At 48.4% G+C, this 71,201-nt stretch overlaps 3 protein-coding genes across 5 annotated transcripts; all 3 read right to left on the bottom strand.

Moving 5' to 3' along the window:
• Positions 1 to 27,705: 27,705 nt before the first annotated feature.
• On the bottom strand, positions 27,706 to 28,613 carry LOC123116425 (uncharacterized). The gene has a single exon (XM_044537382.1). The coding sequence runs from the start codon at positions 28,482 to 28,484 to the stop codon at positions 27,900 to 27,902; it is 585 nt and encodes a 194-aa protein (XP_044393317.1). The 5' UTR covers positions 28,485 to 28,613; the 3' UTR covers positions 27,706 to 27,899.
• Positions 28,614 to 39,807: 11,194 nt separating this feature from the next.
• Positions 39,808 to 42,412, bottom strand: LOC123112454 (protein TIC 62, chloroplastic). Its single transcript, XM_044533437.1, has 6 exons — positions 41,982 to 42,412; positions 41,499 to 41,873; positions 40,829 to 41,398; positions 40,573 to 40,749; positions 40,240 to 40,482; positions 39,808 to 40,126 (listed from the first exon to the last, which is right to left on the bottom strand). The coding sequence occupies exons 1-6, from the start codon at positions 42,266 to 42,268 to the stop codon at positions 40,072 to 40,074; spliced, it is 1,707 nt and encodes a 568-aa protein (XP_044389372.1). The 5' UTR covers positions 42,269 to 42,412; the 3' UTR covers positions 39,808 to 40,071.
• Positions 42,413 to 49,946: 7,534 nt separating this feature from the next.
• Positions 49,947 to 56,313, bottom strand: LOC123112453 (uncharacterized). 3 transcript variants are annotated; one of them, XM_044533436.1, is made up of 10 exons: positions 56,050 to 56,313; positions 53,757 to 55,872; positions 53,352 to 53,681; positions 52,925 to 53,226; positions 52,690 to 52,848; positions 52,408 to 52,587; positions 52,134 to 52,328; positions 51,821 to 51,919; positions 50,683 to 51,321; positions 49,947 to 50,573 (listed from the first exon to the last, which is right to left on the bottom strand). In XM_044533436.1, the coding sequence occupies exons 2-10, from the start codon at positions 55,840 to 55,842 to the stop codon at positions 50,244 to 50,246; spliced, it is 4,320 nt and encodes a 1,439-aa protein (XP_044389371.1). In that variant the 5' UTR covers positions 55,843 to 55,872; positions 56,050 to 56,313; the 3' UTR covers positions 49,947 to 50,243. The 3 variants fall into 3 exon arrangements, with proteins under 3 accessions (XP_044389371.1, XP_044389370.1, XP_044389369.1); XM_044533435.1 differs by having other exon boundaries at positions 53,352 to 54,098; positions 54,129 to 55,872; XM_044533434.1 differs by having other exon boundaries at positions 53,352 to 55,872.
• Positions 56,314 to 71,201: the final 14,888 nt, after the last annotated feature.

The raw sequence follows: 71,201 nt of genomic DNA, 5'->3' as shown, positions 1-71,201 counted from the left end.
TTGGGTCCAAGGGGATTGGATCCGTTCGACCATCACCGAGACGGATCTCAATGACCTGGCCAACGAGGGTCTGATCCCCACGGGTCAGCAAGGCTTCCGGGGACCGAGTGTCAACCGCAGCCGCAGGAGGGTGAGTGCGTTCTCCTAGCCACTCATGTAGACCGTGGATTCTCTCTGCCGCCGAGTGTTTTCTTCCGAGGGTTTCTGAACTTCTTTGGGGCGCAACTCCACCATTTCACTCCCAATTCCATTGCCTATCTTGCTGCTTTCGTGTCCATGTGCGAGAACTTCCTGGGTTGTCGACCACACTGGGGTCTCTTTAAGCACATATTCACCTGTCGCTCACAGACGGTGAAAAAGGCGAGTCCGGATGATGAGAGGACTAAGGTTATCCAGATGTGCGGGGGTCTTGGGATTCAGATGAGGAATAAGAGTACTTTCCCGGCCATGACCCTTCCTGAGTCGGTCAGAGGGTGGCAGTCGACTTGGTTCTACTGCCAAGACGAGTCGACGCCGGGGCAGTCGACTGGTCTCCCTCCGTTCTCCATGGACCGAGTGGACAAACCCTCTTCTCTGAAGGTGCTTCCTGAGGAGAAAGCTCAGGTAAAAATGTTGATGGAGCGCGTAGTCCAACTCGTTAGGGACGGAGTGACGGGTATGGATCTTCTGGAGGTCTTCCTTAGACGGCGCATCCAACCGCTTCAGTACCGAGGCCACCCGATGTGGCTGTACTGTGGTACCGAAGACACCACTCGGGTCCATCCAGAAGCGGTCGACGACGCCACACTGGAGAGGTGGGTGGCCGCAATCACAGGGAATAAGGAAAACCCTCGAGGGGCTAGGAGGATCCCACCACTCGACTGTACCTACACACCGGACACGGTATGACCACTTATCTCCAATTGTAATCTTGCTTTATTCATTCTGCTTCGCTGCGAATTGGTCGATTGATCTTTGTTTTGTTTTGTTGTCTGACAGGCCACCACTGAGTTATACTCGATGCCCAATGGAGCGCAAACGCCGACTGAGGAGGAGGAAGGAAGTGGGGGCGAAAGCCCGGAGGAGTGGGATTTGGATGCTGACGACGATGATGAGGGTGATGACTCTGGTGAGGAGGAAGAGGAGGAGGAGGAGGAGGAAGTTGTACCTCCTCGCTCGGAAAGACGCTCGAAGCTTGTCCATGATCCCGCGGTCGAGCGTGGTAAGGGGGTCGCAACCGTCACGCAGTCGTCCAAGCGCCCTCGGACTACTTCTCCGGTGCCGACTGAGAAAGCTCCGAAGCAATCTCGAGTGGCGCCGTCGAAGTCGGCGAAGGTCTTGCCGAAGATGAAGATGGTGATCCCCACTATCTCAGGGTAATGGTGTAGCTTGAGTTTGTCTGTTCCACATGAACTTATTCTTGGTCGACTCATGAGCTAATCGACTGACTTCTGGAACTGCAGTGCTGCTACTTCTGATACCTCGGCAGAGCTGAAGATCAGGAGATGGAGGATGCTGTTACTTCGAAACCTGGTATGACTCTTGTAGTTCCGTCTTCAGTCGATTGGCTTCTTGTCTCTAATTTTGATTCTTTTTCTGCAGCTTCATCTAACGTCGTTATCGACCTTCCCGACGACGACGACGAGGAACCACTGAGGCAGAGAAGGAACAAGAAAGCGTCTGCTGGCAAGGCGACTCAGGACGTGCCAGCACCCGAGACATTGGTCGTGGAGGGAGACAATGTCACTCGGCCTACCGTAACCTTTGCGGTGCCGTTGACGAGTGCTCGTCCTTCATCGTCGAGTGCTGCTCAACCCTCGCTTTTCTCAACCTACCACGTCCCAGAAGACCAAGCTAGTGCTGCTAAAGAAGCAATACGCCAAGCGGGGGTCATGATGGAGCAAGTGAAGGCAATTCGAGAAGCCAGCCAGGCAGCCTATGACGCCAGTTCAGCTCTTCAGAGTAATGTTCAGGTCAGTCGGTCACTGCCTGTTCTGTTAGGATATGATATCTGAAAACTCTTCTTTCTGAAATTCCTAGAGTTTGTCCTACACCCACTGGGTGTGTCGATTGAAATTCCGGGTTAGTGGGGGCACGCTGAGTGCACCCACTGGGTGTAGTCCCCAAGGCTATGGTGGACTGCTGGCAGTCGACCATAGTCTTTATGTCTTAAGTTTTTTCCTTACTCGACTAGGTCGAATAGATTCATAGACCGGTGGGGGCACGCTGAGTGCACCCACTGGGTGTAGTCCCCGAGACTGTGGTCGACTGCTGGCAGTCGACTATAGTCTGAAGAACACCTCCCGTTTTTTTTGTTGTTGGTCGACTGGTCGACTCTAACTGATGAAACTAGTGGGGGCACGCTGAGTGCACCCACTGGGTGTAGTCCCCGAGACTGTGGTCGAATGTTTGTATTCGGCCGTAGTCTTAGAAACGCTATGATTTTTCCTTAGTCACTCGGAAGTGAATTGTCTTTGACATCTGTCGATTGGTTCTTCGTAGAAATCCTGCGACCTTGCGGCTCGTTATACTGAGTTGGAGAACAAACACATCCAGCTCGAGCTTGATCTGAAACTGACCCAAGAGAACCTAACGAAGGCGAAGGAGGAAGCTAAAGGTATGTTTGGTGAGGCCTTCGACGACTGCCTTTGCCTCTCGTTTGTTTCAGAGTCTGATCTCACTGTAACTTTGCAGACAAAGTGAGGGATGCCCTGAAGAAGAAAGACCTTGACTTGGCTGAGATGCAGAAAGCGGCTTTAGAGAAGACCAAGCTCGCAGATGAGAAGCTGGCTTCAGTCACCAAGCTTGAAGAAGAAAACACCAATCTGAAAGCTGCTCTTGATGCTGCCAACAAGGAGGTCAGTCGACTGAAAAGTGACAAGATTGCCCTGAATGACAAGGCCAGTGAGTTGGTGGGAAAGAAGAACGATCTGGAGGCTTATCTGGGTGGACTCGCCAAGAAGCTATTCCTCATGCTTGAAGGTAATCTTTTGTATCAAACAGACATTTTAACTGTGATCTCCGACTGTTGTCTTGACTCGGTGGTTGTGCTTGCAGAATTTTGCCAGAACTTTGAAGAGGAGACTGGTCGACTGGAAATAAACCTGGATCCCATCAACTCTCCCGTGAAAGATGAAGTCGCCATGAATGTGCTCTGGCTTGAATCTCGCGTTGTTGCTATCGTCGACTATCTCGCAAGGCTGAAGGTCGCAACTTCTCGCATCGACACAACACTCTGGCCAAGAGAGACGCTCCAGAACGACCTCGAGTCTCTGATGACTCGACTGAATGAGGCCCCAAGTCGAGTGCAGGAGTGGAAGAAGTCTTCTGCCAGGTGTGGCGCGAATGTTGCTCTGTCTCTGGTCCGCGTTCACTGCAAGGATGCACGAGAGGACAAGCTGGTGGCCCTTAGGGTGGCTAACACCAAGAAGCATGATTTCCGATCTTTCATGGAGACCTTCATCGCTGCTGCCACTCGAATTGCAGATGGAATCGACCTGGATGAGTTTGTTGCACCTTCCAGCCCTCCACAGGAGGGGTAAAGAACTTCTGAGCTTGATACTTTAAATTTGCCTTGGTATGCCGAGTGCGTTTTGTAACCAACAAACCTTAACAGGCTTAGCGCCTGAGCACTTTCGGTTTCATTAGGTGTTATCCGAACTTGGATTCGACGTTGAATATGCTTGCATTTGGTTTGAGGTGTCCTTTGCAGGCTAAAGCGAGGCGCTCATTGCAATCGACTTGTTCCCCGATATACTTAGGCGAGCACTGGGCTGCAGCTAAGCCCCCGAGTGACAGGTCTGCTCTCCACTCGGTAGGATTTTCAAAAACTTAGGCGAGCATTGGGCTGCAGCTAAGCCCCCGAGTGGGAGGTTTGCTCTCCACTCGGTAGGATTTTCAAAAACTTAGGCGAGCACTGGGCTGCAGCTAAGCCCCCGAGTGGGAGGTTTGCTCTCCACTCGGTAGGATTTTCAAAAACTTAGGCGAGCACTGGGCTGCAGCTAAGCCCCCGAGTGGGAGGTTTGCTCTCCACTCGGTAGGATTTTCAAAAACTTAGGCGAGCACTGGGCTGCAACTAAGCCCCCGAGTGGGAGGTTTGCTCTCCACTCGGTAGGATTTTCAAAAACTTAGGCGAGCACTGGGCTGCAGCTAAGCCCCCGAGTGGGAGGTTTGCTCTCCACTCAGTAGGATTTTCAAGGCGTACCTCTGGAGAAGGAGGTAGCAGTCGACCTGTACCTCGTCCTCCTCGCAGAGCGCACGTTGTATTTGTGGCGTAGCTCGGAAGGAGAGGGTAGCAGTCGACCTGTACCTCGTCCTCCTCGCAGAGCACACGTTGTATTTGTACTTAGGCGAGCGCAATGCTGCAGCTAAGCCTCCAAATGGAAGGCTGGCTTACCACTCGGTAGGATTTTGTTTAACTTACGCGAGTACTTGGACTGCAGCTAAGCCTCTGAGTGGAAGGCTGGCTTACCACTCGGTAGGATTTTGTTTAACTTAGGCGAGTACTTGGACTGCAGCTAAGCCTCCGAGTGGAAGGTTCGCTCTCCACTCGGTAGGATTTTCAAAAACTTAGGCGAGTACTTGGACTGCAGCTAAGCCTCCGAGTGGAAGGCTGGCTTACCACTCTGTAGGATTTTGTTTAACTTAGGCGAAACGGATTTCGCAGCTAAGCCTCCGAGTGGAAGGCTGGCTTACCACTCGGTAGGATTTTGTTTAACTTAGGCGAAACGGATTTCGCAGCTAAGCCTTCGGGTGCGAGGCTGGCTCACCGCTCGGTTAGGATTTTTTTACAGACTTAGGCGAATCAGATTCGCAGCCAAGCCACCCACTGGGGGATTGCTTTATGTGGACAAAAGTAATAACAATTACTGGGAAAACTATAAAGCTCTTGTCATTGATAAATAAACTACTGAAGTACTTTTATTACAACTCATCCGAGTGAATACTTAAGTGTAAAAGGGGCGGAGAAGCTCCGCGTTCCAAGCTCGGGGCTCGTCGATCTGATGCTCGACATTGTAGAGACGGTATGCTCCATTGTGGAGAACCTTGGTGACGATGAAGGGACCTTTCCAAGAAGGAGCAAGCTTGTGTGGTTTCTGCTGATCCACTCAGAGAACCAAATCTCCTTCCTGGAAGGCTTGACTCTTCACGTTTTTGGCATGGAAGCGACACAAGTCTTGTTGATAAATGGTCGATCGAATCAGGGCCATCTCCCTTTCTTCCTCTAAGAGGTCGACTGCATCCTGCCGTGCTTGTTCTGCTTCAGCTTCGGTGTAGAGCTCGACTCGAGGAGCATTGTGGAGAAGGTCACTTGGCAAGACTGCTTCAGCTCCGTAGACCAAGAAGAACGGAGTTCTTCCCGTTGACCGGTTGGGCGTGGTCCTTAACCCCCAAAGCACCGAGGGAAGTTCGTCGACCCATGCACCAACCGCATGCTTGAGATCACGCATCAAACGGGGTTTCAACCCTTTGAGAATCAAGCCGTTGGCTCGTTCTGCCTGTCCATTCGACTGTGGATGGGCGACTGAAGCATAGTCGACTCGAGTGCCTTGAGACGTGCAGAAAGCTCTAAATTCTTCGGAATCGAAGTTTGACCCATTGTCAGTGATGATGCTATGCGGGACTCCATATCTGAACACTAATTCTCTGACAAAGCTGACAGCAGTACCAGCATCGAGGTTCTTGATGGGTTTGGCCTCAGTCCACTTGGTGAACTTGTCGACTGCTACCAGCACATGGGTGAAACCGCTTCTGCCTGTTCTCAAAGGGCCGACAATATCCAACCCCCATACTGCAAAGGGCCAAACAAGTGGTATGGTCTTTAAAGCTGAGGCGGGCTTGTGTGACATATTGGAGTAAAATTGGCATCCCTCACACTTGTCGACTATCTCCTTTGCCATTTCATTCACTCTTGGCCAATAAAATCCGGCTCGGTATGCTTTGGCCACAATGGTCCGGGAAGACGCATGATGGCCACAGGTCCCCGAGTGGATGTCATCAAGGATTATTCGACCTTCCTCCGGCGTTATGCATTTCTGACCAACTCCAGTCACGCTTTCTCTTTACACCTGCCCCCTTATCACAGTAAAGGCTTTAGATCGGCGGACGATCTGTAGAGCCTCTTCTTCGTCCTCCGGGAGCTCTTTCCTCAAGATATACGCGATATACGGTACTATCCAATCGGGAGTGATCACCAAAGCTTCCATGATCAGGTCGACCACTGCTGGAACTTCAACCTCAGTCGGATCCATAACACTCTTAGGTTGCGGGGCTTTGTCGGTAAAAGGATCTTCTATGACTGATGGAGTATGGATATGCTCCAAGAACACATCACTGGGGATGGCTTCTCTCTTGGATCCTATCTTTGCCAAATCATCAGCCGCTTGATTTTTCAGTCGGGGTATATGGTGGAGCTCTAACCCTTCGAATTTCTTTTCGAGCTTCCTCACTGCATTGCAGTATCCAGTCATGGATGGGCTTCTAACGTCCCACTCCTTCATCACCTGATTGACCACCAAATCTGAGTCGCCATAAACCATAAGGCGACGGACGCCGAGTGAAATGGCCATGCGCAACCCATACAAAAGTGCTTCATATTCAGCTTCATTGTTGGAGGAATCAAAGTAGATCTGGAGCACATTTCTGAGCTTATCTCCTCGGGGAGAAACCAAAACTACCCCAGCACCAGAACCATTTAACATCTTAGAGCCATCAAAGAACATGGTCCAATGCTCCGAGTGAACTTGAGTCGGCTGCTGTTGTTCAATCCACTCGGCAAGGAAATCTGCTATAGCCTGGGACTTAATGGCTTTCTTTGCCTCAAATTTGATATCAAGGGGAAGGAGTTCAATCGCCCATTTAGCCACTCGACCAGTTGCATCTCTGTTGTGCAGAATCTCTGATAATGGTGCATCGCTGACGACTGTAATGTCATGATCAGAGAAATAATGAGCAACCTTCTTCATGGTCATGTAGATCCCATATATGAGCTTCTAATAATGAGGATATCTTTGCTTCGATGGGGTCAAAACTTCAGAGAAATAATACACTGGGCGCTGAACTTTGAAGGTTTTACCTTCCTCTTCCCGCTCGACTGTAAGTACTGTACTGACGACCTGTCATGTGGCTGCAATGTAAAGCAACAGAGGTTCTTTGCTGATTGGAGCAGCAAGCACCGTCTGGGTGGAGAGCAGAACTTTTAGCTCGGCAAACGCTGCATCAGCTTCTGGAGTCCACTCGAACTTGTCTACCTTCTTCATCAGTCGGTAAAGAGGCAACGCCTTTTCACCGAGGCGAGAGATGAATCGACTTAACGCGGCCAAGCATCCAGTAAGCTTCTGGACATCGTGCACACGCACAGGGCATTTCATTCGGAGTATGGTGCCAACTTTTTCTGGGTTAGCATCGATTCCTCGTTCTGAAACGAGAAAACCGAGTAACTTTCCTCCAGGCACTCCGAATGTGCACTTTGATGGATTGAGCTTGATATCATATCTCCTGAGATTGGCAAATGTTTCAGCTAGGTCAGTCAACAGGTCGGAACCCTTTCATGACTTGACCATGATATCATCCATGTACGCTTACACATTCCGACTGATTTGAGTGAGTAAACACTTTTGAATCATTCTCATGAACGTGGCTCCGGCATTCTTGAGACCGAATGGCATGGTGATATAGCAGAAGCACCCGAATGGAGTGATGAAAGTTGTTTTGATTTCGTCAGGTCCATACAGACGGATCTGATGATACCCGGAATAGGCGTCTAAAAAAGACAATCTCTCACATCCCGCAGTTGAGTCGACAATTTGGTCGATGCGAGGGAGAGGAAAATGATCTTTTGGGCAGGCCCGATTGATATGTTTGAAATCAATGCACATGCGAAGTGAGTTGTCCTTCTTGGGAACCATGATGACATTGGCGAGCCACTCGGAGTGGTATATCTCTCGGATAAACTCTGCTGCAAGGAGTCGAGCCACCTCCTCGCCAATGGTTTTTTTCTTCTGAACGGCGGACCGTCGAAGATGTTCTTTAACAGGTTTCGCTTTTGAGTCGACTCTAAGGCGATGCTCAGCCAGCCCCCTGGGAACACCCGGCATGTCAGTTGGCTTCCATGCAAAGATGTCCCAGTTCTCACGGAGGAACTGGATGAGCGCTTCTTCCTATTTAGAGTCGAGTGTTGTGGAAATATGGGTCGGAGTTGCGTTGGGGTCAGTCGGGTGGATATGAACTAGCTTCGTCTCCCCTGACGACTGGAACGCTGACTCTGTGGCGGGCTTCTTGGCCCGCAGCAAATCACTCGGATCTGCATTTTTCTTGTATCCTTCCAGCTCTACCACTGTTATCTGGGCATCCGCAATCTTTGAGCCTTGCTGGAAACACTCTTCTGCCTTCTTCCGGCTGCCAGTGATAGTGATCACTCCTTTGGGGCCAGGCATCTTTAATTTGAGATACACATAACATGGTCGAGCCATGAAGCGGGCATAGGCTGGCCTTCCCAAAATAGCGTGGTAAGCGCTCTGGAAATCCACGACTTCAAATGTCAGCTTCTCTTTGCGGAAATGCTTCGAGTCGCCGAACACTACATCCAGAGCTATTTGATCGAGTGACTCAGCCTTCTTTCCAGGAATGACTCCGTGAAAACTCATGTTGCTGGAGTTGAGCCTGGACATCGGAATGCCCATTCCCTTGAGTGTCTCTGCATACAGTATATTCAACCCACTGCCGCCATCCATCAATACCTTCGTCAGTCGAGTGCCTTCGACGACTGGGTCTACCACCAGCGCTTGCCTCCCAGGGGTGGCAATGTGAGTAGGGTGATCGGACTGGTCGAACATAATGGGAGTTTGTGACCATTTCAAATAGCTTGGTGTCGCCGGGGCGACCATATTTACCTCTCGGTTGATCACTTTCAGTCGACTTTTTCTCTCTACATCAGCAAAAATCATCAGGGTGGAATTGACATGAGGGTACCCTCCATCACTGTCCTCCTTGTCCTTAGCCTTGTCCGACTCCTTCTCTTTGTCCTTGGGCTGTTTCCCTTGAAATTACTGGATTAAGAGCCGACACTGGAGAGTGGTATGTTTCGGGTAGATGAAGTTACCCTCTTCTTCTTTCTTCGTGTGGATGTGACACGGTAGATCCATCACGTCATTTCCTTCTTTATCCTTTACCTTCTTGGGGTTCCAAGATCCTTTGGGCTTCCCTTTGAATTTGCCCTGAGTCACGGCCAGAGCCTCTCCAGGAGCAACTGGCTCGGCCTTCCGCTTCTGTTTCCGACTGGAGTTTCCTTTTTCCGATTGACTCAGCTTATACTTGCCACTCCGGAGCATGTCCTCTTCTTCACCGTTAGTGTATTTGGTGGCAATCTCCATCATTCGACTCAGGGTCATATCTCCGGTTCGACCAAACTTTAGGCTCAACTCTCTGTTCTTGACACCATCCTTGAAGGCGCAGACCGCTTGATGGTCCGACACATTCTCCATGGTATGATGCAAAGTGATCCATCTCTATATGTAATCTCTCAATGTTTCACTCGACTTTTGTACGCAGACTTGCAGCTCTGTCAATCCGGCCGGTCGCTTGCAAGTTCCTTCGAACGTCCTGACGAACACTCGGGAAAGATCTTCCCAGGTGTAAATGCTGCTAGGAGCTAACTGATTCAACCACGCCCTAGCCGAACCCTCTAGCATGAGCGGCAAATGCTTCATGGCCACCTCATCATTACCACCACCAATCTGTACCACCACTCGGTAGTCTTCAAGCCAAGTTTCAGGCTTGGACTCTCCGGTGAACTTACTTACTCCAGTCGCCAACCTGAAGTTGGGGGGTATCACTGCGGCTCTGATGGCTCTGCTAAAGCATTCTGGACCTGAAACATGGACTCGACTACTAGTGGGCGCATCTCTGTCATGGCCACCTCTATGAGCTCTGTTCCGATCGACCAAACCTTGCACGATGATGGATCTCGCGTCAAAGCCTGGTTCTCTGGGGTCGACCGGAGCTCTCCGCCCAACACTGAGCTGGCGCCTGTCATCTTGCTGCCGATGGGCGTTAGACCCACTTCTCGGGGGAGGAGTGGGCACTCGATGCCTATCGTCATGATCAAATCGGTCATCATAGTGGTCCCGCCGGTCTTCACGTCCCACGCGCCTCGGAGGTGACCTTGGGTTGTGAGCCGACTAAACAGTATTCGCAGCGACGGATCGACTGTGAATCCTGTTGCGCGACTGCGACACCACTGAATTCTGATCTCCTGCCGCCCGGAGCAAATCCCTGATCTGCATCAAGCCTCTTCCAGCCTCCGACTGAGAGGGCTGAATTGACACCGCTATACGGGCTGCAGCTGCCAAATTTTGAATCGGGGTTCAATATACCTGAGTCGGTTGCGGAAAGAGCTGACGTCGGCTGGAGTCAGGTACTCGTTGACGCGCACGCTCGTCGAGTGCTCGCTGGAGGTTCTCCAGTCGAGTGCGTTCAGCCAAGTTGGCCAAACGCGCCTCTTACAAGGCACGAGCCTCAGGAGTTTCTCCTGCGATGGGAGTATGTAGGGCATCCATGTTCCGGCGACGAAGATCTTCTCTTTGCTGAGAAGTGAGTGGCTCGGGCTGATATTCTTCGTGGGCCTAAGCGGGGTCGCCTCCATCGTCCATCCCGTCGACGCGGGGGAAACCGGGAGGGCTACGAGGCCCGTTGACCATCAGGACCTCTACCGCTGGATCACTGTTGTCGCACTCAGATGCAGTCTCTATGGAGCCAGTCGATAGATCGAACAGGCCGTAGAGAGATTCATCGGGCTCAATTGTCGCGACTTGGGTGGTGGCCGATTGGCGAGCCACTGCGTGTCTCACCCATCGCTGAAGCCTCGACCGACCGGAGCGTTGGCGCTGGCGGGAGACGGGGAGGGAGGACGGCACAAGAGTCGACCGGTATGGGCTCGACGGCTGCCGCAGCAGGACGTCGCGGACACACGCCCGAAAGTGCGTCGCCCCGCGGACGGGAAGCACGTCGATGTCGACTGGTGCCTCCTGGAGCCAAGAGGAGTCGTCGGCGATGAAAGCGAGCGCACCGAGACGGATCTCGCGGCCCTCGACCAGAGCTCCGCCAGAAACCATGATGAAGGCAATCGGACAAATTGCAACTTCTCCAAAAAGTCGCTAAGACACCTGCCCCACGGTGGGCGCCAACTGTCGTGGTTCTAAGTCTGACAGTAGAATGGGGGGTAGGTATGGAGAGGCAAGATCCTAGCTATGGAGTAGTTGTACACACGAATGTTTTACGAGTTCAGGCCCTTCTCGGAGGAAGTAATAGCCCTACGTCTCGGAGCCCGGAGGCGGTCGACTGGTTTCTGTGTATATGAGTTACAGGGGTGCGAACCCTTTACACTGAGGAGGGGGGTGGCTTATATAGAGTTCGCCAGACCCCTCCGGCCCTCAGTTATGCAGGGTTTAAAGTACATTAAGACAGGGGATTACTGGTAACACCCTCATAAAGTACCATGAAGACTATTAAAGCTACTTAATGACAGACAGTTGCGTGCTGAGTGACTTTAGGTCTCCTGGTCGTCGAGTGGTTAGCTTCATGGTCGAGTGGCTATCTTCATCGTCGAGTGTCCTTGAGTTTGTCGAGTGAAGTCTCTCTTGGTCGACTGCAAGGTAGCTTCTTCTAAGGATGTCCTTGGGTAGGGTATCCTAGATAGGTCCATGACCCTACCCTAGGTACATGACTTCATCAATGGCCTTAGGCCCAGGCGAACACACGAGAATAGGGGAGATAGAAGTAGCGAACCGGTACGTGACCCCCTCGATTCACTTCACGGTGGCAGCTGCTCGTAAATAAAGCCAGCTCCAGATTCCCGATTTCTGAGATCGCCGAAACCGTCGCTTCGATTTTTTGTACGTGTGTGGCGCTCCGCTCCAGGAAGCCAGCTTCTTGGAGCTGGGCCGTTCGGGCTAACTCCGCTCGCATATTTACGGAAGCTGGGAGCCAGCGAGCTACCGAACAGTCCCTAAACCCCATCTTTTTATCCTCGATGGCAACAATACAATACGTGCCTTCCTGCCCCTGCTGTCACTGGGAAAGGACACCACAAGATTGAACCCAAAGCTAAGCACTTCTCCCATTGCAAGAAAGATCAATCTAGTAGGCCAAACCAAACTGAAAATTCGAAGAGACTTGCAAAGATAACTTAATCATACATAAAAGAATTCAAAGGAGATTCAAATATTTCTCATAGAAAAACTTGATCATAAACCCACAATTCATCGGATCTCGACAAACACACCGCAAAAAGAGTTACGTCGAATAGATCTCCAAGAAGAGGAAGGAGAACTTTGTATTGAGATTCAAAGAGAGAGAAGAATCCATCTAGCTAATAACTATGGACCCGAAGGTCTGTGGTAAACTACTCGCAACTCATCGGAGAGGCCTTCGAGTTGATGAGGCCCTCCATGGTGGATTCCCCCTCCGGCAGAGCGCCGGTGACGGCTCCAAGATGGGATCTCGCGGGTACATAAGGTTACAGTAGTGGAAATAGCTTTTCGTGGTCGCCTCTGATGGTTTCGGGGTACGTTGGTATATATAGGAGGAAGAAGTACGTCGGTGATGCCCGAGGGGCCCACAAGACAGGGGGCACGCCTAGTAGGGGGCACCCTCCACCCTCGTGGACGCCCCGGGAGCTTCTTGACTTGCACTCTAAGTCCTCTGGATCACGTTCATTCCAAAAATCATGCTCCCGAAGGTTCCATTCTGTTTGGACTCCGTTTGATATTTCTTTTCTTCGAAACACTGAAATAGGCACAAAAAAACAGCAATACGAGTTGGGCCTCCGGTTAGTAGGTTAGTCCCAAAATGATATAAAAGTGTAAAGTAAAGCCCATAAACATCCAAAACAGGTAACATAATAGCATGGAACAATCAAAAAGTATAGATACGTTGGAGACGTATCAAGCATCCCCAAGCTTAATTCCTGCTCGTCCTTGAGTAGGTAAATGATAAAAACAGAATTTTTGATGTGGAATGCTACCTAGCATAATTCTCAATGTAATTTTCTTTATTGTGGCATGAATGTTCAGATCCAAATGATCCAAAATAAAAGCTTATAAAACATAAAAATAGTAATACTCAAAGCATACTAACAAATAATCATGTCCTATCAAAATAGCATAGCCAAAGAAAGTTTATCCCTACAAAATCATATAGTTAGGCCATGCTTCATTTTCATTACACAAAATACTCCCATCATGCACAACCCCGATGACGAGCCAAGCAATTGGTTCATACTTTTTAACGCGCTTCAGCTTTATTCAACTCTTACGCAATACATGAGCGTAAGCCATGGACATAGCTCTATGGTGGTATATGGTGGTGGTTGTGAGGACAAAAAGGAAGAAGATAGTCTCACATCAACTAGGCATATTAACGGGTTATGGATATGCCCATCAATAGATATCAATGTGAGTGAGTAGGGATTGCCATGCAACGGATGCACTAGAGCTATATATGTATGAAATCTCAACAAAAGAAACTAAGTGGGTGTGCATCCAACTTGCTTGCTCATGAAGACCTAGGGCATTTTGAGGAAGCCCATCATTGGAATATACAAGCCAAGTTCTATAATGAAAAATTCCCACTAGTATATGAAAGTGACAACACAAGAGACTCTCTATCATGAAGATCATGGTGATATTTTGAAGCACAAGTGTGGAAAAGAGATAGTAGCATTGTCCCTTCTCTTTTTCTCTCTTTTCATTTTTTTTCTTTTTTCTTTTTTTTTCTTTTTTTTCTTATTTGGTGGGCTTCTTTGGCCTCTTTTTTATGGGCTTCTTTGGCCTCTTTTATTTTTATAAAGTCCGAAGTCTCATCCCGACTTGTGGGGGAATCATAGTCTTCATCATCCTTTCCTCACTTGGGACAATGCTCTAATAATGAAGATCATCACACTTTTATTAATTTACAACTCGAGAATTACAACTCAACACTTAGAACAAAATATGACTCTATATGAATGCCTCCGGTGGTGTACCGGGATATGCAATGAATCAAGAGTGACATGTATGAAAATTATGAAGGTGGACTTGCCACAAATACGATGTCAACTACATGATCATGCAATGAGCAATATGACAATGATGGAACGTGTCATAATAACGGAACGGTGGAAAGTTGCATGGCAATATATCTCGGAATGGCTATGGAAATGCCATAATAGGTAGGTATGGTGGCTGTTTTGAGGAAGGTAAATAATGGGTGCATGATACCGACGAAGTTTGCGCGGCACAATAGAGGCTAGCAAAGTGGAAAGGTGAGTGTGCGTATATCCATGGACTCACATTAGTCATAAAGAACTCATATACTTATTGCAAAAATCTACTTAGCCCTCGAAGCAAAGTACTACTACGTATGCCCCTAGAGGGATAGATTGATAGGAAAAGACCATCGCTCGTCCCCGACTACCACTCATAAGAAAGACAATCAAAAGAGTACTTCATGCAACAAAATTGTCACACAACTTTTACCATACGTGCATGCTACGGGACTTGCTAACTTCAACACAAGTATTTCTCAATTTCATAATTACCCACTAGCATGATTCTAACATTACTACCTTTATATCTCAAAACAATTATAAAGCATCAAATTGATCCTAGTGTTTAATGCACTTTATATGATAGTTTTTATTATACCCAACTTGGATGCCTACCATTCTAGGACCTATTTTATAACCATAGCAAATACCATGCTGTTCTAAAAGATTCTCAAAATAATATAAGTGAAGCATGAGAGATCAACAATTTCTTCAAAATTAAGCCACCGCCGTGCTCTAAAAGATATAAGTGAAGCACTAGAGCAAAAATTATCTAGCTCAAAAGATATAAGTGAAGCACATAGAGTTATTCTGATAAATTCCAATCAAGTGGGATTCTCCCAAAAGGTGTGTACAGGAAGGATGGTTGTGGTAAACTAAAAATCAAAGACTAATATCATACAAGACGCTCCAAGCAAAACACATATCATGTGGCGAATAAAAATATAGCTCCAAGTAAAGTTACCAATGAACGAAGACGAAAGAGGGGATGCCTTCCGGGGCATCCCCAAGCTTAGGCTTTTGGCTATTCTTGAATATATTGGGGTGCCATGGGCATCCCCAAGCTTAGGCTCTTGCCACTCCTTATTCCATAGTCCATCAAATCTTTACCCAAAACTTGAAAACTTCACAACACAAAACTCAACAGGAAATCTCATAAGCTCCGTTAGTGAAAGAAAGAAAAACCACTACATAAGGTTATGTAATGAACTCATTCTTTATTTATATTGGTGTTAAACCTACTGTATTCCAAGTTCTCTATGGTTCATACCCTTACATACTAGCCATAGATGCATCAAAATAAGCAAACAACACACGAAAGGCAGAATCTGTCAAAAACAGAACAATCTGTAGCAATATGTAACTTTCGAATACTTCTGGAACTCCACAAATCCTACCAAAATAGGACGTCTTAGCCAATTTGTCTATTGATATACAGAAAAAAGAATCAACGCAAAAGCATGTTTCCGTGATTTATTGAATTTTTCTCGTGAGAGCAAAGTTTCTGTTTTTCAGCAGAATCAAATCAACTATCACCATAGGTTATCCTATAGGTTCTAGCATCCTAAACCAAGCATCTTTTAGATTTTCTCCTTGTCTTTGCTTGAAGTGAAAAAATTCAAAGTCGGGAGACGAAGGGTTAAAGACTGAACTAGACATGATAAAGAGATAAGCAACTAACACACGAGCACACAGAAAAAGGCAAGCGAAGAGAGAGGAGGAGATTTGGAAAGAGAGGGCGAATAAAACGGCAAGGGTCAAGTGGGGGAGAGGAAAACGAGAGGCAAATGGCAAATAATGTAAATGCGAGGAAGATGAGTTTGTGATGGGTACTTGGCGTGTCTTGACTTGAGCGAAGACCTCCCCAGCAACGGCGCCAGAAATCCTTCTTGCTACGTCTTGAGCTTGCGTTGGTTTTCCTTGAAGAGGAAAGGGTGATGCAGCACAGTAGCGTAAGTGTTTCCCTCAGTTTTTGAGAACCAAGGTATCAATCCAGTAGGAGGCTCCTCACAAGTCCCACGCACCTACACAAACAAACAAAGAACTCGCAACCAACGCAATAAAGGGGTTGTCAATCCCTTCACGGCCACTTGCGAAAGTGAGACCTGATAGAGATAATATGATAAGATAAATATATTTTTGGTATTTTATGATATAGATTGGAAAAGTAAAGATGCAAATAAAAGTAAATAGCAAACTAATATGATAAGAGATAGACCCGGGGGGCATAGGTTTCACTAATGGGTTCTCTCAAGATAGCATAAGTATTACGATGGGTGAACAAATTACTGTCGAGCAATTGATAGAAAAGCGAATAATTATGAGATTACCTAGGTATGATCATGTATATAGGCATCACGTTTGTGACAAGTAGACCGACTCCTGCCTGCATCTACTACTATTACTCCACACATCGACCGCTATCCAACATGCATCTAGAGTATTAAGTTCATAAGAACATAGTAACGCATTAAGAAAGATGACATGATGTAGAGGGATAAACTCATGTAATATGATATAAACCCCATCTTTTTATCCTCGATGGCAACAATACAATATGTGCCTTGCTGCCCCTGCTGTCACTGGGAAAGGACACCGCAAGATTGAACCCGAAGCTAAGCACTTCTCCCACTGCAAGAAAGATCAATCTAGTAGGCCAAACCAAACTGAAAATTCGAAGAGACTTGCAAATATAACTTAATCATACATAAAAGAATTCATAGGAGATTCAAATATTTATCATATATAAACTTGATCATAAAACCACAATTCATCGGATCTCGACAAACACACCGCAAAAAGAGTTACATCGAATAGATCTCCAAGAAGAGGAAGGAGAACTTTGTATTGAGATTCAAAGAGAGATAAGAAGCCATCTAGCTAATAACTATGGACCCGAAGGTCTGTGGTAAACTACTCACAACTTATAGGAGAGGCCTTGGAGTTGATGTAGAGGCCCTCCGTGGTGGATTCCCCCTCCGGCGGAGCGCCGGCAAAGGCTCCAAGATGGGATCTCGCGGATACAGAAGGCTACGATGGTGGAAATAGATTTTCGTGGTCACCTCTGATGGTTTCGGGGTACGTGGGTATATATAGGAGGAAGAAGTACGTCGATGGACGCCCGAGGGGCCCACGAGACAGGGGGCACGCCTAGTAGGGGGGCGCCCTCCACCCTCGTGGCTGCCTCGGGAGCTTCTTGACTTGCACTCCAAGTCCTCTGGATCACGTTCGTTCCAAAAATCACGCTCCCGAAGGTTTCATTCTGTTTAGACTCCGTTTGATATTCCTTTTCTTCGAAACACTGAAATAGGCAAAAAAAACAATACGGGCTGGGCCTCCGGTTAGTAGGTTAGTCCCAAAATGATATAAAAGTGTAAAGTAAAGCCCATAAACATCCAAAACAGGTAATATAATAGCATGGAACAATCAAAAATTATAGATACGTTGGAGACGTATCAAGTGTGCAAACGCAATTCGAGACACAGATATTTTTGTCGTGGTTCCGATAGGTGGTGCTATCGTACATCCACGTTGATGGAGACTTCAACCCACGAAGGGTAACGGCTGCGCGAGTCCATGAAGGGCTCCACGCACGAAGGGTCCACGAAGAAGCAACCTTGTCTATCCCACCATAGCCGGTGCCCATGAAGGACTTGCCTCACTAGGGTAGATCTTCACGAAGTAGGTGATCTCCTTGCCCTTACAAACTCCTTGGTTCAAGTCCACAATCTTGTCGGAGGCTCTCAAGTGACACCAGCCAATCTAGGAGACACCACTCTCCAAGAAGTAACAAATGGTGTGTTGATGATGAACTCCTTGCTCATGTGCTTCAAATGATAGTCTCCCCAACACTCAACTCTCTCTCACAGGATTTGGATTTGGTGGAAAGAAGATTTGAGTGGAAAGCAACTTGGGGAAGGCTAGAGATCAAGATTCATATGGTAGGAATGGAATATCTTGACCTCAACACAAGTGTAGGTGGTTCTCTCTCAGAAAATGTATGTTGGAAGTGTAGGCATGTTCTGATGGCTCTCTCCACAAATGAACAGTGGGTGGAGGGGTATATAGCCTCCACACAAAATCTAACCGTTACACACAACTTACCTATCTCGGTGGGACCGAATCGTGAAACTCGATCGGACCAATTTAGCAAATAATGTGACCGTTAGGATTTTCGGTGGGACCGACGTGTCAACTTGGTGGGACCGATGTGGTTATGGTTAGGGCATAACATAATCTCGGTGAGACCGATTACTCAAACTCGGTGGGACAAATTTTGGTAATAAGCTAACCAGATAGTTGGTCAGGCAAACTCGGTGGGACCGATTCGCTCATCTCGGTTGGACCGAAATATTACGAAGAGGAACAGAGAGTTTGCATTGTAATCTCGGTAGGACCGATTACACTAACTCGGTGGGACCAATTTTGGTAATGGATACATACAGAGAGATTACAATCCCATCTCGGTGAGACCGAGATCCCTATCGGTGAGACCGACTTGATTAGGGTTTTGTGGCAGTGGCTATGACATCTGAACTCGGTGGCGCCGGATAGAAAGAATTGGTGGGGCTGAGTTTGACTTTTGGTTTTGGGACATATGTGGATGTGAGAAAGTGGTTGAGGGCTTTGGAGCATATCACTAAGCACTTTGAGCAAGCAAGCCATTAAGCAACACCTCAACCCCTCTTGATAGTATTGGCTTTTTCTATAGACTCAATGTGATCTTGGATCACTAAAATAGAGAATTTAGAGTCTTGTGCTTTGAGCTTGAACCAATCCTTTGTCCTTAGCATCTTGAAGGGGTTCCACATCCTCTAGTCCATGTCACTCCATTGTTGAACTTTATCTGAAACATACTAGGTAAAAGTATTAGTCCAACAAAGGATATGTTGACATTAATTACCAAAATCACCCAGGGAGCACTTGTGCTTTCACTAGGTTTTTCAGAAATAGACCACATCTCCTCACCTTCCACAGGTTCCAAGCAATGCTAATAAATGCTCATGAATGTGTCAATGCTATAGCAAGGATAAATGTAATCTTCCACTTGTTTCCCACACTTGTATATTGCTGTTATGGCATGAGAACGAGGAAGACCTGAAAGTTGGAAATAACCACAAGAACAAGTTCTTTTTTCAAGACTTACAGTGTATTGCCTTCTTCTCCCAGTTACCAGTCTCACTTCAAACCCATCTTTGCCATTCCAAAGGACCTCCATGAACTGTGTTCTCGCTATGCTTGCTTTCAACTTTCTGAATATGCTAGGGCATATTTTTCCATGAAACTTCACACCTTTGGCCCTCTGATCTTGAATTCTAGCAAATATTTTCTTCCTTATTTTCTCTAGCATGGAAATTAATGGATAAAACCTTACATCCACAATTGCATGATTGAATGATTCACACAAGTTGTTATCCACTGACTCACAGTTGGAACCAACTGCAAAATATGCCCTTGCCCAGTGCACTGGTTCTATTCTCATGATATCTTTTGCACCCTATGGTGTTTCTTGTGCAAGCTTGGCTTTATAATAATTGAAATCTTGGATGTTTGATGCTTTGGCAACAGCCCGGAATTTCTTCTGCCACTCATGTGCCCTGTGTTTCTTCCTCCAGTTGGCATAGATGTGCCTAGCACACATCCTGTGCTCTGCTTTTCGAAGATAATCATTCATGGCATTGAGAATTCCCTTTTGCTGGTCAGATATGAACATCCAGCCATCTCCATTGTTGTTAATGTTCAAATCTTTAATGGGCAAACACATGAACCATTTCCATGTCTCATTTGTTTCCTACTCAACTATTGCCCAAGCCAGTGGATACATTTGATTATTTGCATCCTTAGATATAGCACACAATAGCTCCCCCTTCACAGCCCCTTTAAAGAAACAACCATCTAATCCTATCACTTTTCTGCAGCCAGCTTTGAATCCTAGCTTCAATGCATTAAAGTAAACATAAAAGCCTGAAATATATTGTCGATCTTGTCAGTTGGATCCAAACAAAATGCCACTGTACTTCCAGGATTACTTCTAAGAAGCTCAAGCTGGTAATCAAACACTCTGGTATATTCATTCTTCATGCCACATAGCAATTTATCCATCACAAGCTTCTTTGCATGCTTGCACTTTGAGGTGGACACATCTGCAAACATATCTTGCAATACTATTGCTTTCATACTCTCTATCTTCCACATTGGATTTGCAAGAATGAAGTGCTCATACCTCTGTGCAATAACCTTTGCAGTCACTAGCCTATTCTCTCTGTTTTGGGCACAGTGATGTTCATCATTATATGTGATGACTTGGAATCTGCTTGTCCTGCTGGTTTTTGCTGCATATATCATCCAAGGGCATCCAGGCCATCCACACTTGGCTCTAACTCTATTTATCTCTGACTTTTGGAACACAATGTTTCTTTTTGTCACTAGCCCATATATCTTCAAAGCTTTGACTAGCTAGTTCTTGCTTCTGAAGACCATTGACAACTGGAAGTTTGGAATTTCACTGTCATTGTTGAATCTAGGAAACTGGCTCTTCATCCTCTCTGGCTCTCCATCAGAATCCTCACCATAGGAGTAATCCTTATCAGAAGAATCAAAGTTCCACTCCTTCTCCTCTCCTTCTAGCTGCTCCTCCATATTTGCAATCAAATTTATTGGAACTGCTTCACTTGTATCTCTTCCAATCCAGCTTTTTGTCTCTTTCATCCTTTTCTTGAATTTTCTTGCATGCCTTCTAAGGTATACCACTTCTGAATCTTCACCACTATCCTCACTGTGTGACATATATTCAGTGTTAGTGTTATCATCTGAACCTTCACTGTCAACATCTGGATTTGTTTGTGAAAAAGCAGCAATTGCTTGTGAAGTACCAGCCACATGTTGTGAAGTAGCTGGCATATGCTGTGAAGTAGCTGGACCAGCTTGACTTGGATTGCAAATTTGTGATACTGCAAATTCATCTTGAACTAGCTCACTGTCAACTACATTAGTTCTTCCCCTTCTCTGCTTCACTGACTGATAATGATTTGGGAGATGACCCCTGTGTCATCAGGAACCATGATATTCTCAACAAGTAGCACTTCTTCACTGTCACTAGCTTCAGCAGTGATATTCTCAACAACTTGCACTTCTTCTTCACTGTCAGTAGCTTCAGCAGTGACAATGGCAGGTGGAGCATCACTTAACTGCACAAGTTCATCCTCAACATCACTGCAACTGCTGTTGTCTGCACTGTCCTATTCCCCATGGTACTTAACATAAATATGTGCAACAGCACCAACACAAATATAATCCCCCATCTTCACACATTTACTGTCATCATCCAAGAATACCAAACCATCAATCAATTCAGTCCCAGGAATATGAAAGTAGAATTTCATTGATTCCTTCAGTTCCATATGATCTTTCAAAAACCCTTTGACCTCCTGCAAAGAGAGCGTGTCTCTCTCAATCTCTGACACCCCCTCATCACCCCCAACATAGTCCAATTGTCTACCAATTCAGATGAAATCCCCTCCAAAATGAAACCTAACATTTAGTGTCTCTGTTGGGTCCATGCTATAACTGAAAAAAAGAAAAAAGAACACACAGATCACTACCTTGTGCTAGTACGAACTAAGATCAGAAACTAATCTAAACAGTAGATCCTACTTTTTCCCACTTAAAAGATGATTCTTTTCACCCTAAAACCCTAACTCATCCATGTTCAGAGAGGTCAAAATGCGGCGCCATAAGAGGAGGTCTTCGGGGACATACCTTAATCAGTTGCGCGCAATAGCGCGCCGGCCAGATTGTCGCCGCTGGAGCAGATTAGCTGCCTGTCGCCATTACCATTGCCAGAGCAGAGAGGAAGACAGGGGGTGGCTCCTCGACTCGTACGGTGGATGGGCTGGACTTCTCCTCTCTCAACTGATAAAGTGGTCGATCTGGCGCATTGGGCCGGCCCAACTTGATCGGACCCAAGCGCCAACTCTCTGTTTCTCCAAAAAAATGGAATCCCGGCCAATTTGTTTGGAATGGTCTCAGGGTTTAATTTAGACCGGGATTAGTGAGTTGAGTGTGCTGATTCCAGGGATTAGGAGTTCATGGTTCCATTTAGCTTTTCTCCACGAGTTCAGGATTTGTTTTAGACTTTTTCCTAATATTTAACCTTGATGTTACATAAGGAAGAGAAATATTTTCAATGTCAAATAGGAAAACAAAATTTAAGATAGTGTTAAATAAGGAATTCTCTCTTATCCTATTGCTTGGAAAGGGGTCGTATGTGTGAAAGATTGTTGTTTGCTAGTGGCCCATGATCCACCAAGCTAGAAAATAACCACAACATCGTTGTGCATGATAGTCTCAGGGGAAATACAGAACGAGCATATGGTATTTACAAACATCCATAATCTTCGCGTGCATTAAGGTTTAGGCACCTAATTAGGCGATTGCTGGACTAAACAATAAAGTCTTTCGTTGACTTGAGAGTATCTTTTGTTTCTATTGACTGTTGGACCAATAGTTCTGTAAGTTAAACTCTACCTTATATGTCAAAATGAGGCAAGGATTTGTATATACTAAATTACCCTATAACTAGGATTGAAGGGGGTGAGGGAAATAAAAATACACAACGAGAAAGAACAAAGTGAGTGGGGGAGAAAGGGGTAGGGGTGGCATTGCTAGACTTAGCATGACGATGTGAATTTGAATTTTGAAATTTATTGAAGGAGATTATAGAGGCATTAGGAAGAGGGGTTTATGATAAAGGGTTCCCCCTGCTTTATATTATAAAGCAAACACCCGATACATCCAGCTCGATGGGGCCGCAGCACAGATAAGCCCATAAGAAAAACAACAAGAAGAAAGGGAAATAAATGCTGACACCAGCAGATCAACGAAGAAAGGAAGGCCGACAACCGCTGCACCCTTCGAAGAAGTACCACCATGCTCCCAGCATCCCGAAGCGCCGCGCCGCAAGCAACAACTCCAAGAAGGAATGCGACGATGCCGCTGTTGTTGCCCGAACAAGTTCTAGGGTTTTCCCCGGTACGCGAGGGATAGTGGGGAAGGGGTATACCCGATGCCCCTCAGGAAGGCCCGACGATGCCTGCACGCGTCATCGCATCGGTGCCGGCCAAGCCGACAGGGATTTTTCCCGACCCACAACCACCACCACCACCTTAGGCATTTCGAAATGCACCACCTCCTCGGCCACCCACCAGCTTGTGCCACCACGATTACCGTACAACCCTCGCCACTTCACTGGAGCTGTCAACACGAGACTTGGAGAGGAAGAAAGGACACCAGCCACGGGAGCGACCACAACTCGACCGGAAGGAGGGGACAACCTCCACCGCCGCAACGGAGCCGACCGGACATGGCGACGAGGACTTGTCGGGCCTCGATGGCCCGGCGGGCCCACATGGACCTGGACAGTCCTGTCAGCACGCTGCAGCACGCCGGCCAACTAAGTCCTCACCGCCTGAGACCGCCGCCACCACGCCACCACCAAGGAACGTCGCCGCCGAGCACCAAGCCACCGGCCCGCCCCAACCTAGATGGGCCCAAATGGGCATAGATCTGGGCTGGGCGGGCGCCGCCCCACGGCCAACAGTCGCACCACCGCGTCGAGAGCCACCGGGCCTGCGGCACCACCACCGACGGGCCGCACTGATGCCGGCCGAGGAGCACCGCCACCATCCACCACCATCCGAGCAGGAGGGAGCCGCATGAGGGGAAGGGCAGGTCCGCCGCCGCCAGCACCACGCGACCGAGGCCTGGCGGCGCTCGCTAGTGGCGGCGGGAGGAGGCAGGGCGGGGGAGGAGCACTGGAGAGGAGCGGGGAAGAGGCCGCCGGTCGCCTCGCTCGGGAAGGCGACGCGGGGGTACGGGGAAGGGAGGGGAGGGGGGAGAAGGGTAGGGGAGCAGGCTCCGGCTAGCGGCGGCGGCGGCAGCGAGGGAACCCTAGGAGCGGGCGGTTCGCGAGAGCTGGGAGCGGCTGAACCTAGATGCCTTCAGGACCCTTTGCAGCCCAACGATTATGCGAGCGTCAGGAAGAGGGGCTTGGGGAGTGAAGTGACAAAGGGAAGGTGATTGGGGGTTTGAAGTTGCCGGGGGGGGGGGGGGGGGGGGGGGTGAGTGGGAGAGGTGACAAGAGTCTAGGGATCTAGATTGCTTCTCAGTCTTCCTTGGTTGCTATCTTTTCTTTTTTGGAAAATGAGGCAAAAGCTTCGCCTCATCATATTAATTAAGAAGAGTTTTACAACTATTTACACATAGGCCTACTCTCGCGGCATGATCAAACTCAATTGCCTCACTCCCGTCAGACTCCACATATTGGCTTCCTCTTTGATCTTCCGATGATGATACTCGGCATTGTAGAAGTGCTTTTAAAGACTCTCGCATTCCTCTCATACTAAATTTCTCAATATACAGGCATCACAAAGGATGCAATCCCTTTCCTAATGGAACTGATGACTTTGATCACAGAACTTCGCCACTCCATGATCAAATTGAAATGGCACCAAGCGTCGGTGTGAACATCGACGAGGACAAACCAAGCTTTAGTCTCATGCCAGATGCGTCAAGAAAATCCACCGTTGAAAAGAAGATGTGCAACGGACTTTTGCTCCCTTTTGCATAGCTGGCACATGCGCCACCAATGTCTCTCGAGCCAGCCAGCCGGTCCTCCATACGCAGTCCTAATGAATATGCTACGCAAAGAATCTATGCTTCGATGGCATTCAAATTTTCCAAACAATTGGCTTTAAAATTGAAATATTCATGGTGTCCAGCTGCCCCAAGTAAGCCGACTTCGTCGAGTAGTCACCCGAGTCAGTCTTGTTCCAAAGGATGGCATACAAAGTGTCGTCACTGAGATGAACATCCTGTAGACTCAGCGAAAGAGTGTATAAAATTAGCAATGTGGTGGACCAAGACCAATTGCCCGAATTTAAACTGATGTCCATTTTCCCGTAGAAAGAGCACTAGAGGTTCTTCTTGCCCTTGGAGATGGTGAAAATAAACAACATGATATTTTTCGGCTCTCAGGCTGCAGGTGAGACCATAGTTGAGAGTCCCACCACCAACCCACCAGATCCCAACACAGTTTGATAGAGAGAGTGGGCGTCCCACCAAAAACTAGTAATATGGATTAAGTGGGATAAGTGGGATTCCCACTTAACAAGCTCCCACGCACGCATGCACCAGCGTCAACGAGGCTGATGGTAACCAATTCGTGTGGACGCCCGAGCTCCATGTTAGCCACTCGTTGGGTTTTGAATTCTCACAGATTTGTTCTCGTTGTACTGATCCGTCTGTTGTGCATGATTTAGCAAGAAAGCTCAGACGCCGATGCGCTCGTCCATCTACGCTTTGCCGCCGTCGTCCTACTCCTCCTACATTGAGACCAGCCCGCGCCCCAAGCCGTACTTCACCGTTGCCACAAGGGCTGCAGGAAAGGAGAACCTCCACTTCCATGACGCCGACGACGCCGACGAGGCGCCTTTCGACCTCACCGACGCGAGCACGGACGACTGGGCAGCGACGGTGGCGCCGACCAGCCCGCTGTTCGAGATGGGCAGGCTCTACGACCTCTACTCCGCGGGGCGCAACGAGCGGCTCAAGCACAAGCACGGCTGGTACGCCGCTGGCGAGGAGGAGGCGGGGTCCATGGCCGAGGACCCTTGCATGGTCGTAGAGCCCCTGCTGAGGAGGTCGATGCCGGCAGCAGCAGCAGCCGAGTTCTCGCAGAGGCAGAGCTACAGGGCCAGCGGCGGCCTGAGCGCCATGAGGTCCTCGCTGAGGATTCAAATCCGTGAGAATTCAACGGACGGATGAGTACACCAACCCGACGACGCCCTTGGCGTGCACGACACAGCCACGACGAGCTTCAACGCCCCGACCTGCTCCGGCGCCCAGATACCCGGCATCCGTGAACGACGACGGCTGCTCGTCCTGCCGCGCCGGCGCGAGGTGAATGGCTTTGGTGATGGGGAGGCCACCGGGGGTGGTGCGGTGTGAGGAGGAAGAAGCAGGAGCGCGATGGCGGACTGGCGGCGGCGGGAGTACGTTGCGGCACTGCCCTCGCTCTGCTTGTTCGGACACGCCGTTATCTAAGTGGGCTTCCAACGGGATCGCGATAAGTGGGCTAGCCCGATTATTATTATTATTATTTAATAGGACCCACTAAAGAAGATTAAGTGGAATGGGCTAAGAGCACCTCTAGCAGACCCCGCAAAACGCCCGGCCCGCAAAAATTCCGGCGAGTATGCGGGTTCGGTCTAATTTTCCAGCCAGCATAGAGCCCGCATACTCGCCCCGCCCGCAATTTTTTTTGCCGCAGCCCGCAAACCGCACGCCCCGAGCACTATAACTGCGGTTCCGCGACCATTTTACGGGTCCAAACCCTATCACCCCGCCGCCGCGAGCCATCCGATTCCCCTTTCCCCTCTCCACATTTCTCGCAGCCGGCGACCACCCGCCCCGCCTCCAGCCATCATGTGGGGCTGAATGTGGAGCTCCGGACGCGGCTCCGACAGCAGACCCGGCCGTGAGAGGGACCCGGAGCGCGAGCGGCGCGTCCGGTCAGACGGCGCGAGGAAGCGCGGCGCTCGGAGGTGGACCAACCACGAGGTGTCGCCGCCGGCGAGCTTCGACCGCCGCGAGACGGAGGAGTACGCCAAGGAGCTCAAAGCTCTCGAGTGGCGGCAGGCAGGCGCCGCCAACGAGAAGGCTGAGGAGTGGCGCCGCATCCGCGCGGAGCAGGCGGTGAAGTACATCGACCAGTGCAGCTCCGGCGAGGAGGATTGAGCGTCGCTCGGCCTCCACGGTGTCGTCCATTTTGCCGCGACCTCGCCGTCGTCAGATCCGACCCCCTCTACTAGTAGTTAACATAGCATGTAGTGTGATCTATGCTTAATTTGTTGATCATGTAGTATGTATGAACTCTGTAGTATGGGATGTGATGAACTATGTGTGTGCAATTTCTCCCGCGAAAGTGTTTTTTCAAATTATGCAGGTTTAGATACAGTATCTGATCGGCCGCGCATGTTTTCACCCGCAAACGCGATCTTCGTGAAACAGCAAACGCGTTTTGCGGGTCGAATTTTTGCGGGGTCTGCTGCTCTAAGAGGTCCCACTTAATCCCATCTCCACTTGCAGCCTGATTCGGCTCTGTTCCCCCAAGCCAAGGCGAAAGCAAACTTTTACGGTTTCACCATTGTCCGGAGCTATGCTAGTCAACTCGTAGAAGAGGTCCATGTTAACATCATCACTTTGGTGGCTCAAAACCACCCATGCCGGCCCATAAGCAGACCCACTTGACATGGAAGTGAAGGGGCGAGGATGAACTGAAAAACTTTAGAAGAAGGAAGAATGTGCATATGAAATTGATGCATCTTGTACTCCCTCCGGTCATTTTTACTCTGCACATTGGTTTTGCCGAAAGTCAAACTTTGCTAAGTTTGACCAAATTTTTATTAAAAATTATTAGCATCTATAATATTTAATAAATATAATATGAAAATATATTTCAAGATGAATCTAATGATATTGGTGTTGTTATGTGAATGTCTATAATTTTTTATATAAACTTGGTCAAAGTTGGATGAGATTGACTTCAGACAAACCTAATATGCAGAGTAAAAAGGACCGGAGGGAGTACATTTGTACAATAGTATATATGCAGTATATATACACTGATCTCCACCTCAGCTTGGGGGATCGAGCGCCGACTGAATCAAGTAACCAGGCTAACCACAGGTCCAAAAAATAATACTAATAACTAGGCTAACCCACGCACCAAACTTTGCTAATTAACCGTTTGCAAGAATCAGCTGGGAACTAGGATCAATCAGTCATCGGCCTCCAAAATGGAGCTTAACCTTTGCACGCCTGCCGGACGACTCGTGCGGCTTCCGTAAGAACCACCAGCTGCTCGCTTCCTCGTCTTCCCCACCGTCTCACCGCCGCCGTGCACCGTCTTGAGCGCATCGCTTTTTCCATACGCGTGGCGACTCCATCCACCGTCCTCTGTTCCGGTGCCCTCATCGTCAGCGAGGACTAACGGCGCCACCCGAGCCGCCTTCCGCCCCTTACCGCTGGCGACGGCGAGCGCGGAGCTGGCCTTGACGGCGAGGGCGGCCATCTCCTGCCCGGAGAGCGGCCGGCGGAGCATGGACATGGGCAGCGCGAAGTAGAGCCACCCGGGCTGCAGCGCCTCCTCGGCCGCCAGCGCACGGGCGGGCGCGTCGAAGCGGAGCTCGTCGGCGCTGCACAGGAAGCTCGACGCGCGGGCGGCGTCCCCCAGCGCCTCGCCCGCCATGACGGGCGCCGCGAACTGCGCCAAAGAGCCGTCCGGGCCGACCACCTTCGCCGTGGCCACCGCCCGCCCGGACCCCTCCACCGACGCCGTCGATCGCGAGACGCACGAGCCCATCTCTCTTCTCTTCCCCTGCGAGGCTGCGACGACGGTCGACGTCTACGTCTACGTTCACCTTGTCGACGTGTTAGCTAGTCTGTCTGTCTGTTTGTTTGTCTGAGAAAGTGGACTGGATTGATGATCTATCCGGTGGTCTGGACTCTGGATAGTGGATACGGGCAGAACGATGGAGCTGCTATATATACGCGGCCAAGAGTAGAGTGCACGTTGGTGCGGGTGACGCATGCCAATTCGTCATCGATCAATGCGCCCGTGCTGTCAGTGTCAACGGGGACAGGGAGAGCACTTGCTGTAGCGCTGCACTTTGTTCGCTTCAGACCGGTCAAAGCACGCAATCAGTGAGGAGGAGAGAGGAATCTTGGGCTTTGGAGCTGGAGGGAACGCTATTTTGGGGCCATGGAGGTCGTTAATGTGTGGCGACAGCGACCTTTTTTTCTTTAGTTGGAAAGCGACTTGGAATGCATGCATACATCGTCATGGCTCGCGGCAGCTGATCGCGACGTTCGGGAGGCTAATTAACTTCGTCATGCACGTAGGTGCACGAGGGCCAGGTGGGATACTAGTTTAGTTGCCTCTCTTAACACATGCATTTATGCAAACTTTCTAGTTTAAGCAAACGAGCATCTTTTTTTTTTGCGAATATAAGCCAACGAGCATCTTTCGCGAGAGTGAACAAAACAATATACTGTGATAAATAATTAATTAAGCTTGCGATGCTGCCCCTCTAGCTCCTCACAGGGACAAAGAGGTATATAATTAATCAAGCTTGAGATGCCTTGCCGCCAGATCGTGCGCATATTTTTGTAGGTGCCAATGTAACCATGCAAACTTAGCTTTGCTAATTGAGGTAATATCACGGTCAGTCATAGAACTTGCATCGGATGTGCAGTTTGGTGCTAAAATTTTAAAAATATGGATTTTTGTTGATCTAACTTGTGTTTAGGCGCAAATACGGTCAATCTGGCTGTTTGCGTGCGCATACACCGTTGGCGTGATATGCCGTCTAGGCACAGGGCAGCTATCGGTGACAGATATCGCTTTAGGGCGACGCGCGCGATTTTTTTTTTGCACAAAGGCCATTGAATTTATTTAATTATGAAAAATGGCCCTCAAATAAAATAAAAAATGCTGCGCGTGATGGGTTCGAACCCACGACCACCTAATAACACACCGACGCACATGAGCTACCCAGTACACCAAGTACCTTTTTGAGCTCAGAAAGAGGAATACGAGGTTAATGTTTTTGCAATGACGACTACCAATATCTAAATAATTTTTTGCTAACTAAATTTCCATTCAGAGAAAAAATTGAGCGCCGAAAATTTTGTATTTAAAGGAGAGAAACTAGTCTAACAATACATGAACGTAACTTAAATCCTCATATCGGCATACAGTATGAGACACACTTTTGGGAAATATATTTTTGTGTTACTCACACTCATTTGAAAAAAATATGTTATTTAAAATATTGTTCTTGTTGCCGCAACAATGAATTCAACTCGCGACTTTTCTGTAGTGTAGGAGTCGGGCTGACCACTGTACAGGAAGCACTTATAAAGTAATTAGTTAAACTAAATATATTTAGACATTAAAAAATTAAATAAAAAATTTATTTCAACATTTCAGGCAAAAAACCCATAATTGTCAAGATATTTCGAAAACAGGATTTTGCAGCTCCTTCTAAAGAAAACCGGAATAAAAAAACCTTGCTCGTGAACAAGTTTGTGTGTGTTTTGGGTTAAACATTATACATTTTGACGCGTGTTTTAAAATCGAATTTCATTTAAAAATTCCTGACAAAAAAAGTTTTTTCGGAGCCTATTTTTCTGGCCAAACCCGGGAAAATAGATACGAGCAGAATAGTGTGTGTCCAGTGTAAAAGTAAATTTATCTCCAGGTATGCATGAAACTGTGTTAGGTGGAGTGGTTTGCTAGTGCGTTCAAGTAAATGAAATCGCGAGTTTGAACCTACCGACCCTTTTTATTTCTCATTTCTTGCACCAATTTGTTTCAGTCACCGACAGTGGGCAATAGCCGCACTGGCATGCCACGTAAGCACGGGATACAGACGAAATGACTGTATTTGCACGAGATGACAAGTTATGTGACCACAATTCTGTATTTTACAGGTTCCGTAATCAAACTGAACATCGAGCACAAGTCTTATGACTCCAGGTGATATTACCTCTCGCTAATTCATAGTCGATTAGGGTTAGTTAACTCTTAGTCGACGCCAAGGCCGTTAATTTGGTGTTGAGATCCATGTCAAAAAATAATTATGAACTTTGATGGCAGACATTACATTTTTGTTTTTTCACTAGATGAACATGTTTTAATAACACGGTTACCATTTGTTTAGATGTGTATGAACATAATTGTGGAATCAACTGAGAAAGGTAGTTAATTCTCAATTGATTGAGAGCAAGCCACTCCATACAATGTATATACTCCCTACATTCTTTTGAATAAGGCATGCAACGTAGTCAAAATTAAACATCTTGTAGTTTATGTGCGATCCTTTGGATTTGTATTCGAAAGAAGTTTTCAATGGTACAATTTTGAAGGCACGCGACTTATATTTTATTAATTAAATTAATGATTAAAGTTAAATCTTGAGATTCGAAATGGGCGCACGCCTTATTCTACGCCTGATTGCCACGTTCTTAAAAGGCTTTGCTAATTCTCAAGTGCCATGTATCAAAGCTCCCCTCTGCCTATGAAAGCTTTTTTTCAAAAAAAAAAGATTGGAAGTATGAATCGACGTCTTAGGTGGGTTTGTTGGTCATGGAGCGCAGCATCACGTGCAGTATGTGAATGAAGACCGATCTGAGCATATACGGTGCGTACGTTGAAACCGGCCAGGTGCATGCAGCCGCGGACAACGACTGGTCGCTTTGTGCTTTCTAATGCAGGACCGACACGGATGCACTTGGTCGGCTTCCCGTGTAGCCTACCGCGTACGATGGTCGACCTAGCTACCAACTCGGCAACTCCCGTCCTGCCCCATGGGCGCGGTCGCCGTGCCGCTCGTGGTTTACTAGGCCAATTCCACCGCGCGACCCTATCCTGTCCGTCCCGGTTCGTTTGAGGTAAAAGCGACAAAGGAGGCGGCTCAGCGCGCGACGGTCCGGACGGACACCCATCCTGTCCGTTTTGTGTCCGGGCCGATCCATTTCGAGCGCAAACTTGCGCCGGATTTGGGTCGCGGTGGACACCAAACGGACGCGCCCTCATCCGCGTCGGGGCCGCGTGGCAGGCGGCCACCTACCTTCCTCCCGCCCACATCAATGCGCACGGGCGGGCGGCCCCACCTGTCATCCACACATGGAAGGGTTGCCGTCCTTCTTTAAGTGGGAAGCGTGGACCGGTCGTCGTCCACACTGCCCCACGCCACCCCGCGGCCTCCTCGAAACCCGACAGCCCCAGGCCCCAAACCCTAGCCAAGAACTCGCCGGCCGGCCGCCCCGCAGCCATGGGGCTCTGGAACTACGGCCGCAAAGGCAAGCACGACCGCGAGGCTGGCTTCCCGCCGCCGCCTCCTCCCGGACGACCTCTACTACGACCCAGGTACGCCCCCGACTCGCGATGAGCACGACGCGCGGCGGGCGTCCTATTTTGTCGGCACGTCGACGGGGCCACGGCGGCCACGCCCAGAGGACCGAGTGGCCGCTCCCCAGGAGCGCGGGCGTAGGGTGGTGCGCGGCCTCACGCCCACGCCGTCGCCGTCTCCATCGCCACCACCACCTCCTCGCATGACGCGCGGAGGAGGAAGCCCGTCTCGTGCAGCGTGTCATGGAGGACTCCATGCGCACGCACGACGAGCGGCAACGGGATGGCTTGGAGGAGGCCATGGCACTGTCTGCCGCCGGCGACGTGGCCTCCCCGGAGCTGCAGATGGCGGCCTTGACGGAGGAGAGGAGGGAGGACGCCATGGAGGAGGAGCCGGAGGCCGCCTTCCAGCAGCTGGTGGGCGCGGGGTGGGCCTGGTCCTGCACTGCTCCGGAGATGGCCGCCAGCCTGGGCGTGGACTGGCGTGCCACTCCGCCGCAGTCACCGGAGCGGGAGGGGTCGCCACGGGAGGAGGTGTTGCAGGCACCTCCCGCCGTCCATCCCGCCCCGTCTACCAGGCACCGCACGCACCGCCGGCCCACCTGTGGACGCCGCCGGCCTACGTCGACCTCGTCAGCGACGACGACGACACCGGCGGCCAGTGAAGAGCGCCACGGCGACGGCAACGACGGGCACGGGCAGGAGCGCGCCGGCGGCGACCGTTTTTTTTTTCTTTTTTATGTTTAATTATTAATGTGACAAAACTGGGTCGTTTTATGGCCATGGACCCCCTAACTAAGTTTTATCTTTTATTAAACTGCGTTTATTTACTTTTTTAGTCATTTTTTTATGTTTTCTTTTTTTTATTGTTTTTCTAAACACGGACGTGATTTGGGGTGCGGCCGCGCGGTGGGCACACGCACGTTCCAATGGACACAGCTGGACACGGGCGTATCCATCGACGCCCCAAAGGAACAAAATCCGGCCAATCCGAACGTCCGTTTGAGGTCGTGCGGTGAAGTTGGCCTTACTCACTGCTCCTTCAGCTCGGGACCAGGCCGGGGAGAGGACGGACGTACGCGTCCCACGCCGGCGCAAGGCGTACGTCCTCACTCGAACTAACAACCCTCACCAGTCCACAGACGGTCAGCGTACTCGTATCTCCGTTGGACTTGGTATATGCACCAATGATAGCGTGGCTGGTTGGGCATTAGGGCATCTACAAAGCCGATCCTTCAACCATATGTAACAGTCCGGACCATAAGGTCCGGACGTGTTTTGCCATATAGCACGGTTCTATACCAGTTCGCTCCGCAGGTTGGATATCACTTTTTTTGTAAACCTGAAGCAAATTCAGGGATGGGCTTTGCGGGCGTCCGGACCGCTGTCACAGAAAGCGTCGGATAGCCCTGGCCCACAAAAACCCTCTTCCTCGTCCGCGTCCTTTCCTGCCCGATGCAGTCAACGCGGCTCTAGAGCGCCACTGCCGCATTCATGCCGGCCCAGAGCGGACGCAACCTCTCGCGTCGCTTCGGCACTGAAGTGCCGCGCCGGCCGAGAGTGTCATATGTGCCGCTTCCCGGTCCATGCAACTGCTCCGCGTTCAAACTACAGCCCGTCCGTCTGTCTACCTACATTACACATGTGCGGATGCCGAGGAACCCACTTCGGCGCCACCTGTTCGTCCGTCCGTCTGTCGCCCACCATTAATCACCTCGTTGGTTGCCCTATCATCCACCCATTGTTTAAACTCCGGCCCGGCCACAGCCGCATCCGACCTCCTCCGCTCTCTTTCTCCTCTCGGCACCACGCCTGTCAGAGCCTCATCGAGCTCCAAAGCCGTTTGGGATAGCCTCTCGTCCAAGCAGAAGAAGAAGATCGCCACCATTGCATCTGGCAGGCAGGCCGACAAGCAGACGAAGGCCGGCGATGTGGATGCCCCAATAGAGGAGGCGGTCGACGACGAGCTGGCTCCATAGTCCTCGTCGGCCCCTGCCAGCATCACCATGGGCGAGGCCCATTCTCACTACACCTAGATGGTGTTGGTAGAGCGGGAGGCCGCATTCAGGCAGGCACAAACTGACCAGGAGTTCAACCTCCGCCTCCTCAACGAGCACTTGCGCGTGGAGCAGCCACTCGCCGCCGGTACGGTCATCGCACCGGACATGGACGTGGCCGATTAGGAGGCACTGCTCGACTCCTATCGCCATGCCAGTGACATGTGTCACAATCGTTCACAGTACCATCTCCATCAGACAGAGTTAGAAGCCACCTTTAAGGAGATCAACGAGGCGGCTAATGAAGTGTACGTCAAGAGCGAGGATGAGGGCATGTAGCCAGCTCCTCAACGGGTGCACCCCGCCGCCACGACCACGAAGTCGGCACGGCCGCGGGCGGCGGCAGCAGGAAGGAAGAGTAGAGCTTGAAAGGTCGCTGATTCTCGGGTCCCAAGAAAGCCACCACTCTCCCCCTCCCATCGAAGCCATGATTGGCAGGCTCATCATCGTCGGCCGATTAGCCGGTTGCAGGCTGCGGAGAAGGACCTTCATTTTCTGAGGCTCATAGCCGACCGGACATGGGGAACGGGCGCCGGTGGTTATTTAGACTAGGTTTAGAGTACAATTTAGTTGAAATATGTTGAAATGTAATGAGTTTGCTCCAGTTTAGATGAAAACATATGGTTTTATGTAAAATTATCCAAGTATGAATGAGTATCGTCCAGTTTGTATAAGTATCCAACAAATTCGTTCATTTTCATTAAATTTCACCCGAAATATAACCAGACATATGCGGCTATGGTTGGATGGCCAACCCCCGCACAAGTGTCCGCGAACTGGTCTCCCCGATCCACGGATAGATGTCATGTTCGGTTTGGGGTCAGTGTTGGAGAAGCCCTTAGGCCGAGTGTAACTTCGTTTTCTCCTAGAATATGTATGTCCTCTGGATCACTTATGTAATATCGTGTGGTTAGTGGTTCTTAGGGCATCTCAAAAGCGAAACCTCTCCCAAACCGGGCAGTATGACCCAATTTGACATCCAACGATGTCATGTATCTCTTTGCCAACCTGTCCGGCTATACGAAATCCCGTAAACCAAAACCAAACTTGGAGGGGCTTTGTAGGAGTCCAGACCGTTGCCAGGTAGGAGTCCGAGACCCCTGGCCTACCGAAAACTACACTCGGACCTCGCGTCTTCATCCCTTCATTCTTTATCTGCATCTGCTTCTTTCCTCGTCGACGCCACCGTTGTACCAGCCGGCCACCTGCCAAGTCATTGTCGGACCTCCGCAAGCGCCAGGCGTACGAGGCCACCCTACAAGTTAGCCTCCTAGTTTTTGTTTTAAGTTTTTTAGTTAAACAGACAAAATATCGTCTGTTTTAAGTAAGTTATGTCCAAACTTTACTGATTTCCGTCATGTTTGATGAAATATGTCTGATTTATTCAAATATGTTTTAAAATGGACGCGAGCATGGTTGGATGACCGGCTCCCATATCACTGTCCGTAGACTGGTTTGGTCCAGATTAGTCCGCGAACGGATACCCTATCTGTTTTGGTGGTCAGCGTTGGAGATGCCCTTACCCCATAATTTTCTTTTCTGAACCAGGCTTCCTCCTTTTCATTACTTGCATAATTGCATAATGAAAACTCAAAATCTATCGAACAATAAGGGATGCGGGAGGAGAGAAAGGATAAAAGCGAGTTCGATGCATTATCAGGAAACCCGCTATGCATGTCGACAATCGGTACCGTGCAATAAAAGGCAAAAACCTAATAACACACATAACCTAACTACGAGCGGTTCAAGATAGCCCAGTACCAAAAAGGTAAACAACCAAACAATCAATTAGGCACGTAGAACAGGGGTCAACCATTGACTAACAACCACCAACATCAGCAAAACCAGATGTGCCTTGGATTTGGATGGAGCCCCGGAAAATCCTGAGCATATTAGTCGCATTGGCTCTGAGCATATCCGCTCCGCTCTTCAGTTTAGCTGCACATTTACCTTGTTGGGACCTGCCCAATTAACAAGAACACATCAAGTGGTGAACACTACTTCAAAGGTCCCTCTCGGACGCCAAAGGAACCCACCTTCCCCCCGGCTCTCGCGTCGCCCCGAGTGGGCGACTCGGGGGCGACCAAACCCTAGCCTCCCGAGCCCCTCTCTCGTTCGCCTCCCCTTTCCCCGCCGCCACCTGAGGGCGCCGCCGGCCGCCGTGCGGCCCAAGTGATGGTGGTGGCGAGGCCCTGCTGGCCTGCATCCGCGCAGGGAGCTCTGGTTCCCGGGGCGGCGGCCCTGGATCTGGTGGGCGGCGCCGCTCTCTCCGGTGGAGGGCGCTGTGGGTGCTGGTCGTCCCTCCGGCCGTGCGGGCGGCGGTTGGACAGCGGAGGTACCTCGTTGCTGTGGGCTGCTCCGGTGGCTCCGCCAGATCAGATCTCCGGGCCCTTCCGTCTGCTCTGCATCCCCTCTCCGGTCCGGATTCAGCGCGCCCGTGCTGCAAGATCTGTCCCCTGAGGTGCGGTGGTGGGAGCTTGGAACGGGGGAATCCCCTGGTCGACTCCGCATCGACCTAGACGTCGGCGGTGCATCGGCTCCGAATCCCCTCTTGAGGGCGCGTTGAGTCCCCCCCCCCCCTCCACCTCCCCCTCCCATGTTTTTCCCCAGGTGAAAATCTAGGCTTTGGCCGGCCGTCGACGGCGCTCCATCGTCGTGTTCCTCCTTGGAGGCGTCGGCTAGGGGTAGGGCTTGGGTTGGGTGCCTGCAGTTCTTGGTTGGTGGCGGCTGCGGTGCAGTGCTTGCTCAGGTTTCCGACGGTGGTGGAGATGAGGTGCTATGCCCTGCTATCCTTCAATGGTTGCTGCCCTGTCGCGCTCGTGCTCCGCTGGCCGGTTTACGGCATCCTCGTGTTGTTGCACGGCTTGGATGTAGAGGAGATGGGTTCTCCTCTCTAGCATGTGCACGTCCGGGTTGTGGCACATCCAATGTTTTCCTCCCTGCAGGCACGATCCTCCTCTACACTGCTTGTTCGGTGCCCCGTGGATGTCTCTGTATTCGTTGTTCTGGTCTGCGATGTACCTCTCGCGGCTTGGTCTTGTTTTCTTTGTAATGGCAAGTTTGCACTTTGGTCTGCCGAAGTGTGATCTCTCTTATAATCTTTCAGTTTTTCTCCAAGCTTTGCCTTGTAATAATCAGCACCATGTATCCTAGCCGGTTGATGGCTTCATTAATTTGAAGTCGGCTTTATGCCTTTCATCTAATAAAAAAACACTACTTCAAAGAGGCATTTAGGAAGCTATTTTTTTCAATTGCTGCCTTGTTGCGGGCTAACCATATACCCCCAGCAAACAGCCGCCAAACCAACCATATAAACTTTTCAGCAAATGGAAAGAATACATAGCACCAAGAATGCATAGCCGTCAAGCCCCTTCAGTATATGATATGCATGCTTGTGCACATTCTGGAAAGAAAAAAAATAGCACAAAGAGCAAGGGAAGCAGCGATTCGGTGCCCAAGTGCATGTGAACCTGGGTGTAAGCAGTAAAATCAAATCAAATAGCAAAATAATTCAAAATATTCTGATTTTTTTGGCATTCAATATGTTTCAATGTGTATGCGCATGCAAAAATTTGTGACTTTTGGACATTCAAGGCGGTCGTGGCAAAAAAGACAAAATTTGGCTGTGAAAGAAACTTTGAAAAATTACATTGTCTCGGCTTGTCTTTTTGCCTAGAGCTCCTCGAATGTCCAAACATCATGAAAAATTTCATGCTGCTTGCACACTCAATCATCTTTGATGCCAAAACAAATAAGAATTTTCTAGAAAAGGTTACTTTTTAGGAGCTTACTGTTCATCAGATGTAGATGAGCATGTAGATGAGCCTGGGCTCATATTTGATTTACTGCAAGAGTAAGAGCATCTACAACCAGATTTGACAAATCCGCTCCCCTAAACATCCGCGGACGCACCAGAACGTGACCCCAAACAGCGCTGGACGGTCCCTCACATCTACTGCCGGACAACCACACTCCTCATCTCTAAACTCTCAAATCCACGCAAATCCATGCACGTCCATCATACACATGAATATCAGAAGATTATTGAGTAGTTCCACGATTCAACCATAGTTCAAAAGTAAAAATTATTTGAAGTAAACCCAAACATTAAACTCCTTGGTTTCCATTGTGGGTTCATAAGATCATAGAGTAGTGCATGTGCACCTGTTCATCTCGAAGATTCGGTTGCATATGCAGAAACTTCATAATTAAATATGCATCTTGTTCCAGGATGTGAACTTGTTCTCCGGACTTCTCAAAATCATCCCTGCAATCATATTGTGTAAAATGACACATGTCATCAGCTGCCACAAAGTCTTCGATTTCCACATCATTGTAGCTCCATCAAAAATTCCCCAATAAGCTTGGAGCACTTGAATGCCCTCTCCATATTCTTCCTACTTGTTTCTTGCATTGTAGCAAACTGTATTTGTTTGATGCCATGGGGATCTGATATGATCTTCACAAACGTCGTCCATTGAGGATAGATACCATCTGCAAGGTAGTACCCCATGTTGTAGGCATGTCCATTGACTGTGTAGTTGCACGGCGGTGCTTCCCTACTGCAAAGTCTCCCGAACACGGGAGATCGCTGGAGCACATTGATGTCGTTGTGAAAACTAGGGATAAAGAAAGCATGTGAAGTCCATAAGTCGTTTGATGCCACTGCTTTGAGTATGATTGTGGCCTCTTTGGCGTGACATTGGTACGTCCCGCACAAATCTTTGGGGCAGTTATTCCATTTGCCAATGCATGCAATCAATAAACTAAGCATACCTTAAAAGCCTCTTGCCGCTCCAATAGCCATCAGTTTTTCTGTTTGGAAATTTGGTTCTCTCATCTACTCTGTTTCAAACACCTGCATCATGTCGCGGCAAATTTCACAGTGGTCTTTAGGCATGTGCTCTTTCCCATCCGGACCATCCCACCAACGGCATCGACGACCGTACCTAATGCAAGCATTCTCATAGCAGTCGTGCATTTCTGCTTAACAGAGAACAAGAGTTGTCCACAACGATCCCTAGAGAGCCTAAAGTAGGGAGCTGTGCCTCCATTCCCTCCACCACGCGCAAGAAGAAGGGTTTGCGCATATCGAAGCGTCGACGAATGTATCAGGGAATGTTCGTGTGGGATCAAAGTGGTACTTGTAGAGTAGTCGTGCTCCAATGCCCTATCCCGGTTTGAAACTCCTCCCTTTGATGGAACCCTTGAAGTTTGGGATGTGTTCCACCTCCCGTCCATTTCCTCCTGGATGCTCATGATCATCATCATCTCGACATCTTCGTCTGACTCTGACGAGTCAAAGAACTCCTTTTGCGTTAATTCATCAAGCTCCCTACTCCTCATCAGATGAACCATTCCAATCCATTGTTTTCCCTACAAACGAATCAAAAAAAAATGCTCGAGCAATTTGTTGGACACGTAGAGGACAAGGCACAATCCGAGAATAGCCAGACGTACTGCAGTGGCGTCCGGGTCGGCGACAGTGTCCGGAGTGGCGAGATGGCCAGGGAGGAGTTTTGTGACGGTGGTGGCAACCCGCACTGCACACACCAAGCAAGGAGGGGGGTTTGCTCCCGCCCGGGCTTGGCCCGACGGTACCCTCTGGCGAAGACGAGGGAGGGGGAGGGTGGGTAGAGGAGTGAGGCAGCCGGCGCTAGGGCTTCGCCCAACTACCGCCCGCGGGAGCTACAGGGGCAAGTGAAAAAGTCAAATGGAGAATTCAAGCACCTTGCATTGTACACAGACAAGTTGTACGTTCTTTGGTGCAATCCAAAGGTTAGTTCATGTCTCATGGCGTCGGCTGTTTGCGGGTGTTCTCATATACATGCATATACATATGCATCTTGTCATCGTCGTGTATATTTGTATTTCTCGAAGAAGGAAAATTGGCATACACACGTGCCTTGAGCTCGCACTCGGACATAGCCGCCGATCGAGCAGGAAAAGTAAATGGAAGTAACCGCCGGCCAGCCGTTCTATACTTTGGGGGCGGATGGAGTGGGCGTGGTTGGAGGTTTCAGGTCTTCGTACCTAGCAAAGTTGCAGTTAATCAGACAGAGAGGGATGAATGGATCATACTACGTGTGAATTCGAATGCCATTTTCATGAGCTAGATGAGCAGGGAGACAGGGAGAAATTAGTACCTCGCGTATGGTGAAAGTGGGCGCCCTGGATCAGCAGTGGGGGCGGCGGTGGCGGGAGCGCCGTTGGCGTTGGAATCCAACAGCGGCGAGGAGGGCTCGGCTGCCGCCGCCTCGGCAGTGGTGCTGGTTGCTGCCTCCGGAGAGGCGGCAGTGGGCGGCGGCGATGGAGAATCGCCGTCATCGTTTTTCTTGCTGCTGCTCCTGCTGGGTGTCGGGGAAGACGGTGGCTTCAGCCCCTCGTACCTGTAACGCCATCAGTAAATTAATGGGTCCATCAGAGGCCGAATTCTTTATCTCAAATGCCATGGATGTAACATCAGTTGGTTCACTTACGCCGCGTAAGGTGAGAGCGGCCGTGGCTTTGCAGAAGCAGCAGGAGCAGCCGGAGGAGGAGGAGCCGGAGCAGCTGGTGCCGGTGCCGGTGCAGGAGGCGACTCCTTCACCGCCTGACCGGTGGTGCCGCTGCTAAAGCTGGGTGTTGGGGACGATGGCGGCTTCAAATCTTCGTACCTGCAATGCAACAAAATGCATCAGCAAATGATCATCCATTACCATGAGTCCAGGATATCAGTTCAGTCGGTTCACTTACGCCGCGTATGGCGAGAGCGGCCGCTCTGCTTTTGCTGCTGCAACTGGTGCCGGTGCTGGAGGTGCTGCAGCTGGTGGTGGTGCCGCTGCTGGAGGTGCTGCAGCTGCTGGGGGTGCCACCGACGCTGCCGGTGCCGGTGCCGGTGCTGGAGGTACTGCAGCTGGTGTTGGTGCCGCCGCAGCTGCTGGAGGCGACTCCTTCGGCGCCTCGGCAACGACGGCCGGAGCCGCGGGAGCAGGGGGCGGTGCCCTGCCGGGGTCGGAGGGGACCCTGGCGAGGAGGTCCTCCATGGGCAGCAGCGGCGCGGTGGTCTCGGCCACGAGCTCCACCACCTTGCAGTAGGCCGCCCTCCTGTTCTTGGCCACGCACGCGATCAGCTCCGCGACCTGCAGGTTGGACACCAGGCCGCCGACGTACGTGTCCCGCGGCGACACCACCAGGTTGTGCGTCTCCTTGTACGCGTCCGTCGGCCTCTCCATGCCTCCCGGCCGCACGATCGTGTACGGGACGCCGCTGGCCACCAGCGCCTCCTCCGCCATCTTCTTCCAGCACAGTACACCCCAGAACAAGCTGCTCGATCGATCATGTGAAAACTCCATTAATCCTTGGCCAAAACCAAGTATAATTCGCAAGAGGTACTGTAGTAGCGTTGATCAGTCAGTCTGTTTACTTCAGGAGGGCGGCCGGGAACCCGAATCTGGTGGTGCCGAGGGAGGTGACGAGGACGAAGTGCTCGACGCCGGCCTTGGCCGCGGCGCGCACGAGGTTGGCGGTGGCCACGTAGTCGATGCGGTAGGGGCCCGTGACGTCGAGGATCTCCTTCTCGCTGGCGCCGATGGAGCACACCACGAGCGCCGCGTCGCCGATGGCCGCCTTGATGCCCGCCTCGCCCTGCTTCTCCAGGTCGCACTCGACCAGCTCCAGCCTCGAGGCCGGGGCGCTCCCTTCGCCGAGCTCCAGCCGCTCCACGCTCTGCACGAGGGGCGACGCTCTCTCCTTGCTCCGGACGGCGGCGCGGACGCGGAAGCCCAGCTTGATGAGCTCCCTGCACAGACGCGCGTCGCGTCAATTCTCAATTCTCAATGCAATGCTGCAACAGATGGAATGGACTGCAAACTATCGGTCATGATCGAGCAGAGTCGAAGAGTAGTACCTTACGGTCCGGGAGCCGACCTTTCCCGTGGCACCGGCGACGAAGACGAGGTCCTGCTCCTTCACCGGCGCCGTTGCGGCCGCGGCCATAGCGTAGACGCGGCCGGCGGGGAAGGAGCGGGCAGAGGAGGAGGGGCGAGCGAGTGATCTGAGGGGCGCGCCATGGTGGTACCCGCACCTGCGCGATCTCCGCGCAGAGGCAGAGCACGCGAGCGGGCCGTTGCTACCGCCGACGCGGCACCAGGGCAGCGGCGCCGACAGGGACACGGCGGCGGCCTTGGCCTCCATGTCGATCGAACCGTTGTACTCCACGACGCGGCACTGGAGCGGAGTAGCTCTCTGCCGCTCCAGTTACTCCCTGGATGTCACTCGGATTCCCCTGATCTCCGAGCCCCCGCGGCGGCTGCCCGTGGCCTCGTATCGCGTCGAGGAGCGATGTGTGGTGTCCGACGTGGCGCGGCCGCGTCCCCGGGCTGGGATAACGTGGGGCCCTCTCTTCATCCCCTCGTCCAGTGTCCATGCAAGGAGTGAAGAGAACCGAGGTGGCATGGGGACATGGCCGGTCGTGCCGTGGACGGCGACGCGGGCGCTGGAAAGGGCACGCGCGGGCGTCCGGCTTCGAGGAGGACGCCGTGCGTGGTAATTTTTCGATGATTTCTCTTCAGTTTGACTCTCGCCGGGGTAATTTTTAGATGATTTCTTTTCAATTTGACTCTTTCAGGGAAGCCAGGTGACAGAATTTAAAGCATCTACGGGCGGACTCTTCAAATGCATTTATATGTCCGGCAAACAGTCATAAAATGGTGACTCGGTCGGACCCCTAGACCGGCCAAATACATTTGGGTTGGCCAGTACGTATCCAGCCCATATCTAGAGCAGATATGGAGAAATCAGAACGCACCCATGCGCCTTCACCATGTTGTGCCAGACGGACCGGAAACACCTTAAATTTCATCAAATTGACCAAGTCCATCAAATTCACCGTCCTCCTCCCATGTCCATCATCCATTTCCTGTGTATCAGCCACCGCCCTCCTCCACCCTTGCTACCCCATCCGCGCCGTGGACCCCGTCCGCCGCCCTAGATGTCGCCGTCGAGTACCCCTTTCCCTATCGCCTTTGCGTCGTTCGTGGGGATCCCGTCCGTGGGATGAGCTGCAAGGCGGAGAACGTCGTCCAGAGGGAGCGGCGAAGGAAGCAGCCCGAGCAGGAAGCGGTGGTGAAGGAAGTTCCGACCAAGGAGATTGTGGGCGTTGAGGAGGATGTGTCCCCTCTGTGTTGCTCGGCTGTCGCGCGCGTCCACCCGACCGCTGACAAGGAAGCCGTCATCCGGATCATCGCGACCGGCGACGATCCAACGTCCCAATGGTCGACTTCAGACGGATTTATGCAATTGGAGGGGTCGAAGACATGTGCGACTCGCCGCAACTCCAACGGGGGCGGGCAAGCATGGGCAGCGCTGGTGCCCGGACTACCCAGGGCATGTTCGACGAAATGTCACAGCAGGACACGATACATTTTTGCTCCATTTTGTATCGCTTCATTCTTATTCTCTATGTCATTGGATAATTTTTTTGCATATGTCGTTGGATCAATTAGTTCCATATGTCATTGGATACGAAAGGCAAGAAGTGACTTGAGGGGAAGAAAGAGATCAACTGCATAGGGAGTACGAGGTGGGGAGAGTGGCGGCCAAACCACCGGGCGCAGTGTAGACAGTGGCGGTGGCAGAGCACTCAACACAGATGTCATCCGGCGAGTGATTCATACAGATGTCATCCGGCGAGTGATTCATCACGTTGGTCAGCCGTAGACTAGGCGTTGAATTTCATTTTTGGCATGTCTGGATTGTTGAATTGTGATTTATATTGCTTTGTTGAATAGTTGAATCTTGATTAATCAATGTGCATGGATTTAAGGGTTTGATATGAGGAGCGTGGTTATCAGACAGGACATTTGAGGGCCGTCCGGCATCATCCAGGGTCGCGTCCAGGCTCTTCCGTGGACGTTTAGAGGGATAGATATGTCAAGTCCAACTGTAGATGCTCTTAGTATTTGGATCAGTCAATTTTTTTTGTCTTTAGGAGATTATGTGTTTGTATGTGGATTATTACTTCGAAACTGATTCATGCACGATCCTTGTGGCCGATGTATGCACGACATGGAAATCCAGTGGCAGATGTCCCGATGTATGCACGCATGTCCGTCTGGATTTAGTTTATCGTGCATGAGTCGTCTGAATTTGTCGTGTGTATAGCACGGCTCTTATTACTTGAAGGCAAACAACTTCGGATCCCAATTGGGGATCGATCATTCTGCTAAAGGCGTTGCGCGAATATTCTTCTCCTTTAAGCTGCTACTGGCAAAAAAAAAGTCTCATCCAAATCATATGTTGGTCCCTCATTATTCACATTCTAGGGGCCATCTGATTTCTATGCTTTAGGTTCAGTTTGCTTGGTGAAAAGTGGAACAAATAAAGTTGTATAGTCTGTCATACTTTTGGCAGATCCTACAATTGAATGTCATCAAGCACCAAAATAACCATTGTCTACCACAAAAGCACGTGTACAGTAAACATTATCATCAACACGTGGCATCGAGTACACAAAATTATTGGAGAAAATTCAACTGCAAAAACAACTAAGCATCAATGAACAAAAACATGTACTAAAATAAAAGAGAAACACAGTCCTTTACAACACAAAACAGAAGCCCGTGAGATACTCGGCCTTAGTCTGAAACATAACTAAAACTGACCCGATACCTGGTAAGAGAGAAGGCAAAAATGAAAGTAAATGAAAAAAATAAAGGAAGATAAAAAATAAAGTTTTCTAAGAATGAATGAACTAGTGGCATTAGTATCACCCTTTAAGAAAAAATATAACAATAATAATTAGAACAAATATGACTAAAACTGCACACAATTTACACACAAATTGTGTTTTTTATAATATGCAAGAACACACATATAATAGTTATATTTACCAAAAGAAGAAGTTTCCTGAGAAGGAATGAATTAGTGGCATTGGTATTACTCATAAAGAAAAAATAAATGAAATAAAAACTAAAACAAAATCAAAGTGGAAGTTCTCTAAGAAATAATGTTGGAAATTGTATGACCCTTTAAGAAGAAAAGAAATGAAAAAAGTTAAAACAAATAATGAAAAAATTGCACATATTTTACATAAAAATGTGTTTTCTATAATAGCAAGAATAAGCATTAACAGAGGAATTTTCGTAAAAAGAACTTTTGAAAAAGGATTGGCACTGGTATTACCCTTAAAAAGGAAACAAGAGGAAATAAAAACTAAAATAAAATCAAAATAATAAAGTTCTCCGAAGAAGAATGAATTAGTGGTTTTGGTAGTACCCATTAGGAAGAGAAAATGGTAAAATACAAAATTTCAAACAATTTACACAGAAAAGTGTTCCTTTCATAATATACAAGAATAAGCATATAATGATGGAATTTTCACAAAAAAAACTCCTTAAGAAAGAATGAATTAGTGACATTGTATTGCGCTTTAAGAAGAAAAATAAATAAAAACGAAAACAAAAAGGAAATCATAATAATGAAGTTCTCTAAGAAAAATGAATTAGTGGCATTGATATTACCCATTAAGAAAAGAAAATAAAAGCTAAGAAATAAATAAAAATATATAAGTTATGTTTTCTTATGATATGTAGGAAGAAACTTATAATAGTAGAATTTTCACAAACAAAAAGTTTCTTAAGAAGTAATGAATTAGTGCCATTGCTACTACCAATTAAAAAGAAAGAAAATGGAATAGAAACTAAAACTGAATCAAAATATTAAAGGTTTCTAAGGAAGAATGAATTAGTGTTATTGGTATTACCTTTTAAGAAGAAAGAAAAAAAAACTTGCACACAACTTCGCACTAATTGCATTTTTTATAAATGCAAAGAATAAGTGTATAATAGTGAAAATTTACACTCTATTATAATTTACACACATATTACATAGTAGTTCTGTATATAAGTTTACACTCACCCAACAACCCAAGATACACATATAAAGAAAAATAAAATTTGACTAAAAAGAAAAGAAAAAAGAAAAATGCATAAATATATTTTTAAAATCAGGCAATGGGTAACGGGCTTCAAGCCCAATATTAAAATCGTCTGACCCCTGCAAGGGGCAAGTCAAAAATTCAACCCAAGAAGACATGAAAATACAAAGAAAAATAAACAGCATGATTCTTGACAAAGAAAAAAATCAACGATCAGAAAATGGACTTGCTTGAATTCAAATTTCAGGCAACTTACATATAGCTAAAGTGGAATCTTTTATACTCCCACCGTTCACTTTTGTAAGACGGTTTAGACATTTAAGACAACACCCAAAACAGTTCAATTTCAGTTGTCTTAAACATCTTACAAAAGTGAACAGATGTACTAGAACATTTTCCACACAAAAGAAAACTCTTTTAGGCGTCCAACTAGAACTTAGTCAAATTTCGAACCCCCAAGCTTTTGAAAATTGGCCAAATATGTTTCTAACCCCACCCAAAGTGGTATTCTTCACCATATGACCGTACTTGTGGACATGTGAGCAAGATTGGCATCCCTGGTGATCAACCTCTAGATCCGCCACTGCATGTGGGAACCTAACAAGCTCAGAAGGGCACAATATGAGAAAGTTGGTGAAAGCCAAATTCAAAAAAAATCTTAAGAAGTGAAATTTCAAACAAACAAAAAAAATCATAAGTACTCCAAAAAAAGTGGAACACAATCTCAAATTTTTGAAAATAATAATGAAATAATGCTATGTTTTCCTATAGTTCTTTTAAAGCTTTCATGACTTTCTTGAATAACCTTTTTCTGCTTCCTACAAAAATCATGTATTCATTACTTGTTAGTATTTTCAACTCTTTTCAACTTTCATAATGTTAATTCCAATAAATTCCAAATCTACAGCTTTTATCAAAAAAATTGTTTTTCTACACTTTTTTCCTCATTTTTCCCCTATTTTGTCAAATAAATTATGCATAGACTAGGTAACCGTATGTATAACACTGCACTGCCTAATCGGTCATACTGCTTGACCGAGTGACAGAGGACTGGCGGAGTTTAGCGAATACATATGGAAAGGAGTGAAAACGGAGCAGAAAATTGGCAGAGCTGAGTGTTGCCACATTTGTTGATGTGTTTCTTAGAAGAAGAGGAAACGAATATGAAAATCCCAAAAATGAAGTTTGCCCGAACTCAAAAAACACGACGGGGTGGGGGGTGGGGGCGAGAATCACGAGAGTAAGAAGGGGATTGCATTTTTTGTGAGCACCCGCAAAATAAAAACGTTTTTGGTGAGGAATTTGTCGGGCCAAAAGTGTACTCCCTCCTTCCATATATATATAGGGCCTCATGCGTCCTTTGATCAATGATAAAATTATTAGTATATGAGATGTACGATTCAAAAATTATATCATTAGAAACTTCTTTCACATACGATTTCAATGGTATGCTTTATGTAACATGCATGTCATATATCATCGTGCTAACCCGTGATCAAAGATAACCTTGTAAAATCGTATTAGGCCCTATATAAGTGGAAGGAGAGAAGATGGTTTAGGCTGGGCAGGATGTGCAGAAAGAAGATAGACGGAAATTTCCGCATTTGAGGATGAAATTCTGTTTCCGCGCGAGTATTATCAGAAGATCATCGTTTAGTTTCCGTTCTCATTTCCGGTTTCGCTATTTCTGTTTCCATTTCCATATTTTATTTTCGTTTGGATCTTAGTGAAACAAAATACCCAACAAAATATGAATAATAGAAAATATCCAAACTTCACCACGTCACCCCTGATGCAGTTATCGTCTCTGTGAAAATAGAATGACATGAGGTAGAAAGTGCAGGTCTGGTTCATCAGAGTCAGGCACAAGAAGATCTTTTCACGTCAAGCAAAAGCAGCCAGCATATGCCATAACCCCCACCGGTAGTTTCTGATCTTACTTACATAGCCCGGTTGGCACTCTGAACCCCGATCAGGAACTAGATGCTGCGAAAGCAAAACGAGATTTCTTGATGCTGTAACTTCCTCGGTCAGTCTCACAGGAGATAAGACTTGTCCCTCACACAAGCATCAAAACGTGGCTTTACTGCAGGGTGTAACAAGGCTGCTGCTGCTGCTGCTGCAGTGCTAGCTGTGAATGGAGTGGGTCGAATTAACCATTACTTTTAGTGGAAGAGTTAACACCATGGAGAGGATCGCAGGCCTTCCTGCTCAAGCTTTCAGCCTTCCTTATATGGCCTCAGGCACAATGCCCAAAATATGCATGTATGTACTCTGGAGCGGGCGACATGAGCAGGTGCGTGTCCATGAACACGAGAAACCTCAGCGGCAAGCTGCCGGCGGAAGATGGCGCTCTTCCTGAGGCAAGCCAGAGCCAGCCGCCGCAGCACCAGCCAGAGCACGGCGGCGGTGGTGGCGACGGCGAGATGGTGCATTTCAGCCACCCGGAGCACCGGCTGGCGCGGTTCGACTTCCCGTACCTGTTCCTCTGCATGGGCTGCAAGGAGTACGGCGCCGGCAAGCGGTTCATGTGCCAGATCTGCGGCTTCCAGCTGCACGAGTTGTGCGCCCTGGCTCCCCCCTCCCTCCACGACCACCCCTTCCACCCCAAGCACCAGCACCTCCTCTTCTTCGAGAAGCCAGGTAATGGCGACGGACTCATCAGGCATCACACACCGAGCACGCAGGCACGCCACCCCGACTCACGATGAAAATGCATGCGTTTTGATCAGGCGGGTTTCTCCGGTGCAAGTGCGACATCTGCGGCAAGCCGGTCAAGGGCTTCTCGTTCCGGTGCGCGTGCTGCAGCTTCGACGTGCACCCGTGCTGCGCGGCCATGACGCGCCGGATGGAGCTCCCGGCGCACGGCCACCCGCTGCTGCTGGCGCCGGACGCGGGCGTGGCCACGAGCTTCGTGTGCCAGGTGTGCCGGAGGCGGCGGTCGGGGCGCGTCTACCAGTGCATGCCGTGCGGGTACTACCTCCACGCCAAGTGCGCCAAGGACATGGTGAACGGGCTCTACGAGCACGGCGTGGTGCCGCCGGAGAAGAGCAACCCGCTCGTCGCCGTGGCCAAGGTCACCATCAACGCGCTCTTCAGCATCATCGGCGGCCTCATCGAGGGCATCGGCGAGGGGATCGGGGAGGGCTTCGTGGAGAACATCGGCAGGAGCAGAGGCAGAAGCTTCAGATGAATCAAGAGGCTAAAACATAATGTGTGTGCGTCTGATGGCGAGTGATGTTTTATCTTTGCAAAAGTGTACTCCCTCTATCCCGTGATATAAGAACGTTTTTGACACTAGTGTAGTGTCAAAAACGTTCTTACATTATGGGACAGAGGGGGTACCTCGTAAATGTATGTCAGGGCCTTTTGGTTTGTTTGAGGAAAAACAGAGAACTTTTCTAAAAAGTTTGAATGGATACTCTTATTTTTTGAACTTAAGATTGAATGGATACTAAATTGCATGTAAAATGTAGTTTGAGAAAAAGCAAAAGATTTTTCTTCCAAGAGGTTTGAGTAGATGCTAAATACCCTATTGAGTGCAAAAGAACCTTTTGGCCCTGTTCGGTTGACAGGGATAAGTCTACCACAATCCCCTCCAATCCCCTTGGGAGGGGGTGTAAACCGAACAAGGCCTTGGGAAACTTTTTAAAAGAATCAATTTTACCAATCAAACAACATGTATAAGAAAAATTGCTAAAGGTTTTGATCCTCCAAAAGTTCTCTGAAAATCTTTTTGAATCAAATAGGCCTCTATGTAAAAGGGTAAGGGAAACTCACCTTATTTCCAATCTCCATGATGGTTTCTCCGGCTCCCAAAGAGCATGTGATTCCAGTAAAATGTGAGTGAACACCAACTGAACATGATGCAGCAATATAAAACACAGAGGTATAATACAGTAACAGATAACCATAACCACCAGGCCACAAGACATATGTCCAAAATAAATCTATATAATTATTATATGTTCACTTTAACGAATATATGTCGCCACCATCTGATAAGTCTACCACAATGCACTCACAACACGATCTATGAGGTAAATAGGTACAGTAAAACAACATCCAAGGTTCAAACAGAAAAAATAAGCCATGTCTAGCCAGAGCACCCAAGTTTCCCGCAAAACAACTATGCCGGCCTGTATCAGAAGACACCTCCACCTCCCTACGGCTGTGGATGAAGAATATGTGCGCACAACGCCTCGCCATCCATAGGGGGTAGTACTAACTAATTCAGAAGCGAAGAGAACTTAAACCAGGGAGGTCTAAGGTTCTGCCGGCCAGGATCAACGCGACGACAGCTAGGGCAACTGCGACTCCGATGAAGATGTACTGCCGCGTTCTCCTTTTGAACTTGTTACGCAGGGGTGCGGGCATGGGCTGCAGCTGCCTCACTGCTGGTTTACCGGGCCTCCTTGGGGGTTGTTGAGGAACATCAACATCCCTAGTATTGTCAGGTGTGTTGCTTTCAGCGTCTGTTGTAGCTATAGGTGCAGGGTTGCTCTGGACACTTGCTAAGTCTGCTGGTGCGGTGCCAACCTTTTTAGACTTCTTTGCTTTCTTCTGCAGATGTTTGGCAATAGGATGAGAATTAATAATTTGTTGTGTGGGCAATAGTGTAACAAGAAGAAATGAGGCTCTAACATGAAGGCAGAAAATTGTGGAAACATACCTTTTCCTTCATCTCAGCTTCCTTGCGCGCTTTGAACTCCGCCCTTTCCTGAGCCTTCTCTGCCTTCTTTTTCTTTCTTTCCTCAGCTTCCTTAGCTTTGGCTATTTGCTCCAAGCGGAGTTGTTCCTTTTCAGCTGCAGCCCTCTGCTCTCTTAATTCCTCCTCCTTGCGTGCCAACTCCTCCGCCTTCCTTGCTAACTCCATCTCCTCCGCCAGACGAGCCTTTTCCTTTTCAATCTGTTTTACATCTACCACTTCTGGAGCTGGAGCTGGAGCTGGGGTTATTTCTTTCTGGGATGAACCACTACCAGCTGCCTTTGGTTTGGCCTGCTTATGGGTCTGGGTTGGTGGTAAAACAGGAAAGGAATCCTCTTCTACAGGGACAACAACTGCAGTAGACTTTTCAGGTGCTGCTTCTTTAGTTGTAATGGGAACGTTTGGGCTTGAAACAGTGAGTTGAGATGGATTGTTGGGTCTTCTACTGTAATTGTTACTGGGAATGACGGGAGGCTCCTCATCAGGACCAAGTGATCTTCCATCATGGGTAGCTAATCTCCTCAGAGTGCTAATCTGGTTTGCTTCAACATACAGCCTGCGGAAGTCATCATCTTTGTTCCACATCTCCATAAAACCCTCAACCTGAAAGAGGAAGAACGTTCAAAAATTAGTGAATTACTGATCAGATTATATGAAGATCAAGAAAAAACAACTGTCATAGTTTAATAACAATTCAGTATTGATCAGTCATAGGAGGGACTATGAATATGACGAATTAGCATAGTACTTAGTTGTAGGAACTTCTCAGCCAAAGGTAGATCATAACCCTAGTAGGCTAGTACATTCAAATATGTATTACTCCCTCCGTCCCAAAATAAGTGTCTCAACTTTGTACTAGCTCTAGTACAAATTTGTACTAAGCTCAAGACACTTATTTTGAGACGGAGGGAGTATTATAGCACTGACACGAGATTAAAAATTGCAAATGCTAGTGGATTGTATCTGTTCTGTTGGCCAATTGGCTCAAAAGCGCTTGTAAGTTGACCAGCTCAAGCAATTGAAACATCAAAACCAAGGCCAAATATCCATCCTACCAAATGCATAACTAAGACAATAACAGAGAGGGGGTTGTCTGATTTACCTGATTATTACAATATGACTGAAGTCCATCAATGTCACCACTTGATAAGAGCTTGCCCACAGCATCGCGGTCCTTCTTGTACATGAAGAAGTACTTGTTCTGCCGTGCCAAAGATATAGACAAGGATTTTCAGTTTCTTACAAAGCTAACCAGAAATACTACAGAATAGACTCTGCATTATTAGAATATTAGTCACTAGCACAGTAGTATTTCTCCTAAATAATAATCTATAACGCCATGTTGACTTTGTTTATTTAGCATTAAAATATTGCACTACAGAATGAACACTACAAGCCTACAAGAAGCTTCTCACCTTCTTGCCCGGTTCCCCTCTCAGCTCAACCCACTTCTCATAGGCCTGTTGACGTAGTTCATTGGCAGCATACAAGTCATCATTTAACTTTCTGAGAGCAGCTCTTTCATCCTCGAAAGACTTTTGAATCTTTTTTCTGTTCTCCTCAAGGGACTTCAGATTTTTGAAAAGTAAATCTGCTTCCTTCTTCAAAGTCTAGAGAAAAGAACATAGGTCAATACAAAAATTAATGAAATATGAATTGAGAAGAACAAGGTGTGGCTTAAGAAAATACCTTATGTTGCTCATGAATGTGATCCTTTTGATGGAATGCTTCACTCATTTCAGCCTCTGAGCCCATATTGGAGCACGCTTGCTTCCTTTGGGCTTTCAGATCATTAATCTCTTTAATGAATAGCTTCTCTTCTTTCAAAGAAATTGTTTCATGTTCCATAGTCCTCTGTTTCCTCACGATCTAAATCATCAGAATTTTGAACATAAGATGGCAGATCAAAAATTGCAATAATATAACATGAGAAATGGTAATAAGGTCAATACACCAGCAGAGAATTCTTACCAACTCATCAATTTCTTCAACTGAAGTTGCTTGATTCAACTTCCCAATAGTTGACCGTACACCATCAAGAACATTCCTCTTGCCAGCATGTGCAGCTCTCGCTTCAGTCTCTTCTTTCCGTGCTGCCTCTAACTTTTCCCGATACTCATCAAAGGCAGCCTGCAATATATAAATACAAAAGTCAGAAACATGCTAAGGAAGGAAAAGGGGACTTGAACATTTGGAGGCCTGTTACCTTTTGCTTTTTCTTGCGAGCATTAATTGCATCTCTTTCCTGAGTCAGGCGATCCAGATGAACTTGAGCATCTTGTACCTTTGCCCAGACATCATCGCCCGCAAGTTTAGGAACCTTTACGATGAAGAACTTGTGTGGCCTCATGAGTTGTATATTTCCCTTGTCACTCTCAAGATCAACAGGCTGTTCAACAGGCGACTCACTGGAGTCCTCAGCAATCTTCTCCTTGCCTTTGTGTTCATGTTCATCATCATTCTCATGTTCCACTGGAACTACCCCGTCAACAGATGAAGGTTCCACTACTGTTATGCAATAACTAGGGTCAGCATTTGTACTTCCACAAACAACTATATTCAGCACTAACTTCAAGGAGAAAATATATAAATTTGAAAAACCAATAGTATAGCCAAACAAAAATAATGCATACCTTCCAAAGATTTGGTTTCAACCTCAGTAGAAGATATATTGCATGCATTTATATTTTCAGTATCTTTGGATGTCTCATCTGACGTGGCGGTTGCCTTGTCCGTATGAGGAGCCTTAACTCCAGATTCCAATGTAACAACTGGCAGGCAAGGATATTCAGTCAGAGAAACTAGCTCTTCACGCGTAGTTGATGTGTCAAGAATGTCCGGCTGGTCATTATTAGATTGGCAATCTGTAACCAAATCACGTGATTCGCCTATTTGCGAAACATCACCAGCTTCAGGAGCCACATCAGATTCACTTCCTGGGGCAGAAGAGGGTTTAACTTCATCTACAACAGAAGCTTTATTATCAGTCAATGCAACAGCTTCACCTTGATCAACAGCAGTTTCGCTAAGAGATGCACCTCCTGTATCATATCTGAGTTCAGCGTCATCTGTCACAGCAGTTCCATGTTCCGTGGAAACACCAGATATAACTTCATCGACAGCGGTGCTAGATATTTCATCAGAATTACACTCCTCTGCTTGTACATGATCACAACTTTCCAACTCAGTATCCGGTTTTACGTAATTGTTATCAATGAAATCAATGGACCTTGGCTCATTATGGAAAGTAGATGCTGCAGCCGCATGCAACGCAACGTCTTCAACAACCTCCATCTCTTTACCTGGTTCTGCCTCTACCACAGCATTGTCACTTTTATCAGCTGCAGCTGCACCAGTGCCAGGTAATTCCAACTGCTCATGTTTTCCAGTCTGTACAGAAGAATATTCATTCTGGGCTAAATGTGCGTCCTCAGGGGAAACTTCTTTGTTTACCTCCTCCTCAACTTGGTCGGACGAATTCGCATGCAATGGTACACTCCTGTCTTCAGATGCCGACTTGAGATCCGGTGTTTGCACGCTATCTGCTGCGTTCATTTCCAACATGACAACCTTCACATCAGAAACTGCAGTGTTTCCATCACCTGCAGCATCTTCTACCTGGAGTATGTGATCCCCCTTAGGTTCAACAACTGGAGCTTCTGAATTTACTGACTGATGTGTGACAGAAGAGACATCAACCTTAACGGATTCATTATCTTGCACAATTTGTTCACTTATTCCCTCCTTCACAACTTCAGCAGGAATGGCCTCATTTGTACCCTCCTTTGCGGGAGGTTTTGCTTCCTCGTCAGATGAGGGGACAACAACCGTATGACCATCATGCAAATCCCCCTCACCATCCTTTACTACTACGCCCTCCACTTCAACCACAACAGAGGCAACTTCGCTCTCTCCCTCAAGCTCCAAAGAAGTGTCAGCAGTGTCCTTGGCACAGCCAAGCCCGTTTGCAACAACTTCCTCTTCTGAAGGTCCCTTAGAAGTCGCTTCACAATCGCCTCCATCCAATACTTCAGGCTGAGAAGTGTCCTTGGCACAGCCAGGCCCGTTTGCAACAACTTCCTCTTCTGAAGGTCCCTTAGAAGTCGCTTCACAATCGCCTCCATCCAATACTTCAGGCTCAGTAGTCAGTGCTTCTATTTGCTGCCCTTTGCTCCCATCAGCTTCTATCTCAGGAGCAGATGTGCCAGAATCAGCAATCTGCTCAACATGGTCATGCCCGTTGCTCCCATCCTGCTCCACCAGCTCTGTGACTGCAGCATGCTCATGTTTGCCCTCATCGACGTTAATCACAGGATCAGTAGCAGTCACACTTGTGTCAGCATCATGCTGTCCAGTCACCCCCGAGACACCTGATCCATCTGTACCTGACTCCATGATCTCAGCAGCAATCTCTTCTCCTTTGCTCTGCTCGCCACTGCCCTCAGACTCCAAGACAATGGAACCAGACTCAGCCTGTGTGGGGGGCTTATCTGAACCACTGGACTCTGCTGGAGCATTCTTCTCTCCATCCTGCTGTTCTTCAGGAGCAACAACCTCAGTGGCAGCACTTTTTTCACTTTCTCCATCGTTGACATTAAGCACAGATTCCACGGCATGTGGAGCAGAATCATCAGCAGCGTCAGCATGGTCAATCTTAAGTTCTGTTGCTGCATCTTGACCATCAAGCTCTCCAGCGGCAGCAGTGCCCTGGTCCCCCGGTCCAGCTTCAGAATTGTGGCTTCCCTCACCTTCTACTTCGCCCACACCATCAACCTCAGACTCCGCCGGAGCGGGGCTAGCATGCCCGTTGGAAGATGGGAGGCCGACGGCGCCGTCCGGAGCGGCCAATTCCCCACCGGCGGTGGGGTAATCTCCGCCCGCGTCAGCAGCCGGGGCTGCATTGGCCCGGGGCAGATCCTCCTCCTCCGGGCGGGAATCCGACTCGGCCCCGGCGCCCGTGTCCGAGCCGGGGTCCGAGTGGCCGTCGGAGTCGCCGTTGACGATCACGAAGGGGCCGCCCACCCCCTCGCGCTCCTCCCCCGTCGGGGAGACCGCCTTGGCCGCCGCCAATTCCGCCTTCGGCGCCTCGCCGGCGCCGCCGCGCGCCGTCCCCTCGGCCGTCATTGCCGCACAACCGCGGATCACGCCCCGATCCTGCACGCCAGAGCCAAAAACAACACCGCCCCGTCAGCCCCGCCTCGCCCGGATCACAGATCAAACACGCAATCCGCCAACGACGAGCGAACCCGGCACGAAACCCAGGCCCCATCACGCACACAGATAGATTGACGAAAACGAAACAGAAGATCTCGAGGCAGGGGAGGCACTTACAACTCAGGCCGCGGATCCGGGCAGCACCTCTCCTCCGCCGTCGACCCCTCGCCGCTCCGAGCGCGGCGGCAACGGGACGAGCGAGATCGATCCGGGCGCGTGCGCGATCGGTCGGCGAGACGGATCTGTGTCCCTCTCTCGCGGCGTCGGCCTCCGTTCTGTGTGTTTCTGTTGTGCGCTTCGGGTTGGGTTTTGGCGGTGATTTATTCCGAGGACTCGACTCTCCTGCTCAGATCTCTCTCTTCCTGCGGGCGCTGGCCGCGGCTACTTGTAGTGAGAGAGGAGAGAGGGAGGAGGAGGCGTGGTGCGGCCAGCCGAAAAGTGGTTCGGATATGGACCCGATCCGCAAACAAACTGCCTTCCTACGGGTCTTCTTTTTTTTGGTTTTTGTTGGAAACAAACTCTGGCCTGGCCTCACACGGCCTCCTCTCGCGATTTCGTGTGGCCTGCGAGGTCCTCCTCGTAAACCTGCGGGGAGGCCTCCTTGCATAAATGTGAAATCCTTAGGTGTATTTCGAGGAGCCTAATTGTAATTGTGTTGCACAGTAGGGTAGAGCAAAGATGGCAGTGCCATCCAAGGAGTGGTAGGGTTTTGTGAGGAGGTGATCTTTTAGGTTATGCTCGGAGGAAATTTAAATTTTTTTAAAAACTGATCCGCGAACTACTGTTTGGTGTAACGCCCGCGGAATTCCAATCTACGGTTACTCTTAAGCTTTGAAAGATCGCAAGACATCCCTTTGCCCTAGCGCCGTTCATGATCAAATTGGGTTCCGCGGCTGTAGGATCTCACTATTTGCTGGCTCCCGCGTCGTACCACGTCATTTCCTTTTTCGGCTTGTCTTTGTAGCCGTGTTGGTGCTACCATGCTAGGTATTCCAGATTCCATCAATGTTCTTAAGAGTTCTTTTCTTTTGTGGTATTAGGCGTAGTAATACGATACGCGTCTATGTCATGATAAAAGTTTTTTAAGAGATGATCCATTTGAAAAATGTCGACCGTTGGTTAAACGCGGGAATCCAATCAACGGTTACTCTTAATTTTGAAGGGTCGCAAACGGATGCCACGTCGTCCCACCCCCTATTCCTTCCCGCGCACCGCCCCCATTTCCTCTTACGCCTTTTTTGGAGCATGTGTCGATGTTAGGTATTTGGACTATATAGGTGTTCTTAGAATATCGTCCCTTTTGCAGTATCATGTAATGTAAGATGATACATCGTCCAAAGCTATGATAAAAGCTTTTTGAAGAGATGATTGTTAACATATGGTGGGAAGACATTGCAATACAATGACTGATGACCGTTAGATAAGCGCGCGAATCTAATCAACGGTTACTCCTGATTTGAATTTGGAAACTCACCCGTGCCCGCCACGTGGTCCCGTGCTTCTCGAACTCCTTTCCCGCACCTTCCCGTTATTTATTCTTTCGGTCTGTTAGGAGGTCATGTAGGTGTTGGGGATTTGGGAGTCAGGTGGTGTTCTTAGAAGGACGTTCTCTTTTACTTTATCATACACAGTAAGATGATACATCATCCAAGCCACGAGAAAACGTGTAACTCCAAATGGCTGCATTTTCAAAATACGTCAACTACTAGTTAAGCGCAAGAATTTAATCAACGGCTACCTTTTAATTTGAATTTGAAAAGTCATCAATGTCTACCACGTGGTCGCGCGCTTCTTCTACTCGGTTCCACGCCCTCCCCTCATTTCCCCTTGGGTCCTGCTTGGGAGCCCATGTCGGTCCTAAGTATTTTGGAGCCCAGCATGTCATCCAGTATACAACAAAAGAAGTTTCAGAGCCCGTGACAGTGCTGAGTATTCTGGAGCCTACCAGTGTGTGTAGAATAGTCTCTTTTGCGTTATCGATAGAGTAAGATGGCACGACATCCAAGTCACGACAAACGCGTTTCATAAGATGATCGCTCACTTCGATCAAACGAAGATACTTTCAAAAAAACAACGACCACTAGTTAAGCACGTGAATCTAACCAATGGTTACTCTCAATTTTGAATTTGAACAGTCATCATTCCCACCACATGGTCTCGTGTGTCTCCTATTCTTTCCCGCACCCCCCCCCCTCGCTTGTTTGCAACACGTGTCATTCTGGAAGACAATGGTGTTCTTAGAAGGTTTTTTTTTCTTTTGCGCTATCAAATATTAGTAAGATGGTATGTTGTCCAAGCAACAACACAAGACTTGTTGATACTTGTTCTCGAAATAAATTTGCATTTCAAAAAACAACAATGTTAGTTATGCATGCATAATATGGTAGTTGAGTCATGGTGCAAAAATTATAATGTTACATTCAAGTGTTTGTGTTCGACTCGACTTTGTATAACACAAACCTAAGGGATATCTTCTTCTCCCGACATCCATGGAATACGTGTACATTGAATTTAGGGGTGAAAGATAATATAAAATGAGGAAACATAATGACATAGTGGACGAAAGAATGGAAATATCGAAGTGGTCCACATGTCATCTAATCCTCTCGTCCATGAGAGTGGCCTATCATCTACCACCCCTCCAAAAGCACGAAGAACGAAGAACCAAATCCATCTCACTCATACATATCTATAATCCGGCATCCACGTTGCTATGTTTGCCACCAAGTGCATTTAGTTCTAAACATCTATCCGGTCTCAACCGTCAAAGTATGTTGATCCAAAGAGCCAGATTCCTTCACTAGCCTTTAACATGGGAGCTACATCTCTCAAGAGATACCCATAACTAGGCTTCGTAATTATCCCAGACAATCTATTTCCTCCCCAAATGAGGCTACACCAAAACTCTTCCAAATATAGGACAGTGATCGCATGGATCGGGAACATTTCATTCTTGGATATACGAATTGAATTCTAAAAAATGCTATTATTCCGAGTGTTGCATAATTTTGGAGATCTTAAACTTTAATTGTTGAATAATTTTTATGATCACTTGTGTGACACGCACACCCATGCGATGGTAACTAGCGCATGAGAGAAGTTCTATAAACAGTGGAATGAGACTTCAGATCCCACAACAAGAGACGACATCAATCTGTCCTCCGCATACACTTCCTCACTCTTTAATGGATCAACGCTCGCTGCGAGGTAGTTCAAATTCCCGACTCCTAACATTGTGTAGTGTTGTAGTTACATAGTAGTAGATCTACATGCTTCCTCCTATCGAGTATCCTCTACCCTAGGTTTGGACCCGCCAAACTCCTTCCTTAATGTTTATTGCCATGTTGAAAGTTTGGATCAACATTATTGCGAGGTTCGTTACTGATTTATCCCATATGTGGTTGTATAAAGTTTCCTTGTGGCACTTTGGGTCAATAATCTTCGCTCGACCCCACATTTCATCTCCCTTCACTCGTCATGTTATCCTTTTGTGTTGCAAGTCCCCCCCCCCCCAAAAATTGTCACTTGCTTCCATTTTCTAAAGGGTTACTATATACTCCCTCCGTAAGAATATAAGATTATTGACGCAAAGTGTAGGTTATGCTCGTTGGTGTTACTGCAGACCCAAGGTCGAAAGTACATCATATGTTCCTAGCTTCCTTAGGATCGCAGTCCAATAGGACTGTGGTGTTATGTGGCAACAACGTTGATCTCAGTGGAGTCCCTCCTTAGCCGACATGAATCAAAGGCCCTCTCCTTGTGTTACCGATGGTAGGCATGGCGGATCATTCGAGGATTACCGCCATATATTAAGTCATTTTACGTTGACACCATCAACTTCCCTGGAGGAGGACATTGCAAAATTTCAAGGGTTTTTTGTAAAAAATAAATCAAGGGTGTATATGCATTTTGTTATATTTTAGGGTTATACATGTTAAAGTTGTGTCACGCCCTATTTTTTCTATTGTGTTTGGAAGCTTCTAGGGCAACCCGACCCACTAGGTAGCAATTTCTGAAAATATTGGGGACCACAAATCATGTACTCCTTTAATCACGCGTTTTCGAGAAAAAATATTCATTATTTGTGACTTTTTAATGCATAATATTTTTTAAATCTTTCAATTAAAGAAAAATATAAATCTATTCACCCGTAATTTTATATTTTTTTTGCAAAAAATTAATGGCAGATTTCAAATTTAGGAAGAAATTAAATGGTATTAACACTATTAATTAAATAGTAGGAAGATGATGAATGCACACTAAATTTCCAAATCTTATGGTTAAAGAAAAATCTTGATAAGTATGATGTTGCTCGTATATTTGGAACATTTTTGTAATTACAGGGAGGATATAAATGCATTTATGATCTACTCCATATCTAAAATCAAAACATTTCATTAACATTTTGCATAAAAAAGATTCCAGAAATATGAGCAACACCTAAAATTTAATCACAAGATATGGGAAATTAATACACGTCTATCATCTTCCTGGTATTGAAATACTAACAGTGTTAGTACCAATTTAATTTCTTCCTAAAATTGAAATATGTCATTAAATTTTTGCTAGTAGTGAAAAATATGCACTATATAATGCATGGATTTGTATTGGGATTGCATTGCTATGAATCATCAATTTTTCTTCCCAAAATTGATGATGTACTACTGGCACCCAGTTATATTCTTCCTGGCATGGGAACCCCGTTGATAGAACTCGTTTAACTTCTTCCAATTTTAGACCGCGCCATTAATTTGTTCCTGAAAAAGGGTGGTAAAGCACGCCCTCTTTTGCGCTGCTATTTTAGACCACGATTCGCCCAAGGAGGAAAAATTGATTGCTGGATTTGCTTGGTGCAAGCGAATAGATGATGGCCATTTTTGCAAGATATTCTAGGATTTTTCTCATTATATATACGGTGACGATTGTGGTACTATATGGTACAGCCTGTGTTTTTTGCTGCTGTAGAGCTAGCTGCGGGCCCCGATGCACAGGGGAAACTTCCTGGCCGCCTACTTGTTGCCAGACTCGACGGGTCTGGGCCTATGGACCGCTATTTTCATCATGTGCGCCACGTTGAAAATCCAGACGAGTCTCTGGACCACGATGAAAAACGTCCCGAAAACCTGAGAACTCGGTATAAACCCGGTTTTATCTGGAGAAAATTTGAACGCGTGCCGGGCGCGTCTGTACGAGCGGGTCCAGGGCAGGTAGATAGATGGTGGCCACGACCCGTTTTATCTACCGCAACCGGTAGGTAGGCACTCCACGGCGCGCACGGTAGATCCGGCGTCACCGTACCGTAAAGGCGCGGTCGATCTCCGCGGACCCGGATGCGTTTCCCTCTTTTGACCGGGGCCTCCGGGGCAGTTCGCGATGCTGGCGCAACCCGGGAAAGAAAGGAAGAAAGAATACGCGAGCCGCATTGGCGGAGCGATGACTCCATCGTCCCTACGCCACCCCACAGTAGTAGCTCGGCGCCGGCCCGAGATCCATGCGATAGAGACAACGGATTAGGCGCCCCGTCCCCGCCTCTTTTTCCCTACCGTTTTCCGCCGGTTCCCGGCCGGCCCGGCGGCCCGGCGCGGCGGGCGGGGTCAAATCGAGACGCGACCGGCCGAGAGAAGGTTGCTGGCGCGCGCGCCCCCACCCCCGCACCGGCCCGCGCGTGGCGTGGGCACGTACCTCGGACCGACCCGAGCCTACTACGTCGCGTCGGTCCCCGCCCCGCCTCGCGTCGCGTCCCGATCTGGGTGCGTGCTGCCTGCTCAACAAGCGTGCGTCGCGTCGGCGTCGCATCCTGTTGGACGTCGACGGGGACACTGTTCTGTTCTTTTATCGTGCGGCTCCATCCCTGGACATGTCGACGGGGGCGTGTACTGCACTGCCTCCCACTGGCCGCTGCCCGCGTCGTCGTCCGTCGGGATCGGTGCGCGCAGCGCATATTCTGAGGATAGTATATTCCTCCTCCCTCCCCCTACGGCGGGCTCGCCGATCACGATGCTCCGTCCGTCCGTAGGCCGTAGCAGTAGTATGATTCAGTCGTCAGTTTAAGTATTTGATTATTGTTAATCGGCCGGTGGATCTGAAGTAACATCCGTTGCTTTCGGTGTCGCAGGCGAAGCACGCGGCCGGGCGAGCAGCATGTGGCCGCAAAGGCGCGATCTTCGGGCCGGACCGGGCCGAATGATGCGGTCCGACTCCGATCCCCCGGGTCTTTTGACCGGTCGAGGAGACAGCCACTATTTTTTTTAACTTAACAGGGGAGCTCGATTGCTTCTGCTGCTGGGCTGCTGCTGGCTACAGAGTGCGGAAAGCTGTGCGTTCGGCTTGCAAGCCTGGCATCGCCAGCACTTTTGGCGTCCCTTCCAACTGCGAATTTACTACTTACAGAAGCCACGCACCTCCAGTATGAAACTTGGCAGCTGGCGCCTGGCAGGGATCGGTCGCTGGTTTCTTCTTCATGATTCAGATCTCGCCTGTACTGTGGCCGGGATAGATATTTGTTTTGCTGGATCCAGAAAGCGACCTGTGCAGCCCCAGCAGTCCAGTACTGCTGACCGGTCTGCCCCCGTTCCGTTCCGTCCGTCCGTCCACCTCTACGATCGACTGCTCACCTATGCAAAGATGAACAGACTCAACGGCCGTCAGCCATCACACCACGAGTGATGCTGGCAGAAATTGTTGACCCATGCAATATATCTCTATATATATATCCTGAATATATCTCCGGGGCAGGACCTTAGCAGTAAGAGGTGTCCTGGACGTCACCACCCACTGCTATAGTAGCCTGTGGCTAGCGTAATCCCCCAAGCGAAAGTTCCGTTTCGGCGCACGACAATCCGTCACGTCGCCGACGAAGACGCAGAGATGGATATTGTAGATAGATATAGAGAGGAGAAAAAAGGCTGCACGTCACGGTCGATCTAGAAGCCGTTCCGTATGGTGACCACGACAAGCCGGAACCACCACCACCGCCGATTCCCTGATGAGTCCACTTCCACTTCAGTGCCGGAGAGGCCATTTTTAACCAGGCCGCTCCTGATAAAACGGGCAGCGCGGGAGCACATTTTCTCGGCTGCAAACGGGATGCCCGGCCGCTGCCAGCGCTAGGTCCGCCTGTGACGTACACGCTGCCGGCTTGGCTTTGGACACCGGCCGGCCGGCTTTGGTCCCCGTGCGTCGCCTGTCGCGTCACCGGCAGGGGGAAAGCCTGGCTGAGGCATACGTGCGGCGAGCGACGCACGCCTCGCGCGTGCGCGCGCGCGCGCTGGTGTCACGTACTGCCGTCGTCGGCCGTGGCGCGCGGCTGCGTCCGTCAGCAAACTTTGCCGCGACGGCGCGCATGGGCGGGCGCCCGCACGGTTCGCCGCTCGCGGCAGCATCCGTCTGTGGCTCTGCGGGACGTGGAAAGCCCGCCGACCTGGGTGCGTCACGGCGTGGAGTGAGCAGCACCACGCAGAACGCACCGGGCCGGCTGGCCGGACCCCAACCACCGACGACGCACGCGCGCCTGCGTCGGCGTGTACACCTGTGCGGCCTGCCTGTTGTTACCCGTAAATGCTTGCGCCGGACTCCACTAGAAAGATATGCTTAAGCTGGATCTGACGTACGTACGGGGCACGCGGATCGATCGGTGTAGCTATCAATGTACCGCCAGGGCGCCAGCCTGATCCTGATCATGGCAGAGGAAAAAATGGAACGGAGACCTCCATCGGAGTTGAGGTCTTTGAAAACCGAGCCAACTCCAACGCGCAACCCTATTTCATCCGTCCTGTCTGTCCGTCTGGAAAACGGATACAAATCGTGGCCTAACGAGCTACTGCAAACGGATGGGCGTTCATTTTTTGTCCACCCTCGATCCATTTTCGCTCTAAAATTTAGGCCGTGTTTGCGTGGAAACGAACAGAGCACGGATGGGCGGGATGCACGACCTTATCCTCACCCTAGTCCGCCTGTCGGTGACACAAACTCCTTTTCCCCTTCCCTACGCGGCGTAAAGCTCTCCTCCACTGCCATCCATTTTTTGGCCGCTCCGCTGCTATCCAGGCCGGCCACCCAACAACCCCACCGCATCTACCCCCGCCTCCTCCCGCTTTTCAGAGGACTTGTGTCGCCGTTTGTGGGCTTTTCTTTGCCACCGCCGGTGCTAACACGACCGCTGACGATGTTCGTCGACCTCAACACCGCCAGCCTCGTGTTGCAAGGCACATGTCGCCCTTGTTTTTGCTCCTACATGCCGCTGGCTGTACGGGGAGGCCGGGGTGCTCTTCATCGGCCGCGTCTCCATCACGACCGCAAGGTGTTCGACACTTTGCTCCCAAGGTACCATGGATAGTGGGGACGAGTTTTTTTCACAACTTCATTTGTTCATTGGATGATTCATCGTCAGGCGACGAGGAGCTTGTGGTTGCTGCATTGGTCGTCAATGACCACATTGCTACACAACAGCCGGGGTTCAAGGGTTCAAGCCCGGGCCATGATCCGGCGTTGAACCGCAACAGAGAGAGCGGTCATACCCTGGGCTACGCCGATTACTTTGAGAGCAACCCCCTCTTCAAACTCCATCTATTCCGGTGCCGCTTCTGGATGACGAGGCATGTGTTCAATCGTATTCGGGAGGGAGTGGTGGCATATGATAATTATTTCGAGTGCAAGGCAGATGCCCTTGAAAAGGTTGGCTTCTCCTCTTATAAAAAATGAACCGCATCTATTTGTATGCTTGCATACGGGATTCCCGATGATCTGGTGGATGAGTACGCCCGCATGAGTGAGTCCACATGTCTCGTATCAATGTATAGGTTCTTCAAGGACGTGGCCGCAGTGTTTGGCCATGAGTACCCGCGAGAGCCAAATGCCGTAGTTACAACCAGATTGTTGGCGATCTATGCAGATAGAGGCTTTTCGGGGATACTTGGTAGCATAGGTTGTATGCACTGTAAGTGGAAAAACTGTAAGGGGCATGTGAAAGGTTAAAGTGCCATACTAGAAGTTGTGGCTTCACAAGATCTTTGGAGATGTCACTCTTTTTTTGGCACGTCTAGTTCTCATAATGACATCAACGTGCTTCAGCGTTCTCCGGTGTTCCCAAGGCTTGCAGAAGGCCACTACCCAGAGGCCAACTTTGAGATCAATGGCCACCAGTACAACAAGGGATACTACCTAGTTGATGATATTTATCCTCACTGGTCAACTCTTATGAAGACAATATTCAATCATGAAGAAGAGAAGAAATCACTAGTGCAGAACCGGGCAATAGCATTGGTTCGTAAGGCCCTTTAGTGCCGGTTCCATAACCGGCACTAAAGTGTGGGCACTAAAGGCCCCCCCCTTTAGTACCGGTTCAGCATAAACCGGTGCTAAAGGGAAACCACGTGGCACGAGCCAGCTCCAGGGGCCTGGAGCTCTTTAGTACCAGTTAGTAAGACCAACCGGTACTATAAGTTTTTTTTCTTTTTCATTTAATTTTGTGTTTCCATTTTAATTCTTTTTCGTTTGCTGGTATTTTACGATACTACACATTGTACACGTTATCATATATATATATATATAGAATTTCTAATAGAACCAATCATGCATATATATATCATCAATGTCTCACAAACCATCATATTAATTAATTCACACATACACACATGTATAGCTGCTGAGACCCCCTTTGCTGGGTAAGTGAGTCGATCTGCTCCTGCTGCCGCTGGAATTTGACTACCAATTCTGCTTGACTTGCTTCTAGGCCTTGAAGGCGTTCATAGTCCCGCTTCCTCTGCTCCTCCTCCATCTTCCTCTTCTTCTCCTCCGCAATCTTCTTTCTCGCACGGGTTCTGTAGTCGGTGTTCCAGTCTGAAAACCCCTCATACCACGGAATAGCGCCCTTGCCTCGTGTTCTTCCCGGGTGTTCAGGATTTCCCAGGGCACGCGTAAGCTCGTCGTTCTCTCTGTTGGGCTGGAACACTCCCGATCGTGCCTCTTCTATTGCAACAAGTATCGCATCGTCGGCTCCCTTCAGATTTGCCCTCGTCGAAACATTGCCTGTCTTCGGGTCCAACTCCCCCCCACGCGCATAGAACCAAGTCCTGACCCTGGGGGACCAGCTCTTAGTAACCGGAGTGGCACCTGCATCCTCCATCTCTTTCTCAGACTTATCCCACTTAGGCATTGCCACCACATAGCCACCTGGCCCCAGCTTATGGAACTTATCCTTTTTTTCGGCATTCTTCTTGTTTATTCTCGACCGTTCCTTAGCTAATCCCGAATCCTTGAATTTCACGAAATCGTCCCAATGAGCACGTTGGTTCTCTAGTGTTCCCTCGAATACTGGAGTCTTCCTTCCTCCCTTGACGTACTTGTCCCATTCACGATTCTTGTGGTTCTTGAATGCAACCGCCATCTTCCTAAGAGCAGCGTCCTTGACTTTCTGCACATCTGCTTCTGTGAAATGATCTGGTAGGGTGAAATGTTCCATGTGAGTATCCCAAAGCAGATCTTTTTGATTCTTGTCGACAAAAGTAACATCTGGACGTGGAGCAGTGTCCTCTTTGCCTTTTTGTCTTTTCTTTTGCTGGCTCTCTCCATTCTTGAAGGGAGATCAGGAGTTGGTCCTTCACAAGAACTCCGCACTGACGAACGAACTTGTCCGCAATCTTCTTAGGCGCTAATGGTTCGCCATTAGGTCTGACTGCCTCGATATTGTACTTTACGCCCTCCTTCAACTTTTTGTTCGGGCCTCGTTTCGTCCTTTTGCCTGAAGATTTGCTCGATCCGGATGGCTGAAAGAACAAAGATCGATTTGTTAATATATCTTCAAGTCATTTAAAACATGTGATGATCACCAGATACCTGCTTATATAAATATATATACCTCACTGGTCTTTGTTGTTTCAGGATCAACATGTTCTTCGTCATCGTCATAATCGTAGTTCATGACTTCATCAATTCGGTTGTCGCGATCGAATATCATATCACCCTCTCCGGTGTTGTTTAGAAATTCGGAGCCGTCACAATCTTCTTCATTCTGATCATCATCTGGCCCGCGTATCATATCGAACATGGTATGTTCTCCCTCTCTGTCGGTATTGTCTGCCATAGCTTTTATTTAACTAATTCAAAAGAAATATAAAACAATTTAGTATTCAAATTACATCGTCTCGAATAATAGATATAATCTCGAATACTTCGTCTAGAATAATAGATATAATCTCGAATACATCGTCTCGAATAATATATAATATTGAATACTACATCACTGGCTAGCTAATTAAAGATCGAATACTACAGAAGAATCTAGGACACTCGCGGTTCCTGCGGCGCGGGCGGTGGACACCCAAAGAGAAGGAACCCTCACAGGATCATAGCTGAAGTGAGATCCCCAAAGATACTGCCAGGTATTGGAGAACCTACCGCCCTCTAACGCAACCATGTAGCGATGGACGTGCTCGTCCTCCTCCCTGACACGGCGACGTACCACCTCCGGCAGGGCCGGGTCCCTCCGCACCGAAACTGGCCCACGCGAACGCCACCAAACGAGATCAGGGTTGACGACGGGACCCGGGGCCGGGTTCCTCATCAAGCGGCGCGCCCCTCCAGGCAGCACCTCCCAGTGCCAGCCCGGCGGAGCCCAGTCCCGGACATGGGTCGGCTGGACATCGTCGCGGACGGGTCGACAGCGAGGATGCGGGCCGGGCATCGTCGAGAACAAATACTAGCTATATGCCCGCAAAAAGTAATATTTTTTTAATGATTGGATTTTGATAACTAAAATTTCTAACATTTCTACTATTTCAAAAATCTATATACTATTTCATACTAATTAAGCATCTAACACTAAAAACAGAAAACACAACTTCTATACATCCATTAAAAAACTGAAAAACAACATTATATAAAAAATTTCCATACTAATTAAACACTAATTATATACTAATAATAATAATCTAAATTATATACTAATTAAACGTAAAAAATTTCCATACTAATTAAACACTAATTAAACACTAATTTCCATATAAATTTTTTTGATAACTAAAACAATAATAATCTAAACTAATTAAACATACAAAATACGTATATACTAATATATACATGCATTGATTCATACATATGTGTGTGTGTGTGTGTTCCATATAAAAAAAATTGATAACTAAAACAACAATAATCTAAATAATCTAAATTATATACTAATTCATGCTTGTGTGTGTGTGTGTTTTGATAACTAAAACAATAATAATCTAAATAATCTAAACTAATTAAACATACAAAATACGTATATACTAATATATACATGCATTAATTCATACATATGTGTGTGTGTGTGTGTGTTCCATATAAAAAATTTTGATAACTAAAACAACAACAATCTAAATAATCTAAATTATATACTAATTCATGCTTGTGTGTGTGTGTGTTTTGATAACTAAAACAATAATAATCTAAATAATCTAAATTATATACTAATTCATGCTTGTGTGTGTGTGTGTTTTGATAACTAAAACAATAATAATCTAAATAATCTAAATTATATACTAATTCATGCGCTTGTGTGTGTGTGTGTGTGCTCGGGGTCGGGAGGGGCGGCGCCCATGGTGGCCGCCGGGGGCGAGGGAGAGAGGTTAGAGGGGGAGAGCTCACAGCGGGGCAACGGCGACGGCGTGGCGATGGCGGCGACGGGGACGGGGGCGGCGACGGGGACGGGGGGCGGCGACGGAGACGAGGGCGGCGACAGGGACGGGGGCGGCGACGGGGACGGGGGCGGGCCCGGGCGGCGACGGAGACGATGGCGGCGGCGACGAGGGGCGGGGACGGCCGGGGTCGGTGACGAGGGGCGGGGGCGGCGACGTCGACGGGGACGGTGTCGATCAGGGCAGGGCAGCGCGACGGAGAGGGAGAGGAAACAGAGGGAAGAAACAGAGGAAAACTGAAATTTTTTAAGTGTTGTATATATAGGATGGACCTTTAGTACCGGTTGGAGCCACCAACCGGTACTAAAGGTCTGTTTTGGCCAGGCCAAGCGGCGGGAAGCGACCCCCTTTAGTACCGGGGGGTGGCACAAACCGGTACTAAAGGCCCCCCCTTTAGTACCGGTTTATGCCACGACCCGGTACTAAAGGGGGTGCGCTGGCGCAGGTGCGGTGCGGCAAGTTTAGTCCCACCTTGCTAGCCGAGGGGCAACCGCACTGGTTTATAAACCCCCGTGCGGTCGCTCTCTCGAGCTCCTCTCCAAAGCAGGCTTACTGGGCCTACATGTTCTTTGCAGCCCTGTGGGCCCACTTGGCCTTTGCGGGCCTGCATCCTGGCCCAACGACAGGTTGGGTTTCTAGTCGTATGCAGGCCGCTCTGGCCTAGTAGGCGGGCTTTTTTTTTGCTTTATTTATTTTTGTGTTTTTTTTTGTGTATTTAGAGTTTCTTTGTGAACATTTTTGTTTTAGGTACAAAAAATTACAAACTTTCTGTTAGGGCTTTTTTTATTATTTTTTTGCTTTATTTATTTTTGTGTATTTAGAGTTTCTTTGTGAACATTTTTGCTTTAGGTACAAAAAATTACAAACTTTCTGTTAGTGCTCGTAGTTTTCAAATTTGAATAGTTTAAATTTTGAATTATTTGAAATTAGTGTGAATCACTAGTTTGTGAATAACTTAACTTTAAAAATCAGTAAAGGCATGAAAGAATTTGTTTGCACATAAAATTTCTTCGCGTTTCAAATGCCAAAACACATAACTACCCTAACTATTACAGAGATTCCCCTCTCGGTGCGAAACACAGAAGAAAGTGATGATAGCTAGAGAAGCTGATCACATCCCAGATCTTTGGGTGTGAAACTTTTTCTTTGCGTGTGTCCCTTTGCGCCGTAACCATGGAAAATCTTCATCATTTAACGGGATGCTCGGGTCAATATTCACTGTGAATGGAGCAATTTCATCAAACTTTTCATAATCTTCTAACTTGTCTGTCTTGTCATCCACTCCCACGATGTTTCTCTTCCCAGAAAGAACTATGTGCCGCTTTGGCTCATCGTACGATGCATTCGCTTCCTTATCTTTTCTTTTTCTTGGCTTGGTAGACATGTCCTTCACATAGAAAACCTGTGCCACATCATTGGCTAGGACGAATGGTTTGTCTGCATACGCAAGATTGTTGAGATCCACTGTTGTCATTCCGTACTGCGGGTCTTCCGTTACCCCGCCTCGTGTCATATTGACCCATTTGCACCGAAACAAAGGGACCTTTAAACCACGTCGATAGTCAAGTTCCCATATGTCTTGTATATAACCATAATATGTTTCCTTTCCCGTCTTGGTTTCTGCATCAAAGCGGACACCACTGTTTTGGTTGGTGCTCTTCTTATCTTGGGCGATCGTGTAAAATGTATTACCATTTATCGCGTACCCTTTGAAAGTCATTATATTCGAAGATGGTAACTGGGACAGCAAGTACAGGTCATCTTCAATAGAGGTGTCATGCATGGTACGTGTCTGCAACCAGCTGGCGAAACTCCTGGTTTGTTCACGTGTATCCAGTCATCAGACCGCTCCGGGTGTTTGGAGCACAGCAAATTCTTGTGTTCATCCATATACGGAGCCACCAAGGCGGAATTCTGTAGATCTGTGTAGTGTGCTTCAGTGAGAGAATGTCCGTCCATACATATTATTTGTTCCCCTCCTAGCGTGCCTTTTCCATCCAGTCTGCCCTTATGCCACGATTCAGGAACACCAATCGGCTTAAGGTCAGGAATAAAGTCAATACAAAACTCAATTACCTCCTCATTTTGATGGCCCTTGGAGATGCTTCCTTCTGGCCTAGCACAGTTATGAACATATTTCTTTAAGACTCCCATGAACCTCTTAAAGGGGAACATATTGTGTAGAAATATAGGACCCAAAACGTTAATCTCTTCGCACAGGTGAACTAGGACGTGTGTCATGATGTTGAAGAAGGATGGTGGGAACACCAACTCGAAACTGACAAGACATTGCACCAAATCATTCTGTAACCTTGGTATGATTTATGGATCGATTACCTTCTGAGAGATTGCATTGAGAAATGCACATAGCTTCACAATGGCTAATCGAACGTTTTTGGTAGAAGCCCCCTCAATGCAACCGGAAGCAGTTGCGTCATAATCACGTGGTAGTCATGAGACTTTAGGTTCTGGAACATTTTCTCTGCCATGTTTATTATTCCCTTTATATGCGACGAGAAGCCAGACGGTACCTTAATACTGAGCAGGCATTCAAAGAAGATTTCCTTCTCTTCTTTGGTAAGAGCATAGCTTGCATGA

The sequence above is a fragment of the Triticum aestivum genome, chromosome 5B (assembly GCF_018294505.1).
Source record: "Triticum aestivum cultivar Chinese Spring chromosome 5B, IWGSC CS RefSeq v2.1, whole genome shotgun sequence".
Taxonomy (NCBI): domain Eukaryota; kingdom Viridiplantae; phylum Streptophyta; class Magnoliopsida; order Poales; family Poaceae; genus Triticum; species Triticum aestivum.
The sequence above is the reverse complement of the archived record's forward strand: the minus strand, read 5'-3'. Positions and strand labels throughout refer to the sequence as shown.

Coding starts and splice junctions, on each gene's coding strand:
- LOC123116425 (XM_044537382.1), bottom strand. CDS start 28,484: ATGGGCTCGTGCGTCTCGCGATCGACGGCGTCGGTGGAGGGGTCCGGG.
- LOC123112454 (XM_044533437.1), bottom strand. CDS start 42,268: ATGGAGGCCAAGGCCGCCGCCGTGTCCCTGTCGGCGCCGCTGCCCTGG. Junction 41,874..41,981: donor GTCGGCTCCCGGACCGTAAG/GTACTACTCTTC, acceptor GCGTCTGTGCAG/GGAGCTCATCAAGCTGGGCT. Junction 40,750..40,828: donor CCGCTCTCGCCATACGCGGC/GTAAGTGAACCG, acceptor GTTGCATTGCAG/GTACGAAGATTTGAAGCCGC.
- LOC123112453 (XM_044533434.1), bottom strand. CDS start 55,842: ATGACGGCCGAGGGGACGGCGCGCGGCGGCGCCGGCGAGGCGCCGAAG. Junction 52,588..52,689: donor TTGAAGAAATTGATGAGTTG/GTAAGAATTCTC, acceptor CTGATGATTTAG/ATCGTGAGGAAACAGAGGAC. Junction 50,574..50,682: donor AAGCTGAGATGAAGGAAAAG/GTATGTTTCCAC, acceptor AAACATCTGCAG/AAGAAAGCAAAGAAGTCTAA.